Source organism: Mya arenaria, chromosome 13, assembly GCF_026914265.1.
Source record: "Mya arenaria isolate MELC-2E11 chromosome 13, ASM2691426v1".
NCBI classification, from domain to species: Eukaryota; Metazoa; Mollusca; class Bivalvia; order Myida; family Myidae; genus Mya; species Mya arenaria.
This window is the reverse complement of record NC_069134.1, coordinates 4,387,359-4,459,447: the sequence shown is the minus strand read 5'-3', so window position 1 is coordinate 4,459,447 and position 72,089 is coordinate 4,387,359. Positions and strand designations below refer to the sequence as shown.

At 33.4% G+C, this 72,089-nt stretch overlaps 1 protein-coding gene and 2 long non-coding RNA genes across 6 annotated transcripts; 1 reads left to right on the top strand and 2 right to left on the bottom strand.

Moving 5' to 3' along the window:
- Positions 1 to 24,568: 24,568 nt before the first annotated feature.
- On the bottom strand, positions 24,569 to 41,876 carry LOC128213802 (T-cell-specific guanine nucleotide triphosphate-binding protein 2-like). The gene is made up of 5 exons (XM_052919860.1): positions 41,762 to 41,876; positions 40,981 to 41,095; positions 39,757 to 39,851; positions 30,286 to 30,357; positions 24,569 to 25,455 (listed from the first exon to the last, which is right to left on the bottom strand). The coding sequence occupies exons 1-5, from the start codon at positions 41,874 to 41,876 to the stop codon at positions 24,569 to 24,571; spliced, it is 1,284 nt and encodes a 427-aa protein (XP_052775820.1).
- A 4,711-nt stretch (positions 41,877 to 46,587) lies between these two features.
- Positions 46,588 to 56,735, bottom strand: LOC128214127 (uncharacterized). 4 transcript variants are annotated; one of them, XR_008257869.1, is made up of 6 exons: positions 56,483 to 56,735; positions 56,132 to 56,198; positions 53,347 to 53,501; positions 52,185 to 52,268; positions 50,411 to 50,524; positions 46,588 to 46,751 (listed from the first exon to the last, which is right to left on the bottom strand). It is a non-coding gene; the product is annotated as an uncharacterized LOC128214127 (long non-coding RNA). The 4 variants fall into 4 exon arrangements; XR_008257866.1 differs by having other exon boundaries at positions 50,411 to 50,527; positions 56,483 to 56,734; XR_008257868.1 differs by lacking the exon at positions 46,588 to 46,751 and adding an exon at positions 49,386 to 49,423 and having other exon boundaries at positions 50,407 to 50,527.
- Positions 56,736 to 59,274: 2,539 nt separating this feature from the next.
- Positions 59,275 to 60,501, top strand: LOC128214132 (uncharacterized). Its single transcript, XR_008257874.1, has 3 exons — positions 59,275 to 59,488; positions 59,989 to 60,100; positions 60,489 to 60,501. It is a non-coding gene; the product is annotated as an uncharacterized LOC128214132 (long non-coding RNA).
- The last annotated feature ends 11,588 nt before the right edge of the window (positions 60,502 to 72,089 follow it).

Below are 72,089 nucleotides of genomic sequence, written 5' to 3'. Positions count from 1 at the left end.
CCATAGGGACCAGCATTTAATTTTTACTTAGCTATTAAAAATAATAAATATTACAGACACCAAAGCATTATCCAATATTAGGCCAAAAAATGGTGTAAATAAACACAATTCTTTATCTTTTCGAGAAAATTAAAAGTATGCTAATACCAACATTAACTTTTTATCGGCATAATTTCAAATAATCAAATGTAAGAGACGAAATTTCCGTTCTTTTTAGTTTTTATATAGAGATTGTAATATTTATTCGCTGTTCTTCGAAAACCACGCATGCCTCTAATGGTGTACTGGAAAGGATACAAACAAGAAGTGATCGAAAATAATTCATTTTTTTAAAACATTCGAACAGTTTTTAATTATTCTGATTATTATGATGTTAGAAGATAGCAACAAGGAAGTGTATACTGGTAATTATTTTAGTCGCTGTTCAATGACGGTACTCTGAATTATATTCCTTCTGCAGAAAGAGTCGGGATCCTTTTTCATAAAAGTACTTAGGGTTTAGCTATTAGTTTATATTTTTTGTTTTATTATAAAGTTTCCTCAATGAAATACATACTTCAATAAGACTTACCATTTATGTTTTTTTCTTTATTTAGGATTGTTGGGTTAAGAGTGAGGTTTTGCAAACAAACTAGTTCAATCCACCAGTGAATTTACATTTTACTGACCGTTTCAAGTACAATACTTTATAAAGAGCTAGAGTATATATGTACTGTGTTGTTTGTGGAGTTTTATGCTGTTGTTTCATGTTTCAGGTTTGTGGTTGGTTGTTTTTGTGTTTTTGTTCTATGTCTTTGGCGTTGACCTTGTGCCATTAAACTGGGTTTATGTTTAAACTTTCGACTACTGTACTTGTTTCTGTAGTTTTTCATATAAATATTTGTAAATGTATGCATAGACCAAGGGTATGTTTAAAATTAAATTTTGTCTAACGCTTAAAAACATACCTTATCACCTTAGATTTAATCACTTCTATTCATGCATTGGCTGAGCCCAGAAAGTTGAAGTGAAATTGCTCGTTCTATATTGAATGTTATATTCCGACTTCAGAATATAGACTGTTCCCCATAAATATGCATTTATCGCAATTACAAAATGCAACAAAACCGACTGTTACTTTCAGTAATTTAAATTTAGCGCGCACACCGTCATTACGAAATTTGCATATCTCGTGTCTTTCTGAATACTTAAAAAACTATATTGCTTTGTATACAAATAGCTTTCCCGTTAACGCATTTATTTTCTACTTACTAAATAATGCATTAATGAAAAAATATTAATTCCTGATAACAAGATTGTAACCATGTATTTAATAGCTGACAACGCACGAATATTAACTAACTGGTGGATCATAAAAGATTTACAGTGATCAACTTTTGTCTCATAAGGTAGAAATACCTTGTTTTCTGCACCTTTCTTTCAGATTAAACACGGTATCTTTCATAGTAACGATTTTTTCGATATCTATTTATCCTCTTCTGTACATGAAAACAATTTTATTAAGTGTGGTACTTCTAATTTGGGAGTAAGAGGGCATCATTTTGGAAGAAGATTTTAGCAAATATATGTTGTTGTTGTTTTTTTTTCAATATTGTGTTCCTTGTTTTTTCCTGAGTGAGTACAGCGATGTTTTGGTTAAGAAACTCTATGATCTCACAGTTGTAAACATATTAAAAACTTATGCAGGCTTTGCGGTATTTTTATCGTTTCAAACAGTTATTGCATCATACCTATTAAAAGTTTGCATTAGGTACCCTTATGATAGAAGTACTTGGGGTTTACATATTTATGTATTATATTTTATTGTTATATAAGTTTATTCAAGTCAATGCATACTTAATAAATTTACCATTTACATTTTTTTCGGCTGAGTTAACAGCTTTGATAAAGTATTATCATCACTTCGTGTTTGATTTTAACTTAATTGTTCTCGTAACACCATTCATTACTCATCAACACGCATCACAATTATGAAAGCGAAACTTATCTGTTTTGAACTTATATTTTAATACTGTATGAACACGCAGGAAAACATTCCATCGTAAAAAACTAGAGATTGACATAACTGTATAGCTTAATATATAAACCACTTCACTCACTTTTTGTACGATTTTCAGCTGAAAAGGCGGAGAGAAAATATACAACCATTTCATTTCCTGACTGGAATTGAAATTGCTTCAGGAGTAATATAATATTTACACCTGGTGCAATTAGGTGGTTTGAACTAGTGCAAAATAGTGATTATAACTTTGAGAGTATATGTTTATTGGCTTGTAAATGTTTAAAACTGACTTCCAACCACAAACATGACGATATCTTTATAGCGTATTATAATAGTAAAACATAGACAATATTTTAGAAGGGCGTTTTATTGCTTTGTATTTGTATGTAAAGTATTACTACTACTTTTTCCATCACCTACTGCAAGATCTCGATATGCATTCAGACAATGAAGCGTGAAACACAGTTATTTGTTCAAAAATGAGTGACAACACAGACGATCAATGTCAAATAACTCATCATCCAGACCTCAAGTTCCGCTACCCGTGTAATTTAATAGAGAAAAGGGACGAAGCGAGAGCTATGTATAATTCCAATCACAGGTGTATGTGTAATAACCGTTTAGTACCATAGTTTTAATTTTACTGTTTAATAGTGGTTTGCGTATATCGAACTATCGTTGTAACTTATCCACACGCTTCACATTCACAGCTGTCATTGGAGCCATAACATTTTGTCATGCGTTGAAAATGCTCCAACTCGTTAAAATGAAAACAATCGGGAAATAATGTTCCACAAAGGATTGCATTACTTGCTAGAGCTAAATGTTGACAATGTAAATATCTTAGATTTTCATGAAAAGTGTTCTAGGAATTTTGGTTTTAGCCATTTTTACGCATATTTTAGCTTTTCTATTGACAAAAGGTTGCTTCGTTTCAAATAATTGGACTTTATTAGCTACGCTTTGTGCACTAGCTGGATTTGTCTCCGGTTTAACCTTTTTACCATCGTCCACCGTTACAATTCAACTTTGCAATACGGTCAATTATTGTGTTCTTTATTTTAATGGATCGATGCCATCCGACAGGTAACAATCGAGTGGATAGTAGTTTGTACGTGTCTTTTAAGAGGGTGATATAAAGTTAATTTTACAAGGTGCTTGAGTCAACTCACTACACCATTGCAGCATACTTGTCATGTTCTTCGGGCTACTCATAAACCTCAAACTTATCCACCAAAATAAACACTGGCCTAACGTAAATAACTATGGTTCATATTTTTCGTAGATGAATGTGTTAACAGACTTCGATAAGTTCATGGTTACAGAAGTGGTATTGTTTATAAATCCTTCAAACGAAGCTTGATTGTTCTCAATAGCATAAGACTTTCGTCGCGTTGCATAGGAGAATATTTGACTTTTGTTGTTAGATATATCAGCATTTTGCTCCCCTTCCGAAAGGTTAGAACTTTTTTCTAGGCTTTTAATGGAGTGCTCGTTAATTTAGGTGGTTGACTTTGTGGATTATCATTTTCTGGTAAAGTGTGTGCTACGGAAGAACTCTTTATTCTATAGGCCGAAGGCCTACAGACTTTATTACCGCAAATCGAAATCAGGTATCATCAGATTTACTTTTGTACAAGACATTATAAAAAATACGTCGGGGTTTTAAATTGAGACTTGTAATGCTGTTTAAACTAGTTTGAAATACCACTTTATTTAAATAAGTTCATAGGATTGCAACGTTGCAAACTCGGTAACAGGTTGGGTCCATTTAAAAGATTTTTAGGATAAGAGTTTGTTGTTTATGAGTAAAATCCCATTTGTCGCGCCTACAGCCTTAAAATGCCTTCAGCGCTTCATTCTTCAAAGTAATAGTTTTCGCCTTCTTCCCGTTAAAGACGCCCATCTCATAAATATAAACACTCTCGTGACTGTTAAGGTTGAAATGTATTAACTCGGATGTCTAAAAATTAATTTATTAACAGTTTCCTTACATTTTGCGCAAAGGTCGACAATACGTAAATAATTAAAAGTATAACTCCAGATCCAAGAACACATGGTGAATGATACTTAAAATGAGTGCCTTAAAATACTAGGAAATTCAAACATTGAATTACGACGATCTTTTGTAATTAAGTATTTATTTACTAACTAAGCACCAAGTGCGCCTTAAAGTTCATCAAGAAAAGTCGTAGTTTGTCATTCTTGAACAGGATTTATAATGATAATAATTAAGATCATTTTCATTTCATGAAATAATTTTATTTTTTCTCCATTCTTTTCCCACTAAAATACAATTCATGAGCACCAGCACCTTTTCCGTGGTACCACATCGTTCACAACATCGACCCTATGAACCAAGTAAAACAAATTTGTAACGAGGCAACCTTTTGTCATACCAAATGTTATTGCTCCAATGATTGTCTTTCGTGTTATTCCACGGTAAGATGGTAACTATTCTGATATGAATTTAAATGCATGAACCAAAAAAAACAAACACTCTCTTATATAGTATAGATCATATATAACTTAATTTATGAGCTCGTTGTGCATAATTTCAATACCTCGGGAAATGTGTCCAGTAACTATAACATATAAAATTGAAAATAATAGGTATACAAATTCACAAACCTGCATCAATACTTGAAGCTTCTGTTCCTCTCGGCTCTGTAAAGGGGAAAACACACAATACAATTTCGCCGGGATAAACGTGCATGTGGATCAATATAAAAGTCTTTAATTTAATAAAAATAACATTTGTTAAGTGCTGATTTGAGACAAATACACAGTTTATATGCATATTTTATCTGCGTTTTCGAATACGTTTGTCGTGTATGTTACCATTGTTTCTTAATGCCCTTCTTCGCCAATCTAATCTGGCCTACTTTATAGGTCTTCTGCGTTTAATACAAAGGGACCTATGGAGGCTATTCGTTGCCAAAAGTCCAGACGTTTTAATTCCCACAATGTGCTTCTAAATCGTACTAAATATCTTTTACATTTGTCAATGTAGACGTTTTATTTGTTGTTGTTTTTTGTCAGTTTTTCCGTATTAATTTGACATTCGTCATTATAGTATTCAAAATGGGTTTTTTTGCCATATCTAAACTGTATAAACTCACTAAAACATCGATCGTATAACTTGCCTTTAACATTTTGATTATGTAATTTAAAAAGCCGAATCATGCATATGTAAAACTGCAATCGTACAATCGACTCTCGCATTCGTAAAATGAAAACTTGCAGTCATACAAGTCCAGATTTACAAAAGACAATTGACGAGATCAGAAATACAGGGATAGACGATTTCGCCTATACCTTATATGGTCAATGTCACGGAAAAAAATTAAGGTAAATGGGCGGAGCTAACGAATCGTTATTTTCCGTCAAATCAAGCAATGGAGATAACATCAATTGCAGTTGGGTGTATCTGAGCTGGGATGAACTTGGGTTATCTGAATATTGCTTAAACCAAAGAGTTAAAAACATTGTGTATTTCATGAAAATTATGTATACTAGATTAAATCAGTTTTTGCAGCAATGGCAAAGTTTTGTAGACAATACTTCAAAATGTAAAGTTTACCGTTCCTATAAAGCTGCACTCTCACACGGATTGAACGTTTTGACATCTTTTTTTTAATTTGATGTCTTAGAACAAGCCAATCTATGCGAATATGCATGGAAAATCATATAAGACTGCTTAAAAAAATAAGATCGCAGATTTTTATATCTAAGTTCAAAATTGTTGTTTTATGCATTTTTCTTTAACCGTTAGTAACACTTTTAGCCATTATTAATTTTGGACGGAAATATGAAAATCTGCGATCTGATCTTTTGTCAGCAGTCTTTTATCATTGGTATGCAGATATTTGCGCAAAATTGTCTCATTCCAAGACAAAAAAAAATATAAAAAAAATGTCAAAACGGTGATTCTGTGAGAGTGCAACTTTAAAATTATTTCTTAGAACAAGCCAATCTATGCGAATATGCATGGAAAATCATATAAGACTGCTTAAAAAGATAAGATCGCAGATTTTTATATCTAAATTCAGAATTGATGTTTTATGCATTTTTCTTTAACCGTTAGTAACACTTTAAGCCATTATTAATTTTGGACGGAAATATGAAAATCTGCGATCGGATCTTTTGTCAGCAGTCTTTTATCATTGGTATGCAGATATTTGCGCAAAATTGTCTCATTCCAAGACAAAAAATTTTTTTTTAAAAAGTTGTCAAAACGGTGATTCTGTGAGAGTGCAACTTTAAAATAAATTCTGTTTTGAAAAATATCAAGATATATTTCCGTATAGTCTTTGTGAATTAATTTGTAAGTTTAGAACTACAAATCATCTTTTACCCATATAGAAGGGGCGACATATAAATATTGTACAAAACCTTAGATTTTGTTATCTTTGTGACAAACATTTCATTGGTGATGGATACCACTATCTGTTAGAATGAAATAATTTTCACGATATAAGAACTAACTTCGTACCACAGTATTATTATAACCATCCAAATGTGTTAAAACTTGAACTACTTGTGAACTGTAAAGAGAACAACCAATAAGTTAAACTTGCCTTATTTTGTAAGATAATTATGTCTAACTTCCATTAATTTCATTAATTTTGTTGACTCAATCTCCTTTATCATAAATTGGCTCTTAGGCCGACTTTATTAGTCTTATTATAACAAAAATATTTATTGTTAATTCTCACATTAGTAAATTAATTTACAAAGCCTGATATTATTGTATTTTGTTGTGAATAATATTTTCAATTTGATCTCAACTTAAGGGCTGCACACTCTTTTCACTGTGTTTTATATAATGTAGTTACTGATATTTGTTTCACTGTTTTGTTTAAACTGTTACAAACTTGTTTTTATGTCATCGCCTCATGCATATTATATAACAAAGATTTAAATAAAAACGTGAAAACTAGGCCATCGGGCAATGAGCAAAGTCTTTCTCCTAAATATTCCCCACAACAAACATTTTTTTGTATTCATTTTATTTAATAGTGGACCATGGACGGATCTTCAAGAGGAAGAACAGCACTCCAACCTACCCGTCTAGTTATAAATTACTGGATCCGCCACTGTCAGGGGCGTACCTAGCCATACGCAAGTACGCCCGTGCGTTTAAATCAGTATTAGCTCCCAGAAACAACAAGAGCTTAAAATTCGAAATCTATAATAAAACTTGAAAGCTAAGGTAGTGAACATATATATATAAGGTTGTTTTATATGTAATTTCAAAGACTGCTGGGGCCAAAATGCTCGAATATGGATCTGTGAAAAACTGATTTTTTTTATATTCTTGAAAGAGGGACACCTCTTCGGCTCCCTCACTTGTTTATATAATAATATTAAGAATAAACTAATGAAATATATTTAAATGACGAAACCTTACTCAAGTATACAGGCGTTTAGTTTAAAATGCTTCCTTAAGGTACGCCCCTTCTAAAATGCCGACCACGCCTGGACGGCATTTTAGAATGACTAGCCCCTGACTGAACCATAGGCATAGACAATCAAGTGGGGGATTTTAAGAACACGAATAGATAGAGATATAGTGAGCCTTTTTTCCATATTTGAGATAATTACGCGCCATTTCTCCGCTCCAAAAGGGCAAGGGCCGCTTCACCTAAATGTGAAAAAAGTCCGGAGATAGCGGAAATTACCGAGGGACGAAAGGAGGAGTTAAGGCCGTGGTTAAGGCGGAGTTTTCTATAAATAACATTAAATTAATCTCGTAAACATGTTCAACTGCGAATGATAAGTCACCATCATACAATGTACTTTATAGATCTACGAACTGAAATCTGTCATCTACAAACCGCAACGTAAAAATCGGCATGTGACTTTCACAGAATTACAAGTGTTTACCATAAACGACTCTATAAACACGACTGAACCTTCCGTTGAATAGATGCAACGAGAATAAAACTGCAATCGGCACAATGAAAAATAAAAATGTACAGTGTGAAATGTAAACAAACAACCGATGAGTTAGCGGTTGTAAAATGTAAATTGGTAAATCATCAATCTTACAAACATAAAATACACACATACACGTCTGGACTATTGGCAACGAATAGCCTCCATAGGGACCAGCATTTAATTTTTACTTAACAATTAAAAATAATAAATATTACAGACACCAAAGCATTATCCAATAGTAGGCCAAAAAATGGTTTAAAAAAACACAATTCTTTATCTTTTCGAGAAAATTAAAAGTATGCTAATACCAACATTAACTTTTTATCAGCATAATTTCAAATAATCAAATGTAAGAGACGAAATTTCCGTTCTTTTTAGTTTTTATATAGAGATTGTAATATTTATGTTCGCTGTTCTTCGAAAACCACACATGCCTCTAATGTTGTACTGGAAAGGATACAAACAAGAAGTGATCGAAAATAATTCATTTTTTTAAAACATTCGAACAGTTTTAATTATTCTGATTATTATGATGTTAGAAGATAGCAACAAGGAAGTGTATACTGGTAATTATTTTAGTCGCTGTTCAATGACGGTTATTTATAATTTCAATTTTTAACAATAAGCAATATGATTTACCGAAATCTCATAACAGTTCGTCAAAATGTTTGTAACTCAGATCAACTTCCATTATAGAGGATGTTTAGTCAAAACAAAGGTCAAATTATTGAAAAAACATTGTTAACAATATCTCTCAGGTCAAATTTATTTTTACCTCTTATTTAGTCTTTTATTATAACCAAACTAAACATTGTCCTATAAGCCTCCGACCCGACACTTCTTTTATCCTTTTTCATTTTGCCCATAAAATAAGATATTGTTATGCAGATGATAATACTGCTATAAGCACTAAATCAAACTTCATACCTTCCTCGGATTCGCTCTCATCTCGCATGTCCAGCGACGAAATTGCTTCAGTCGATTCTTCATTTGATTCATCTGTACAAATAAACATAATGGCATTGTAATTTAAAATTTGACTATTAGAAATTTGACCCTTTTTTAAGTTCAAATCGCTTTGTTTTCTCGCCATAATATTCCTACCAGAAATGTGCTTACTTTTTGCTTAAGATGGTAATTCAAAGTAAGTTTAAATCTTTTAAACTATTTTTCCCCAATTAAGTCCGTAACTCTAGTGGTTTGTACGTTTTTCTCATAGTACTGCGGTTAATTATAAATTGGCTATTGAATATAAAGTGGCTGCTAAATTGGAAGTTATCGGAGCGCTTTCCTCTGTTCTCATTGAATATACTTTTGAATGATGAACGTATTTTGAAAACAATCTTTATGTTTAAGACAGCAATCATGCAGTGCTGCTGTTAATGGTGAATTGGCAAAATGCACATTAAGTTTGTTTAGAAAATAAGAATTATTAAGTATTGTATTGAATAAAGTATTTTATTTGAAATATGATAATGGCGACTATATGAACAGTTAATTTGAAACAGTTGCTGAATGATTTCGAGGTTTTCATGAACATTTGAATTTTAAAGCTCAACGATTTAGGTGGACAGAAATCACGGAAACTGAAAGCAGATACTAGTATTCATTTTTTTCGCTGCATGGGCGTAACCCTCCTCTAATTCCAAGGGTTGCATCGATATATCAAATGCTTCAAGAAACCTGTGATGAGAATGGAAACCCAAAGTTTGGAAGTGGAACGAGTGGACAAAACAACATTAACGGCATGCTCCAAATTGTTTAATCAAAAATCGTGTTTGCCAACAGAAAGTAAAAAAGGTCGTCAACTATTTGGCGCATGCCAATTTGTGTACTTGTATATTAGAGGATCACAGACAAAACTTTACGATAGAACGACCATTAATGTGCACCATTTCAAACTATGATCAGCTTGATTATCTCTAAATGTGTACCATTTCATTGATTCAAAAACAAAATTTAAAAGATGTTTAGCGTCAAATAATAAGTTTATCTAACCTTGAATTACCCTATCCTTTATTTCAGATGTTTTTTAGAAAAACAACAACACCCGAGAGACAAGAAAAATCCTTTAATTGATTTATTTTGCTATTCATTTGATATCTTTATTTGCTTTTAGAAATGATCCATTTTTGATCACATCATCAACAAATATAATCAAACTGTAATGAAATAGCCATATGGTATGACAATTTTAACATACTGTTTTGACCGCGTAAACATTGTACATAGACGTTTTTAAGCAAAATAACCAAGGTCTAGAAATATTTATGACCTGTTTGTTTTTTAGTAATTAATTTTAACCTTTTGAGAACATTTTTCCATAAAAATCAAAATGTTTTACCGTCTCATTTAAAACAAAAAAAGTTTGAAAGTCCAAACCACCTATTTCAGCCGGGCCTGAAAGTGATAAAATCTTATAAAAAGCTAAGATTTATGTGTAGGAATATATATTTTATTTTGTAATTACTTTGTAATAAAAAACACAATATAAACTTATAAAAAATATATTTGTGCTTCTAGATGGATTCGAACCTCCGCCTTGAAACCCTCAAAAGATTTGTAATCCTGTGCTTAACAAAATAGGCTGAAGCATCAAATTTGAAGAGTTTAAAGTAGAGGTTTTCATTACGGGTGTGCTACCTTAAAAGGCAGGTCGAAACATGCCACTTCAACTGTGCAATCCTATAAGAGGGAACAATTTGATACTATGAACTATTAGTGTGGCATTGGAATCAGCAATCATAAAAGACCCGGAACCTTAATATCATTTGGCAGAAACGAGCCAGTAGTCAAATCTGTAAATAAGCTTGTCAACACCGACGTGTTGGTAGTACATTTGCCGCTGTCTGTGCAAAGGCAACGTCCATCATGCCTGATGGGAAGGAAATGATCATTGACACATAATGTGATTCACACTGATATTTTCTTTCTTGTTATAGCTTGTTTTTGATGTGCTTGCTTTATTCTTTTCGTAAAAGAAGTAAAATATTACGTCTTTTAACGTATGAGTGATCTTTTCTTAATTAATATGTCTGTATTTTGGCTTTTTTATGGCTTTTGTGATACCCTTGTCTGTGTTTGCGGTGCCCCAAAACTAATCTTGGCTCATAGGTTTGCTAGCGACAAAACCCAAATGCCTTTTCAATGGTCATATTTTGGGTTTTAAAGATAATTGAGTTAAGCCCGGCACCTTTTTTTGTAATTGTTATATGATTCTGTTTTCTGTCTGCGACGTCTCAACAATGTACAATAGGATGAATTTTGGATGCTTGATAACCCCATATTATTTTGGTATTTTTTGAAAGAGTTTCATGACCTGTGAAAGACATTGCATAGCTAACGATGAAACCCATGTTGCAAACATTAAGTTTTTGCCTTGGAATAATGAAAAATAACACGTCATTTCCCGCAAAAGTTTAGTCTTAATAAATTACAAAAATAATTACTGCCGTAACTTTGTCAATTATGTGTATACATATGAACTCTTTTATTGTACAAATTTGTAGTCAACGAGCAATACCCTTTCAAATAATAAGGCATCAACAGTTAAAACACACCAATGGTAGGGAAAAAACATAGCTTATTGTACATCGGATACATTAAGTTAATTGAAAGGGTTGCATTTAGAATGCCTGTTCAATGCATAGAAAACCTCGGAGACAAAAAAAAATTATGGTAAAAAATAACAAAACTAAAATACATAATATCCAAAGATTATGAGTCTAGTCAGAAAAGGGGTACTGTATGTGTCAAATGTCTTGATGAATGCGTAGCATATGATGCGAATGCACAGAAAAATGCACGCATATTGAATTTCACTTATACGAATGTTTAAACTTATATCTCCCCTCATTGAAATATGATTAAATTATATATGTTCACACTTAAACCTATTCAGCAGCGTCTTTTATGTATTGCATCAATATTCGTCTTGTTTAACGATCGAACATTTTTCATATCCTTGCTTTTCATATGCTCTGAATAGTCTCAATACCATGGGAAGATCCATACATGGTAAAAAGTTCAACATTTATACATATCACTAATCAATGAAATGGGTAACTTTCCTTAACAGAAAAATAAAATTGGTTGATCGTAACCACTATGTATTAAAGTGACCAAATCCGGTGTATGAGCAAAAGTAAGGCGGTGAAAAAGTAAACAAAAAAATAAGAACAAGTAGATCCGGTATGTTCAGCAAGTTTTAGAAACAACAAACCATTCTGTTTGAAGACCAAAAAGTAGGAAAGTATCTAAATAAAAATACGTCTGATATAGTATAACTATGAAAAGGAAAGAGAAAAAAATCACATGTTACACTGAGTAATGTAAACAAATTATACAATATTAATAAACTGATCGTTGAATACACTGAAAAAAAGCAAGAAGGGCCACTAAAATCACTAAAAATCTATGTCAGCCTTCAAGGGACTCGCTCACAGAGATCAGATACTCATTTTTACAGAACTTTCAACAATTCATTTTGTAAATTTATCTAAGCCTAAGATCATTCAATTTTCACCCTTTATGGCAAATTTATGGCATTTTCTGTCACATTTGTAAATCATGCTTAACAATAGAGCTCTGATATGAATTGTTGGAAATGTTTTATAATCGAAGAAAACTTTTTGGTATGGCGGATAATCGACCAGCACCGTTTCATTCAAATTGTAGACAAAAAGCCGGCATCTTGAATGTAAAAAGGATATTTTTTTACTATTGCTCCGTTTATAGAATATATTTGAAGCAGAAATATAGTTCTGTACCTGCTCTTCACTTTAATTTCCAAATCTGCTAGTACTTCGAGGAAAAAATCATTTAAGGACAAAAGTTACATTTGCTTGAAGATATGAATCGACAGTGCAGTGCATTTTGGTGTTTCTTACTGTATTTGTCCAAGAATGTAGTTATGTTGGTAAACTCACCACATATATAACGCCAGTTAATATTTCATGTTCCATGACAAAGTTCTTCAGGAAATTGTCGTATTTCATTTCCGGATTTTGGACATCACTTATGATTCTCCGTGTTTGTTCTCATTAAATGTTGTTTCCTATGTATATGTATCAAACAAGAGCGAGTCCCTTGAAGCACCTTATTTTTAAACTCACCGACATATAAAAAGACATTTACGGATAGAGGAGTTCACGATTGTCCGTGCACTGACCTTACGTTTTCTAACCTCAATGAGATCCATTTTTTATCAATGTACTTAAAACAATAGTAAAGTAGAAAAGGATTGAATGATTATAATTACATTTTTATAGAACAAACCTTTTAAAACTGGTAACGTCGTGCCGCAATATAAACAATACTGCCATCTTCCTTTCGAACGTCTACGACAGCCTGGACAAAACATTTCGCCCTGGAGAGAAAATTAGTTAACATTTACCAAAGGCATAACAAACAGTATCTAACTTTTGGGGCACTGGCAGTTGCAAAATAAGCCATTTCACGTCCGATTATAGTTGCAATATATTACTTAAAATGTATTGTCTATTTTAGGGGAGTAATCAGCAAGCAATTCATTTTCAAATGATACGAGCATCAGGTATTTTGCGTTTATATGGACACTCGTACATCGGATTCTTTAATAAAAACAATCTCAGCACGTTGACTCATTCAGTAAGTTTGCCTTTAATATTGTCAAAGTTGAGAGCTTGTCTTTAAACCAATATTGGGTTCACCTTAAAATATCATATAAAGCTACTCTAATGTTCAGAATCTTTGGCTGAAATTGAAAATATCGCAGTTCATAAATAATACATATATTAAGTCCCTTGAGATGCCCCTCACGCAAAGTTTAGATCGCCGATGACGAATACTGTCGTTCCTATGCGGGCTTGCTGTGAAATAGTTCTCCAAGATTTTTTCAAAGTTTGTTATTTACTCTTGTTTCAGTGCAACCATTTCATGAGCATTCATTAACCTTTTTTTTGTTCGTATGTTCAAAATACTAATTTATTTATCGAATAATTTTTGAGTTATTTTTTCGGAAAGTTCGTAAAACAAAGTAATGAATACATTGTATAACATCGAATGTATGATGGAGCATGTGTTTTCGACTATGATGTATTGTACAAAAACACTAGGCGATAAGAAATAGCTTGAAAAGTAGGATTAACAGTTCCCTTATAAGCTGTGGGTTATGTTTATTTCCAATAAAATATTTTGATATCAAACATATGGTATTAATTCTAATTATTATTGACATGGCTTACTGATTCAAGAGTGAGCTACCCAGTTTAAATCAAATGGAAGTAACTACAATAATTGATTGTAAAAGAAGATCTTCAAGAAGAATCAGGAGTGTACATGTATACTAAATCAGCAACGTTTTATGTAAAGATTTTTTAATCTGAACTGCAAGATGGCGGCGAAACTTTAAAATATAGGATTTTTGAAATCTGTTATTGCCTTGTAAGAAGTATAAATTATTTATTACAAAAATATGAGGCGCATTCGGCTCTACAATCTCCGTGTTTCTCTAGGCTTTTAATTTCAAGTTTTAAGCTTATGGACTATAAACTTAATTGAAGGAAAACCTTCGACCAGTCTGATGTTTACAATTGTGGGAAGCGAGATATTGAAACTTTAGAAGTCATTTTTAGCTCAAAATGCACAGTTTTTTGCATTGGTTTATTCTTCAACATTATTCAAATGTATTATTTCAATTTCCTAACGCTTTCATTGCTGTATAAAACCTTTCATGGTCAATTTATTTTGCTTTAACTACCACATTGTGTGCTGATAACATTTTCACCACGTTTGGGCATCTGAGCTGCATGAAATTTGCATTTGTAAATGAAAGCAAACTTATGCGAAATATGTATTCATTTTTTATAATATACATTATCGCCTTGGCTGCAAAATTACGTAGATCTCAAAGGTGTCTTGCTCGTTTCCACGAGAATAAACCTTACAAATTACGGATCACTGCTATGAAATAATCGGATAGGGTTAGGGTCGCCAATTTCAGGCCCTTGCGCAAAGGTTAGGCTTATCACCTATGACTTCACTTATTGCCACTATAGGCTGCCTCACATGGGTACCAATTGTCCCCTAGTGCCTGTTCACAACGAGCACGTTAAATAAGCACAACACTGCTATAAATAAGTCAATTGACTTTAGAACAAAGAGTCTATGTCCCTATCCCGCGTAACCAGCCTAACAGACATAGTTTCGAACCCAAGCCCTACATGTAAGGAACAGTGCTGTCAAATAGGAAAGGTATGCCTGTGGTCGCCGATTTTATGCGTGTATCAAACGTAGCCAGCCTTTTAAACAAGGCTATTAATCTATGCCATGTGTAAGGCTTAAATCTATATCTCAACTTGCCATCGTCGGTCCGCATTGTCCTCTATTCCATACCACGAAAACGAGTCATCCATGTCAACCTAGTTCATACCCGTGTCCCTCGTTAGCAGCTTAAATGAAAAGGTATTTTTGAAATACAGTCACTTAGGGTCGGACCTAGGCTACAACGTGGCACATATTCTTATAGTTCCCTTGCTCGTTCCCACGATGAAAGTGAGTGTTTACTAAAATATTGCAGTGAACGACAACTTTTCATGAATACTAATGTTAACGAAATTAATGTAAACCACATAAATTTGTAAACTTAAATTTCGTACACACAACTTGATCGTTCTGTTACATAAACAATGCGTACCCAGATATGTTCGACGATTCATACCGTTGGCATTTCGTATACCAATTTAGAAATTTACGTTTGACGTTTCCTAGTCACGGGGATCTTTTCCTCGTATATTTTTCTACTGATCTTTTAATACATGATGTTTGAACTCCAATTCAGTCTGTTGGATGTGTATTTCTTAACGGAAACTTAGATTTTGATTGCCAAAAATCCTTAATCGCCGAATAATTCACCTCGTGAACTCTAAATATTTGTATTATGATGTTTTGGTATAAGAATGATCAGACAAAACTCAACAATTAAAACAATTATCCTCTTTATATAAGACGGTGAATTGACCGATTTGCACGCGAAATAACACTGATAAAGTTGATAAGAATGTACCTAAATTAGGCTACAATGATAAACAACCCACTTTTAACATTTTCCGTAGACTGAAGTATGCAAGTAAGTGCATATTTCAATACAGAATGTAATGTACAAAGTCACAAAGTGCATACCGAATTTTATCAATCGTGCCACCGAATTTTCAGCAGCGTTTCTAACGCATAAAAAGGGCATTTTCTGTGAATCATTAAATAGGGTTTTTAACAATTAAGCGCTAATATGAACTTGATTTGATGTTTTATCATCGAATAGACTATCTTGTTCGAATTCAACCAGTATTTTTTATTTCCAAAGTCTCACCCTAAAAACCGTAAAAGCCTTCTATTTACGTAGAACCTTACTTCAGATACACAGACAAAGAGAAGAAAATAACAGAGTCAGACGAATTCATCATAATTCGTGTACTGGTCTAATGTTTCTAACATCGATGAATTCCTGTATAATTCAATGTACTTAAAACAAGGTAAAGCATAAGCATAAAAGGCATTTCATGATTATACTTATTTAGCACAAACCATCAATGTGTGTAACTTCATACTTAATATACACAATATCACCAGCTTTCTTTTGAAAGATTTCATGTTTAAAAAACCATAACGAAATGTAAATGGTTCAATAAAACTGGAATACACAAGTTATGATAAAGCTGCACTCTCACAGATTAACCGTTTAGATATTATTATTTTTTTGTCATGGAATGAGCCATTTTTGCGTTTCTATTTACAGTTACATTTTGCGAGTTAAATAATGCAATAAATTTAGGTATATTCGGTGCAGTATAATAATATGTTTTCATATAAAAAGTTATCAAAACGGTCAATCTGTGAAAGTGCAGCTTTAACAAACAAATAAAAATTGAATTGTATCTTCAAAAAATAAATATCGCTAAAATGTAGGTAAACTGTTATATTTTTTTTGGCAAAGCCCAAAATAGTGTAAAGAGGATAATTGACTGTGTATGTTTCACTGTAAGAACGTAGTATATTTCACCGAGTGAACACCGAAAGCTTTCCTTCATAAGTAGCATGTCCAAGAGTGAAATACTCACTTTTGATGTTCAAGAGTTGAAATATATTGCTATCTTACACTGAAATAAACAATTATTTTCATGACATGTTTAAAAAAGGATTTTTTTACAACATATTGCAGTTTTTTTAGGAAACGTGCAAAGCAATCAAATAGTTTGTGAACGTAACGTCATTTTGGAAATAACGTCGTTGAATTTGTGCCCCCACCCTGTGAACGACGACGTTTGATTTGGAATTGTGAGCGGGCTTAAATTTCAAAACAGTGAAAATATCAAAATGTTATTTCGCCCTTTTAAAATGTGAAATATCATTTTTATTTTACTGATGAATCTCTATAGAACACCGGAAACATGTAATAAATGACCGTATTGAGCGAAACACATTATGTGAACACCATAGTGACGTTCACAGTATGTATCTGTATAGAAAGTACGTCGCGATTAAATTTAAATTTAATACAACCGAGTCCTGGTCATAGGCCCTAAGGGGATACTGGGTTGGGTATGATTAAGTGTAGTATGTGTTTCAGCGAAAAATTTACGATTCCCACGTGTTTGTCGCGTGTAAGACAATTAAAGAAGCACGCCTCAATACCGTTGAAATATCTAAACTAGCACTGCTAATTGTCGGCTTCCGCCGCGACAATAGCAATAACACTGGGGCCTGGCTGCGTGTAAAATTGGAAAAAAAATATGATGAAATGTACAAGACGGGCGCGAAATCTAATTTGAAATCGAAATTTGACAGACCTTATCATCTTTAAATTGGATGAACTGGCTGTAGAGAATTGTTGGTGCTTTAGTTGTTTGATTTGTTAAAATTTTATAGCTAAAATAGATAGCTTAAGTTAAATGCATAATCCAAACATGTAAATGACGGGAATTGGTTATGATGAATGTAATACCTTAAACATGCGTTAATTTTACACATGGTAATGTATGCAATACCTTTAACATGCGTCAATGTTGAACATGATGATAGATGCAATACCTTAAACATGCGATAATGTTGTACTAACAGCAACACACACAGCATCATATAAATCCTTTCACCGTAGATATATATAAAAGCAGAAACATTATATAATAACATATATGCCTCTAAGCACAGACATATTCAAACAATATGATACATATTTTTTTAATTAGCTGCAAAATGCTTTTAAAACTTAAATAAAATTAACTTACCGATACAAGGGACGTTCTTCGTTATCTATTAGGAAGTATGACTTCGGTGCGTCATGTCTCGGTTATATCAGGATTTGTCCGTACTAGTCGTAACCATTACTTGTTATCAAACAAAAACCATAACCGTAGTGTTAATATCGGATGACGCAAACTAACATTAGTATCATTTGAAACGTTGTGTGAAGTTAGCTTTGCTGAGCATTCAAAACAATGAGTAAATAAATGTCGTCCTAGCATGAAATTGGATATTCAATAGATTATGCCCCATTCAACATCGACGATTTCAAAAACACCAATCAGAAATAATACCTTATCTTTAATCTCGGACTTTTCTAAAATGTGGGTAGAAAAATTAAAATAGTGGTCAATTTATTAAAAATCTCTGAATTTGATTGCACTATACAAACGTCATGATTTGTTTTTGAGCTTCATACAATCGTGTGTGCTTATCAAGAGTATGTACAATAATTTTAACATATATATTAAGTTTATGATGTACTTAATTTTGTTTTACATCTTTAGTGAAAATGAATGGAAGAAGCCTTATTATCAGTTATTTTCAAAGTCAGAGAGCTTTAAACTTGTTTTGGGGATTTAAGTGATTTTATTGTTCTTTAATATTTTAATGCTACCCCGAAAGGCGGCACATAGAAATCAGACCGCTCGTTTGCCCCCGCCGCGGTTTCCGATTAATAACTGTAGAGCGTTATGGTCTAGGGATTTTCAATAAGGTATACAGGTTGGTCATGACCAACAGTTAAACCCTATAGATCATTAGTTCAGTGGGCTAAAGGTCATGACCCAGGGACCTCATAATTAGTAGGAAAGTTTTTCATTACCAGTAGATGATCCCTATTTACCTTTGAGCTGAAAACCCGTTTCAGATCAATAGCTAAAGGTCCAAGGGTGCCAACGACCTGATACTAAGTAGGAAGGTTGGTAATGGCCAGTAGACATTTAAGGTCGACGGGTTAAAGTTAAAACAATCGTGGTGACCTTAAGCTTAAACGTTGTCTCAAATTTGGTGTGCAGGTTGGAAATGACCAGACGACGAATCCTATTCATTTTGAAGTCAGTTGGTCAAAGTTTAAGGTCCTGGTGACAATTGGTTAAACATTCCGTTTCAGATCATGAGCAAAGAGTCCTGATGTCCAGGTTCCTTATACTTAGTAGAAAGGTTTGTCATGACAAGTAGATGAACACTATTGATTTTGGGTCATTTGGTCAAAGCTCATTGTCGTGGTGGCCTTGAGCTGTAAATCCGTGTCCAACCTATTACCAAAGAACCCAGTGGTCCAGTAACCTCTATATTTAGTAGAAATAATTGATTTTAACATCAGTATTTCGAAGGGTAAGTTCGTGGTGACATTGAGCTGAAACTTTTTTACGATATATTACTGAATAACGATGGATCCGATGCACCTCAAACTTCGAAAGACTGGCCATGACCAGTATATCGATTTTAAATTCAGTGTGACAATGATCAAGGTCGTGGTGACCTTGAACTGAAAACAAATGTTTCAGATCATTAACTGAAAAACGTTTGTTCCCAAAGACCTCAAAATTGGTACGTAGGTTGGTCAAGACAAGTAGGAAAACCCTCTTGCTTTTGAGGTTTGTGGGTCAAGGTCGGAGTGACATTGAGCGAGCTGAAAATCCACTTCTCATCAATAAGTGAAGAATCCTCAGTATAAGGGACCTTACACTTTGAAGACAGATTTTTCATGATCAGTAAATGAACCAAATTGATTTTGAAGTCTATTTTTAAAGGTTAAGGTCAAAAACTGATGAACACTTTGGCCTAATAATTTCAAACATAATAAACAGTTAGAGCACTCCTACAGGATGGCCTCTATTGATAATGGATACTTATTTATCATTATGGTTAACATGATTAAGACATTTACCTATATCATTCACTTATATAGTCATCAAGTGCTTCACTCTCTTTAGCACAAAAATAAAAGTCAAACCATTTGTTCTATTCATTTAAAAACTTGAATCCAGGCGAAAATATCGATGACAATATGTACAATATTCAATACACACATGTTTAACAATCACATTTAAAAAGGATACAGGAAATGACATCCAATCAGTCTAAGAGTGACTTATCATATCCGTCGAAATACTTTACTCTTTTAAAACGTTAGCGGTCAATATTTTCAAACTTTATGGGAAAGTGGGGGAGGTCGTCATGAACATGTCTCCGATACTGAATGAGTTCTGTCCAAAAAGGCTTAAATACTAACAGCTCTCTGACCAACGATACCTTCCTTGTTATCTATGCTGATTGTTGCCAGTTTAAACATATATTAATTGGAGAACATTGATAAACAGTAAGGATTTACTTAAAGATAAATTTAGGGTTTGATTTAAAATAATTATTAACACGGGAGGTAAAAACGGAGTTATTCAGTCGTATGCGATGAGATTCTACTAAAACTAGGTTGTATACATTATCGACGTTGGAATTCCCAACCCATTGAAGGTAATTATACAGAGCTATGCGCAATTTTCTATCTCATGATTCAATGGCTCTAGCCAGTGGTCGGCTCATTGGCTGTGTAAGTGGTAGTCTGGAAGGTAATATCAGACAGTTCACACTGCTTCGAAAAAAGTGACAATAAGTTTTAGTGATAATTCTTAGTGATAATAGTTCCCAAATTATTGATCTCTGGTATCTCTTCTGTAGTGTTGGAAGGTTGAAGATTAGTCTGGAATAAAATGTCAGTTAATTCATATCGTTGGGACAGAAGTGACAATCGTTTATAAAGTGATAAAGTTCTCACCTTGTGCGTTTCTGGCCTCTCATGTATGTTGGCGTTTGAAGAAATTGCGTTTGGTTTCCAATCGCTGCAGTGTATTGTATCTCGGGTAATGAACAAAAGGTCTCGTGATCACAAATGCAAACGCCAGTGGTATTTATTAACTGTCAATCATGGTAAGTTTCTTATCAATAGCTTTGTTATACGGGAAAGTTCGTTAAAGAGATATAGCGCAAAAACGAATGCTTTTTTGAACTTTTGATTGGTGTATTTGTCCCAATTCATGTTTATATAGTTTCCGAGAACACTTTGAGATAAGAATTGTCCAGGAATGCAAATGGACATAGATGCGTTTGTTTTTCAAAACGTTGCGGTGTTCTGTATTGATGGCTTTAGGGTTAAAAGGGAACCTTTTAGGGGTTAAAGACTTGAGCTTCAGCGTGTACTGAACTTGTTTCTAAAGTTGTTCATATAGTATTGAAGTGAACTGAATTGACCTTTGCGTTAATGTGTAGTTATTCGCAAAAATACAGTTTTATTTCAAAAATATTAACGCTCATTTTAACAAATGTCTCAGATTTTGAATTTTTGACAAGATCAATAATATATTGGTGATCATATTACGTTAAATCTTCCTTTCTTTTACAGTAAATATGTACAAAAACTAAGTTCAAAGTCCAGAACCAAACAATATATCTTATCTACCTTTGAATTAATATGTTAGCCCAAACATTTATAGAGGTTGCTCTCATGGTGTTTAACCCAAATATTAAAAGTACCCAATTAAATGTGAAACAGTAAGTAAATTCAGAGAAGCCCGGTGACTGATTTTAGGCATAAGAAGTAATACTTAACCTTGTTCGGATTTTTTTAAACTAGGACATGCCGTACATCCTCGGCACACCAGCGTATTCATAACATATTATATAATTTTCAGTAATGTAGTGTCGAAAGATAACTACGACGTTATCAACCTCTCTCAGCAAAAGACGGATTTTGGAAATAGGACGCTTATTTAGAACAAATCGGAACGCCTCAGTCTGTCTGCAGAAGCATGCTGAAGATTACAACGAATTGAACATCGTTCGACACACATACGCTTGATTAAAGCGCAGGATCCTATTTCTATTTTTAACAAACTTGTTAAACAGTATGGGTAAACAACACCGTTTACAAGCAGCAGTCCGGACTTGAAAGTTTACTCATACACTGTATTCGATAATTATTTATTAACATATAGGACATTTTCGTAATTGTTTCTGTAGTTTTTCGCATAAATAATGAATTGTGTATTTATATAACATTCAACGATATAATTCTGATTTAGCAAGTGCTTCTATGATAACATGTATAACACGTCTTTATCAAAAACGTGTAAATGTAACCATCATATATAATACACTCAAGATAAAAGAGGTGCGCAAGATAAAGAAGAACTTTTATTTTCGAAAGGTTATACATGTATAATGACCACGAGATGACCTAAAACCAATATATATATATAAGTTAATAAATATAACAAGCGTATATGTCATACATGCATTATGTTGTAAACACTTTTTATAAAAAAAGATATATGCTAAGATTGATTTATATACAAAGTAAGAAATTCCTTTATTATTTAAAAAAATACATTTTCTATGTATATAGTACCTTAATCTATAAAACTATATTGAACATATTCAGCATTTCTTTTAATATTGCTTATCAATATCTAACACTATAGTTATTTCCGAAACGTTCATGCTTTCAATTGCTCGATAATATGCAAATACAGCAAAATTTTCAACTAATCGTACTAACATTTTGGCTCAATGGTATCTCAAATGCTTGATTGTATGTATATTTATGTGATTTTGAAATGCATGTTATATTTAAAACAAGAATATAAATTCGAAAAAATTCAAGACAAATATTAAATTATATTATATATTTAGTCAATAGTAACAGTCTACGATGAAAATGCTTCAAAATGCGAATTATCACAAACGCTAGCCAGACATTGTTCTGTCAAAATGATGAAGTACCCGGTTCGCCTTCGTCGATGAGCGAAAAGGGCCGAAGGACGGGAACCATCGGAAAAGGAAACCGGTGTTAACGTTTACTTAACGGGTCATTGCACCTATGAGCCAGGTATTTTGTTTGAAGCTTACCAAGAAATTATAATTTTCAACGTGAATTGGTCTTTGTCTATATTTTCGCCGGGTGAACATTCTTCACTTGTTTCATATTACAAAATACGGTAGTTTTGAATTTTGTCAAATCTCATATCATGTTTAAGGCAATGTATCATATTGAAAATATACATGTTTAACTATGTGTTAAATATAATTTTGGTTAATTGAACTGATTTATTATAACTTTAATGAGCCTTTGTCATCAAGCCATTATGGTAATTTATGGCAGCCATCTATTATTATAAGGCTGCATTAGATTAGTGTCAGTTTCATAAAATTCGGTTATTACTTCATTTTGAGATGTTGTAAATGTCTAAAATGAAGAAATTTCCAAATTTTATGAAACTGAAATTCATCAAATTCAGCCTAATAATAACAGATGGCTGCCATAAATTACTAAAATCATTAAAAATGTAATGTAAATAAGGGTGAATATTTTCATGGATTAACTTCTTTCATAATGTTTCTCAAATTTACATATGACCTTATCTACTTCAGGGTCAAGGTCAAATAATGAAATTTAGCCGATTTATTTTCTGTTCTAATGTTCTTTTTTTATTTTAACAATTAAGTTATGTTATGTTTGGCAAAATAAATATTGTTTAAACCGAAGTTAATAAACTGCATACATCTCATAACGGTATAAAACAAATCAGAATTGAAAACATTCAGACGAAATAGAAATAGATGAAACATATATATTAATCTTCTTTAGAAATACACAAACGGCAATGATACAACATCTTAACACAAACAGTAAACATAAATAATTAAAATTCAATCATGCATTCTAAATCGACATTTTAAAACCGTTCCATGACATCACAAGACAATATTTGTTTTTTTACCTCAAGACGAAAGGTTTGGTCGGACATCTTACTTTTCCAACCATGACATTGAGCTCATGAAGACCATCTGATAAAAATTGATGGTTTTCTGACGGACGAAATCATTCAGTTTATTTTTTTATTTTTTTATATTTATTCAGTGTAAGAAAGTTATGTTATCATTTATCGCGAATAAAAGGAGTAACCTATTCAGTCTGCAATCGACACAGCAGAGCCAAGCTCGGCAATCGTGATAATTATCAATACAAAACACTTCCAACAATAGAAACATTCACAAACATAACAAATTTCATTTACAGATCTAATATTAGAATTTAAAAAAAAAACACACACACAAAATTGGTTTCGAGCAGCGTATAAAGCAGAAGTTTTTATCTACATTCGACGGTTTCAAGGAAAATGACGTTTGGTTCTCCTGTCTAGACTCTAAAATTCGGATCCCTCTAAAGCCTTGGCCATGTACATCTGAAGGTCATGTGTTTCTTTCGCACACATGTCAAGGAATTCTTTCAGAATAAAAGCGCCTTCTTTCTGGTGAGCTTTGACCTTTAACATGTTTCCAATAAGTTTAAATTTTTGGTTCAATTATTCCAAACCTTGTATAAAAGTTGGCAAACCCATCCTCACAATCTACATATATGTAAGATGTCATTGACAAGTTGACCAGCAATTCTTCGAAATCAATTTCAAAACGTTTTGCGATGATTTCTAACGAATTTAAATTGAGTCCTAGCTGCGAACGATACAATCTGCACTCCTCTAGCAACACGTATATTTCTGCCGGATACTTGTTTGTGACTGCAGTTGCAAAGACTGCAGCCTCTGCCGCAGTTTGAGAAACCAAGCTGATTCTACTTTTCAAAAAAGCGAGCTTCGTTTGAACAACTTCCTTTGTGGCCATGATCATTGCCTCCCTTTCAAGTCTAGAAACGTTTTGCATCAGTTTCGAATACATTGTACCAAAATCAAAAGCTGCTGTGTCATAGTTGTTAACAATATATATGTTTGCATTGGATATCCCGTCTTTCACAAGATTGAGCCTTGCCCACTCTTTGATTTCCTGCTGCAATGCATGCATATCTTCGGCGGTCTGCAGTTTTCGTCGTCCTTTTTGTGAGGAGCGAAGATCATCGTCGATCTTTGTTCGTACAAAGAACAAGTGAAAATTTGGCTTCAACTTAAGAAATTCCTTTGCGAGCCAAATGTCATTTTCCTTAAACCGCGAAGCAGACAGGAGTAACAAAAAGTCAAACTGACTTAATGCTGCTTTCTGCAAGTAGTTATCCCGCGTGAAGGTTAATTCACCTACAATGCGAAGATTTGGATTGTCAGGGTGTGGGTAACCGCTCAGATTCATAGTAGTTTCGAACAAGGATACTTCAGCTGCACCAGGATCATCAGCTTTCAGCCCTCTGATAGAGTTGATAAAGGCCGACTTCCCTGTGCCAGGTTCTCCTGTTACAGCAATATTTATTTGGACCTTTTTCCATCCATAGATGGGCTCTTCTAACTTTTCTCAAAGAGCTGTGTATCCCGTTTCCTTCAGTATTCGTTTGTATTCCTCTGTTTCGGTATCCGATATCTGATAGGATTCCATCAATTCCACTTAGACATACTATACTAAATAACAGTTTGTACAAAACTTGTATGTTAAAGTTTATGATGGTAAGCCAAAAACGAAATATTGATTTGATAATATCTCATTAGTGTGTGTGTGTGTGTGTGTGTGTGTGTGCGTGTGTGCGTGTGTGTGTGTGCGTGTGTGCGTGTGCGGTAATGATAACATCCATGTTTAAATGGAGTCATAAGTTAGCAAGCGCTAGCTTATCTGGAATGATATTTGAGTGATATGAATACTTGTGTTTACTTCAAACTTCTATTGATTTATAAGGAAAACAAAACCCGGAATGGAGTATTCGTACAGTAGAAACACCATATTTGAGTTAGATATTGCAATGTATTAATTATATCGTTTTGGGTAAAGAATTTCAAGGAACTGTGTTACTCTCTTCGATTTGATAGTGAACCGTTTCGTAAAGACAAGGCTTAGTTGCACGCATTTGATCCCAACAGCAACGTAGATCAATCGAAAGATATACGAAATTATATGTTATATATTCAGTTGAATTTTATTAAACAGTATTGCAAGAATACATAACAAAATGAATGGAAAGGAAACATAAAGGTATTTTAGAAAATATTAATAGTTGGTTGTTGCGCGCCATTATGAGATACTCAACCTCGAGCCCCTTCTGGACATCTTCGGGAGAGCATAGCATTACGGCGAGTAGCAACCCAGCATTTACTTCTAAGCATATAATATAATATCGATTTGAAGAAAACGATAACACCTATGTTCAAGTTTTCACTTACCACATCAAGGTTATCAAGAATATCACTTCCCAACTTATAATCTTCGTATTCGTACTCTTACAGTACCTTTTCACTTCAGCCTAAAGCCATGAAAATAGTTAAATTTCTCGAGTTGAGAAAGTCATGGTCAGCTCTTAAGGTATGATAATATAACGGAAAAGACAGCCAGTTGAATATGAAATGAAGACCCAGTTGATATGAAACGAAGACCCAGTTGATATGTAACGAAGACCCAGTTGATATGTAACGAAGACCCAGTTGATATGTAACGAAGACCCAGTTGATATGTAACGAAGACCCAGTTGATATGTAACGAAGACCCAGTTGAGAGGGACAGTAATATATTATGGTGTGAATATTGTTCAGATGTATTTTATGCTTTCCGTGGAAATATGAAGTTTTATCAGTGAAATAACAGCAGTAAAATCAGCCTTTCGATAATTGCTATTTGCCCTGTAGTAAAAATAACAACTAAACGAATAACTTTTATAGCCAATTGTTGTTACTTTTCTGCTTAAAAATGAAAACTTTACATTTGAAACATCAAAATGTCCGTCAAATGAACAATTTTAGATGGAAAAAAGTATTATGTGTTTTCTAACAGACTTGTTTGAAAATAAACAAAACTTACCGATTATTATTGAAATCTTATTCCTTTTTTAACATTTTCTTGAAACTGAATTATGCTCCAACATTTGTTTTGTTTGGACATCATAACAAACAACAAATGCTTGAACATAAATTAAATGTTTTATTATATTTAAGGTATAGTTTTGAACTGTCTAACTTAAAAATGAATTCTATGGTAATTTTACACAACAAACAATCGATTAATCAAATCACTTTCTTTAAAACATTTATTCGCCTTCTGAGATACGAGAATACAAACGATGATGCTTCATATAGCATATGGTTGTTGTTGTGACAGTGAAATGATCCCAACAAACACACTCCCACGGACTTTAAATGATATTGCTGGGTTGTTGTTGTTTTTTGTAATTATAAGTTGTTAGAATCATAAAAACAAGACTTACTGTAAAATATTGAGTAAAACATGTTACAGATGCATCGGGATGCAATGACAAACAATTGCTAGAGAACGTTTTGATCCATTACTGGTTAGATGCATCTCAAGAAAGGGTGGGGGAACCAACAAGGGGCTGATTTTTTACATTAAACGTAATCATGTCATTTATCTCCTACCTTTGCAATCTTAAGCACAAGGTAACATACTTGAGTATGGAGCGAACATTTTGACCACTTGATAAAAAGAAGTCATCATTAACAAAATATTGCTGTACACAGCTCGGAATGGAAGTATTAACTGTGGCAAAAGACCAACGTCAAGTAAGTGCAAATAATTATTGGCATTAAAAAAGGCAGACATTCAATGTTCACTCAGAGAAAATCCACGATAGTTAAAAAGTCCTACTACACATAGACAAGAACAGTATCGACGAATTTCACGATAATGTAGACAGTTTGTAAGATACTTTCTTTGCCATAATACAGTGTAATACAGTAGAACTTGGGTGTTTCAATGAGGTCATTCAAACGTAGTTCAGTAACTTAAGGTAAATGAGCTTAACAGACGTATTTAATCAACGTAATCACTGAGTATGTCAGTCTTACTTCACTTATAGTAATTGTTAACACGCTAAATAGTATCGAACACTGACTGATTCACTAGCAACTTCTTTCTTGCGTCCATGCATGCGTTTATCACCTACATAAGTCCATTTTGCTTTAAACTTTACTTAAAGGATGATTTAAAAACCTTGTATCTCTCAAGATTTCAAACGAACTTTGATCCTTAGGAAAGAAATATCTATAGATAGTAACTTGTAATGTCCATTGGAAATAAATGCACGCCATGAATTTAATAATGATGAAGGGTTAGGTTTGTACATGTATAAAAGGTTTGTAACAGTTTTAAAATTGCAATAGAGTTTCCTTTATGTTCAAAGTTTTCGTTGTAATGCTTTTAAAAGATTCGACATCAAATTCTCCTTTAAGTTTGCCAAGCAGTTCTGTAGTTCGCGTATAACATGTGAGGTTTTATAATTTGTAACGAGGCAACATTTTGGCTAACCAAATGTCATCGCTTAAATGCTTGCCTGACGTGTTTAAGAGATTATACAAAACTTGTATTTTGTGCTCGTTGTGCAAAATTCCATTATCTCGGGTAATAGGTGCAGAAACTATCACATATAAGGTTAATATTATTATAGTTTCAGAAATTCACAAACCTGAATCAGTAGTTGAAGCTTCTGCTCTGCTCGGCCCTGTAAAGGGAAAGACAACTTAATTTTGCCGGGATAAACTGTGCATGTGCATTAATATAGAGGTATTTAATTTGATATTAAAATTACACTTATTTAGTACAGATTTGAGACCACAGTATATGCTATTTGCGTTTTCAATTACCTTTGTCGTGTATGTTACCTACGTTTACCATTCTTTGCCAATCAAATCTGCGCTACTATAGCTATATATCTTCTTCGTTTTATACAAAAGAACTAGTATTTTATCATTATTAAAATATGCAAATAATAAATACTACAGACACCAAAGCATTAACCGATAAGTAGCATAACAATACAAGCCTAAATAAATTGTTTCAAAACAAACACAATCCTTTATTTTCTGGAGGCCATTAAAAGTATGATAACACCAACCTTTCTAAACTTAATTACTCATACACAAATGGAAGAAAATGAAATCCCGTTATAATATAATTCATTGTATATTTACACCTGTATTTACCCGTGTCTAGACGATGTAATATGCATGATCCCAAATTTGTGTTCAATAACCATGACGTAATATGTGCGCCAAATCATTTATTTCGAGTACAGACACTATTCGGCTCGCAAGGTTGTCTCGTGTAAAGATACAATGATTATAGTATAGGATTTATGCACTACCCTGTCAAAAATCGGCTACAAATATAGTTCTGCTGTTGAAAGGTTGCGGACCTAAAACCCCAAACTCGTTAATATGATACTGTTCATTATATAATAAGGCTACATTGTAAGTGCGTTGACGTTAACGCGAATCACAAACTTGTTCATATTAGACTGTACATTATTGAAGAAACAGTACTGAAAACAAACAACGGCTTACATACATATCAATTACCTTCATGTACATAAAACAATTCGTAAGTACGTTGACGTTAACGCGAATCACAAACTTGTTCATATTAGACTGTATATTATTGAAGAAACAGTACTAAAAACAAACAACGGGTTACATACATAGCAATTGCCTTCATGTACATAAAACAATTCATATGAATTATAAACAATGGCCCACATCCATAACCCTAACGCTAACCTTAACCCTAACCATATCAAGCGTCATAAGCTATGATAACACGTCGCGCTTGACTGCGTCTAAAAATTGACTTCGAACAGGATTGCATCATTTATATAGAATAAGAACGGGTCAATGGGTGCATTTTGTCCTGGATAGGCATTACTGACTACTTATGTCTTTCAAAAACCTTTGAAAGGATCAAACAGTTTTTCATCATTCTTATTTTCCTTGATGTTGGAAAATAGCAACCATCAAATAAATGTATACGGGTAAAGGTTTTAGTCGCTGTTCCATGACGGTCATAATCATTTTAATTATTAACAATGTACCAAAACCTATTAAAAGTTAGTCAAAATGTGTGTTTACATTTCTACTTCCATTAAAAAGGGTGTTTTATAAATAAAAGTAGGCCAAATGATTTAAAACCTTGTAAGCAGTCTCACTCGAGTCAGTCTCGAATTATTTTCCTGGTTATAAAAGTTTTTATTATTATCAACCTTAACATTGTCCTATTAGTCTTCCTTTTCGTTTTGAGTTGATGTTATTCAGATGATTCACTTATATAAGCACAAAATAAACTTTGATAAATACCATCCTCGGATTCGCTCTCATCTTGAATGTTCAGCGACGACATAGCTGTAGTCGCTTCGTCATCTGATTTGTCTGTAACAAGGTAAAATAATGGTATTGTTATTCGTAAATGTAAATCATTTATGTGTTAAGGGTTCAATTTTGGCCATTTACAGAAAATATAGCGGGCGTACCTCTGCCGCAGGCAATGGAAACCCTCAAATAACTGTTTTCATTTATTTGCATTTCGCTCCTACTTCCCCTTTCCATTAAAAGGCATTGATACATACCAAATTAGGTATGGATGTAAATTACCGCCACGCTTTTGTCTGTGGGTTGTTAGCGCCACAGTGCGGCACTTTCATTTTTGGATAAGCTTTCATGCCGGATAGTCATGTTATAATCGCGGACAATTGTATCAGTTTTTACCTAGATTTTGAATGAAATTCAGCCCAACCGACTGCAACACAAATATTTGAAATTATTACACATGACCTCCAAGAATTTCTGGCAGCATATATCTATAGATAGTTTTGTGTTTTTTAATAATGTTTTAATAATCAATCGCGTAAAGCATTTGAATAAGTGTGCTTTTGGCAGATTTTGCTTGGGCTCTTGTGACTAGAGTGCGATTGAATGCCAAAAACAATGAACATGATTAGTTAAACGTTTCATCGCGTCGTTGTGAGAAACTATAGATTCAGTTTCATCCAATTGAGCTAATTAGTTTACTTATATTCATTCTACACTCCTCCCTCATTTACCCTTTACCTTTTAACAAATACAGACACGGTACAGATAAATCTCATCCAATCAAGGAGACCGTTCCGAAAAGAAACGCGGATGAGCAACGAATTATAGTTAAAGATTTGGGCTAGCGGGGCTAATCTCCCGGAACAATCTACCTCAAACCGTCTATGAACCTGGTTTTGCCATTCTAGAGGACATAGAGCAACTAGGCGACGAGTAGCTTGAGTAATGGGTCAACGATTAATCTTCGAGATATGCAGGCAATATGGAAAAGATTATCCTCCTAATGCTGCGTTACAGCGGTATCTTCGGGACCTTAGATGAAAATATATGTTAAGACAGGTATAGATAGGAAGACGAAGTTTTCATTTTTTTTTTTTTAGGTCTTGATGGGTGCGTAAAAGTACTCTATGCTCAGAGCAATTGGGATTTAAAGTGAATTTTTCAGACCCAATCACTTTGGTGGATATGGTTACTTTTTGGCAAAAAGGTGTCTTCATGTAAATGAAATATTAATGATAGTGATAATTATGTCTACACTGACAAGTTGGTTCATTGTGAGGAATCACATGACATAAACGGGGTTTTCACATGGTTCACCACGGGACAAAACCGATGTAAATACAAAAAGGTGACGTTTATTCCTAAATAACTAAGTTCCTTGTATTTTAACGAAGCATTTCTAGGCTAACATTTCAACTGTTTACAACAGCATATTTAAAATTCACGTTTACAACATCTTTTCTTGAAAATCATTTGGAATACTAGTTTTGGGTTGTATACATTAATGTCACAATTGAGAAATTAATACAAACTATAAAATAGAATAAAATAGGCAAGTTTGTAAAGGATACAAATTAAACATAGTAAACTTTAGTAAGAATTTTTTGAAAATTCGATATTTAATAACAAATAAAATTCAAACTAATTTAGTTCTTTCAATAAATATTATAAACTCAACTATAAAATTAGCGACAACACACTTGGGCCTAATAACTTCATACATAACAAACAGTTAGATCACTACCACAGGATGACCTCTATTGATAATGTATACTAAGATTTCAATATGGTTAACATGATCAAGATATTTACTACTATCATTAACTTATAGATTCATCCACTGCGTGTTATTTTGTTTCTTCACTCTCTTTAGCACAAAAAGGTCATACCATCGGTTTTCATTTAAAAAATTGAATCCTGGCGAAAATATTGTTGCCATTATGTATGATATTCACATGCATTCATGTTCAACAATCACATCTAAAAAGGAGACAGGAAATGACATCCACTTAGTCTTATAGTGAATTATCAACTCCGTCTCTATACTTTACTCTATGAAAAATGAACGCGATCAATATTTTCAACCTTACGGGAAAGCAGGGAAGGTCGTCATGAACATGTATTCGATACTAAATCTGTTCTGTCTATATAGTCCTTTATATTAACGGCTTTCTGACCAACGATGCCTTTCTGGGGAATTTGTCTCATACCTGTGATTGCCAAATGGCATTATTCGACAATGCGTTCCCATCTATTCTACCTTATGCTTTACAAAACAGGGCGAGGATGTGCTTATTATGCAAAAAGGTTTCAGATTGATTTTATAAACATCTTCTGAATGTTAAGAGAAACACTCCTAAGTATGGCGACTTTGGTCGATTTCCTTTAAATATTATGATTTAGAAACGCATTCTAGGATTTTGGTATAAGCTGACACTCAACTTTACTGCGCAATTTTTAATGTTCATGCGTTTATGGATGGTTCAGTTGCTTTTAAATAAGATTTGATAAATGCGGTTGGAATTTGGAATAGAAATGTATACTCATCAAAATTTAGCAATAACCGAATTTTATGAAACTGAAATTAAGATTTTATTTCAAAGTTAATACAAACTTTGTTCAAACTCTAGGAAACTTTAGACTTTGAACTAATCATTTACCAATTGGAAAAGACAGATTGATTGGTGACGAAATCAAAGGGAATGTTGATGATGTTCGTTGAATGAAGTTGGAGAGGAATTTTAATAAGTTTTACGCTAAAAACAATTTTAATGGGATGAAATGATACCTACCATTTGTAAAAAATCATAGTATTAATGATTTTCAAAAAGAAGTGTTTGGAAATGATGCTTTTAAGCTGAAAAATAATAGCAATTGTGTCAACATTATATATTTAAAAACCCTCCCTACAACTTGCCCATTGCCACTAATTAAGGATTAAAATTCGACATGTTGCATTTTATCGGGGTATGGTATGCAATGGGGCTGTTCAAAATGGGTGGAGTCCGAAGGACTCCACCAACATTTTGAACTGCGCCATTGCTTACCATACCCCGATAAAATGCAACATGTCGAATTTTAATACTTATATTTACATTCATTTAAATCTACATTTCTGCTAAAATAAATTGATTATTCAAGAGCATTTTCTCTTTTCTTTCTCTCGTTGTTCTCAACGGTGGGTAAATAAGAACAGCTATCGTAACCTAATTGTATACGACAATAAATGCACAGATAAAATAGTTCCTTATTTATATGTTTATTTTCTATCTTTTCAAGGTCAAGAATATTATGAATACGTATTTTTGCATACAATGTGTGTTTTCGGTACGTTATCGTGGTGTATTAAAACGCAAAAACCCGGGCGTTTTCGGTAGAAAACGGTCATTATTCAGTAAATTCACGTGCCGTTAATGCCCGGTTTTTTGTTTTACATATGCGCTTTCAGGGCCCGCATCATAACAATGAAGACTGAGCGACCTGGTTTCTGACCGAAAGTTGGTCAACGATGCAAACTTTTGCACAAAAACATATTTTAGAATATATAATGTAGCTGCATACAAATACCTAAACAGGAAATAAACCACAAAAGTCATATAACTTACATATTTTCTGCTGAGTTGTCTTTTCCTGGCAAGCTGATGTGTTTACCAAATAGTTTTTTCTGCAGTTGTTTTGACTATTAAAAGCACTAAATTATGTCTAAAACGACTAACTCCTCCGAACTTTTAGTTATTTCTGTCGATTTTATTCAGAACATACGACTTATATGGACATGATTCCACTATGTAGTATGCAATGAACAAAGAAATTTCAAATATTTTTTCTCTGATGCTGAAGATGCTGTACATTTTATCAAGAACATGTTTACAAAATTTTCAGGCTTAAATTAGTTATCAAAACAAATAATGGTTAAAGTAGGACTGCATAGGTAATTAATTGATTACCCAATAGGTATTGTGTGTAAATAATCCCAGTAATCCAGTCACTTTTCGAAAAACAACACTTTCAAAACGAATGAACACTGCAAAAAAATGGCGTCGAAACAAAATGCAGCTGCCGAGTTATGTTGCGGCCCGAATCGAGCTTAATGTAAAACTTTTTCAATGACATCACTCATGACGTCATACAAGCACCCATTATAGAGGTTATTTTGAACTAACTGTTTTTGCATTTTCGTGACATTTAACAGCATTTTTAAACACAAACTTTTCTTCAACTGTTCCATCCATCATGAAATTATCTACATTAAAATCAATCAAATAATCGTTGCTTATTTTGTTTTAACTGCTTTACTGCAGAATACAGTTTTGCATGTTGCCAATAATTGTACTACGATTTCATTAAAAAAAATAGTTCCGTAGTAAATATGCCCCGCCCCTTGGTATTATTGCGCCCAATGACAGGACAGAAGTATCGAACAAACGCACGTGATATCGATGGGAAATGCCATTGCACTTTATACAGAAATAAAGTGCAATTGATAAACAACAACCATCGTTAAGGAATGAAGTGTGAATGTAAATATACCGGGTTTATGTTTAAACTTTTTGCTACTGAGCATGCTTCTGTAGCTTTTTGCATATATATTGAAATCAACCATGTTTCAGAACTTACTGTGTGTTTTCTACAAATATAGTTATGATAGATTATCACTAGAGCTGTCACAGGAATAACAAAGACCAAACCACAGTCTTGACACAGGAGTGGTAAACTATAGGATATACTATCGTCAACATTGCTCAATCAATCATTGTAATCAAAGTCCAACTTGACCTGTAGCAATGTACCAAACATGATTGTACTCGCTTAGATCTGTCATAAAATATCACCCGGACACCGTTCCAAAAGTGAAAAAGTGAAGGTTCAAGAAAATTATAAATCAAAATAAACGACGTCTTATGGGTTTATCCTTACGTATTTGCCAACCGTTTTAGCTTCAGGGCAAATCACAATCACTTAATTTTGCCTTGAATGACGCCATTTTAAATTTATCTATGTATTTAACCTGGGGCGTGTCTCCATATACATATCTTATAACGTCTTAATCAATATAGGTCAATTGGTGGTTAATGGCACCCTACCGCTGAATAGGACTTTGACCTTGATCTTTCACCTAGTAGTCTTTTAAGATATATAGGTTTACTACTTGTCAAGAGCATATTTTACCTAGTGACTTTACATTAGTTTCCTAATTATTGTTCACTAATCAACTTAAGCTATGCGAAAAATGTTTACACGCAAGGTTGTCTCGATTTGCAATCCGGATCCCCAATGTTTACAGCATGAAATGCGAACATCACTCATTGAAAGGCATAGTGACAAAATTCAGAAGACCCAGGCGAATGAGCAATGGCAATCAGTGGCGTACTAACAGGCAGAAACGCAACCACGTCAACCATCTCGTTAGAACAGCCAAGCGAAAGAAACATGACAAACTGGCTTCGAAACGTCGGGAAAGTACCTTCTGTTTGTAAAACTATAATCAACAATAAAAAAAACACTATAAGTACCTTTTTCCTATTGCCTCTGATGTTCCATCTCTACAGGAGTTTGAATGTTCCCTTCAATATGTTATTGCAATAAGAAGGTTCTGAAAACTGGCCATGTAATCGAACAGGACTCTGTAAAGATCTATGTTCTAAAGGAAGAATCTAATAAAATTGCATAGCCCCTCCGATACGCTTTTAACTACTCTATGCGCTCCTTTTAAGTACCAAACCAGAAGAAATTGTGTCATGTCAATGTTATTCACGCAATATATCGGTAATTGTAGTCCATTCTGCCAATAAATCTGTCAAGAATGAGCTGATCTATAACATTAATAATCAATTGCAATCACAAAACAACTGATTAAAGTATAAGATGCAATCTTAATCCCAAATTAGATTTACCACAATTAATATTGTTTAAAAATTCGGAAAAAGGATGAATACTTGTCGAAAGCAATGGTCCGAGTTTCATTTGAAAGAAATGAGCATAAAAACCGGTATTTCTACCTCTTGAGACTATTGTACAACACAGTAAATCTTTTAGCATTCACCAATCATTTAATATGTTTATGCTTTCTGCGGTTAAATACAGTGACGGTTACAATCTTGTAACCAGTAATTAAAACTTTCCATAAATGCATTATATAAGTAATTAATGTAGTTAAAGGTTTATCACTTAAAATATATGTTTGTTATATATGTGTATGTACTGATTTTGAATAATAGTGTCACTTTAAAATGTTGGTTTGATATCTTATTCCAAACGACTAGTTAATTGGATCTTTAAAAAGATCCAGTTTTACGTGTTTTACCGAGTTTTCGTAATTTTATTTAAAAAAATCTTACATTTAATAATTAACGAAAATGGCAAATTTTAGAGACCAATATGCGACATTAACAAGTATAATGATAATTTGGTCGGCGCGAGCCGGCAGCCATCTTAGTTTTGCTTTATATTTTTGGTTAAGAGAAAGAAAGTAACCTTCATATTTTAGCGATTTTATAGTGTGAAATAATGAAACTGACCACAGCATTGAAATAATATATTAGGGAAAAACTGCTGATGAAAGTAATCTTGTGATGATGGTTTCCGAGCCCATTATGGACTTCTTCTGGAGAATATCGCAAAAGGGCTAACAGCAACCAACCATCTACGGCTAAATAAATATTATATTAAGGATTAAAAGCAAAAATATAACACGGATGTTCTAACTAACCTCATCAAAATCCTCAAGTATATCGCTTCCCAACTCATAAACCTCGTAATCGTTTGCTACTTAAACATGAAATATAACATCTAATTTTGATGCATTGTATTAAACTACTTTGAAAACCGAACTGTCACAGATTTTCAGTTTTGACACTTTTAGAAACATTTATCCCAAAATCAACTGTTTTTGGCATCAATGCAATAAAATTAAGTCATATTAGTAATTCACGAAATAACAGATCTCATTTGTTTGAAAAACTGCCCGAAATTTCATATTCCCTAAGACTTTAGTAACGCTTTTAGCTATAAAACATCAATTTTCAAACGTAAATATGAAATATGCGCTGTGATATTTTGTCTTATACCACTGGTTGCAGACTTTTACGCAAAAAATGGTGCATTCAAATACAAAAATAATTGTCAAAACGATCAATTTGTGAGAGTGCAGCTTTAAGCATAAAAATAAAGCCATAGAATCTTAACATTTCTCGAGCTAAGAACGTCATTGACCAGCTCTAGAGTGTTAATAAACGGCAGTTTAATAGTTAACAAGTATCCAGTTTAGATGGACTATAACATATCACGATAAATCAGATTCAAAATGGCAAAATATTATAATTTAAGGTTGTAATTCGTATGACAATGTTACATTAAAACAGCACAGTTACAATGTAAACATGATTAAAATGTTAAAATTTAATTAATGTTTTCTGGTAAAATATGGAGTTTTGCCAGTAAATAATAGCAGTGAAAATATCGAACACGATTTGCCTTCTTTTGAAATAGAAAACACCATGGCGACGAAATTGTTACCAAAATAATCATAATTAGCTTCATAAGCAAAACCATTGCCTGACTGTACTTAACTTGAGTTGGGGTCCACTTTTATTAAAGGTTCAATAATTTAAACATATACAAATACAAAATTATGTTCAGTGGTTTAAATCTAAATCTTCGTTTTTCATCTACACACAAAGAACCGATTGTCAAGCCGCGAAAGCGACTGTCGATAAAGATCTAATGTTCATCCTCGTAACCTAGGACCGCTTGACTGAAATAAGATCCAATCGGTCCTGGATTTTCAAAACAAACAGTGAACGTCTCTGCTATCGACTTAATTCCAGTGCACGTAACGTATGCTTGGATTTTGAACACTCGATATTAACGAAAGATTGTTGTACGCGTATCTCTTTGAATAAAAAATATTTTGGAGAAGGGTGGTGAGTCTAAATTGTGGTATAAGCCGATCTGAAAGTGTGTCAAATCATTGCCATTAAATGCAAACGTCTTACGGAAATATTTCATTAGTGAATCTCCTTTACAGATGAAAAATGTCGCCGAGCACAAAACAGTCTTATATAGCGGTGATTAGGTACTTCAACGCAATTCAGTAATTATCGGGAAATAAGCTCGCCAGTTCAGTCTTGCACTGACAAATATATATTGCCGTCTTACTTGTTATTTTTCAAATAATAACTGTTTATATGTCCACGTTATAGAGCACATACTGATGAACTTTCCTGTGTCGACACAGGCGCTTAATTCCTATATATGCTAATTTCGCTATTCAGTTAAGTTGTTATGAAAGAAACACTTAGACAGTGAATTACAATGATCATTGAAAAGCAATATACGCCATGAATGAAATTGCGATGAAGAATGATGTTCAATCTACATCAACATGAGTTTTGCGAAATCCATCTAAGGAAAACGGCCTTTTTCACTATTCTGAAGCCATCTCAGAAGATAAATCCATATCTCACAAATCACTAAAATAAATCGAATTTTGTACGAATACATACAGTTCTACGGCATGAAATTTACATGTGTCCTATGCAACCTTTACTTAAAACAAAATTACCGTCATACTGCATGAAAGTATCGGTTCATATCAATATCTGAATATGTGCCATAAGATGAAACCATAGTTTTGCAGTCTTCAGCACATTTTTCAAATTGCAAAGGCGTTTCTTGTCAAAGATTTCCTCAAACAATGATAGCGACGGAAATGGAAATGCTTTAATGATGAAGAACAGCTCTAGACGACAAAATCAAACAAACAATCTGTAAGAACTCCTTTGAAGACACAACTGGTAAAGAGTGATATATATTCGATAAACTTTAGCTGCAATTTCAGGAAAACATAATGAGAAACAAAACCACCACTGCAAAGACAAAGAAATTGAGTGTCTAACATACCATCAGAAGTCACACACCAAATACGTTTGCAGACAAATGGCATTTGTTATTCCTACAAACTATGTAGCCAATGGCCTTATCACAATATTTTGCCAAAACTAATGCGGAAATTTATTTCAGATTAGTATTGTATGAGAACGTAACGTCATTTCGGAAAAAAACGTCGTATAATTTGTGTCCCGACACTGTGCGCGCTTATAATTTTTTTTTTTGAAAAAGCGAAATATTGTTTTCATTCCTTAAAGTCTCCTTAAAAGTATACAATACATCAAAGTAATACCTTGCCTCAGACACCTCATATATGTTTTAAACTATAAGCATCTATTGATAGAAACGCATATAAGATATTTTTCCACTTTTAATTTCAGAACGTTTTGTATTACCATAACAGGTATTTCATAGTTGGTATGCTTGTTATGATAGTCAACAGGTTTTTAAAATGAAATGTGAACTTTTTATACACGTTAACTCTAAGACGTCTTAAAGTGTTCTTGAATCCCTGACGTATACGATCTTATATTACTCGTACGTAAAATTATATGTATACGCTCTACACACCTTCAAGGGCCACATAATTCATTGGCACGTAACCCTCTGCTTGGAAATTCTGGTGTGTTGGGTCGTAATGCCGTGCGTAACACCATCCTTCATATCTGGAATACGGTACCGTGAAATGACAAAAACGACGGGTGCCAAATTCATCAGTGCTGGTTTCTTAGACAAATTGTATTTATAAAATAAAAAAACTTTGTCTGGTTTTCAAATTCTAAGTACAAGTTCATAATATATTATTTGTCCTGTCACTCGCATATAAATTGGTCTAATAACAAGGTACCATGTAAATTTAAGTTTATTTAAACAATAGACCACGTAATGTTTATCTACAGTCAGTAAGTCACTTGACCGCAAAAACGGACTATTCTAAAATAACAGATGAAAAGCGCAAATAATGCTGCAGAATCTGATTCAAAGTCCGCCAACAGCAGCATCAGCATTGGCTATCCCTGAAATTATTACACTATGCATGATAATGACATTGGCAACGAAACTTGGTCAGAAATTTTACATGTTCATTTACCCCACCCGTCAATGCTGAAAACTGTGCAGCAATAAATTATATTTAAATCCTTTTTTTGTGCTGAATAACAAAGCCTGACTTACAACAGAAATGAATTTTCTCTTTGCCGGTAAAGTTCTAATCATCCAACACTTTATCCTTTAATAGCAACATAAATCCATTTAACATGTGGCGATTGTTTGTCAACACTCGTGATGTTGAACCATTCACCTATGTTGAATGTGACTTGCAGAATAATTGTATCACGACAAGATACTGTTTGGTAACTGATCAACGTTTACTCACTTTCAAAAACGTTTTGAATTTTATTGACGTATTTAACTTTTTAAGGCATAATTAAATACGGGTACCTTGCATGCCGAAGTCACCATGGGAAAAATCATTGGTCCCCCTTTATAACAGGTATTTGGTAGTTAAATGGTATTTTTTCGTGTATAATTAACAAAGTAACAGGATATATAGAATATTAAGTTAGTGCCGTGGATTTAGAACCCGATAAATTCCTCCGCCTTACAATATAAACTTCCTCCATCCACGGCACTAACCTAGTACTCTCTATATATCTGACTTTACGACTAACGGTATCATTTCCAGACTGGTTTCTACAAAGGTTATTGCGTGATTTCTATCAACGAATACATTACCATAATTTAGCTCAAGCAAAAGTATAATCTAAACCATTTAGGAAATAATTATAACCTTACTTTATATTGTTCTGGTCTTTGAGTATTAGAACGTCGCCTTTGCGGAAAGAGAGATCTTCATGATCTCGGGCATCGAAGTCATAAAGCGCGTAAGCTCGTTTCTCACTGCAACTGTCTGGAAAAGAATCAAATGATCATTGAGATATATTCTATATATGTTCTAATAGATACGCAGAGAAGAGCGAGGCTCATTTTGTGGGTGTTTTGACTTGACCTAACCTAACCTTCCTACCTTAACCTTAAATGAGGTAGTGCATGTCCTTTCTGATTGGCTAAAACAATATCATTAAATATACTGAATACATTATCCAACTTAGGACATGTTCAAAACAGTTTAAATTTTCAAACTTTAACAGAAATGCATGTTAAATGGGTTTTTTTTTTAAATCGCTACCAACACTCGAATAAATATTTTCAACCCGAAAACTTGCAATTTGGCCTAAAACACCTCTGGGATGTTGTTAATAAGCTTTAAAACTGTTTTCTGAAACTGTAAATTTTTAAATGGAAAGTATTGGTGATTTGTGAAATGGGAAATACAATTTACATGTTATTGCAGCTTGCATGGACTTTGCACAAGTCAATTTTGGTCTTAAGTTTTCCTATATTTGTCACAAAAGAGAAACAAACAAAACAAAATGTTATCATTTGTTTGTTTCTGTTAGCCAATTAGTTTCTTTGAACTGAAATTGTCGCGAAGAAAGCGAATTTCTTAATTGTTTCATGTATACAAATTATGTATAGTTAACTTTCCCGCCCAGAACCATTTAAACATCAAAACCTTTGTACTTTGTATCTCCGTCTGTAATGGAAAGAGATGTCTCTGTCTGTAATGGACCCAGATGTATCCGTCTGTAATGGACGGAGATATCTCCTTCTGAACGGAGATCTGACATAGTTATTTAGCACGTGTGCTTTCTCGGGATTCTGGGCGGAGATGGTAAGATTATATATATATATAGCAAGGTTGAGTTGTTGAAAAAAAACTTTACTTAAAAACTTGACTTTACAGAACTTTCGGTACTCTATTTTAAATTAAGTCGATAAAACCATTTATTTACGAATTAAATTAAAAATTGTGAACATTGACCTAAAAACATGAAATTAAAATTACTTAAAGGTTATTCTTTCTTCTTTATTCAATACAAGCTTTCCAATGTTGGTGAAACTTACAATCCAACTAAATAAAAATGAATCTTCACCACAGATTACCAACGTTTATATCATTACTCAAAAACTAAAAACGTCATACATACTTATAGCTTTTTTATCTAAAGCATTTCATAGTTTGACTAACTATTTATAACAAATATCTAATCAATATCAAAAACGATCAAAAGCAGATAGATAGTAGATAGTAGGTAAATAGAAACACATACCCTAAAGCAGACTTTTCAGTTTTTGTTATTATTAAGCATTTCTGCAGTAAAGAACATAAAACTAGTACTTTTCTTAAATATATACAACATATTACACTAAAAATACTTACGCAAAGTTATTTTCTAATTATCCTTAACCCAATGGTTTCTTTTATCCCCATGAATCCGAACAAGTTTATATAATGCTCAAATTTTAATGATTTACGCCCAATTAATGTGTTTTTTATTTGCAATTCTTAAAAGAATGGGTATGAAACTATACTCGTTTTATATTTTGCATTGGTACGGGATCTTTAACCTGTTTTTAACAAAATCTAAAATTTTCCAAACAATAATTTTCCAGTAATTCTTACACATTTTATTTGAGAATACCGTGCACCACAAGATCAAAGTATCCACTTTAACCATACGTCATTTGCTTCAAACTAATGCTTTAACAGCTTAAAATGGCGTAAATGGAACACCCTAAAATCCCTCCATTTCGTTACCAGTTTGGGGACTTTGAAAAAAGGGTTGAATTGAATTGCCCCCCTTGTGGTTTTTGCTACTGCAAATTAGTCCGCAGAATTTTGTAGTTTCCCTGACATTAGTGCCCATTTAATCATAATGTTATCTCATTTCAATGATCGGTCATTACCAGGCAAAAGTGCTGGACACAGTGCCCACCGACCATCTTTGTTTATCTGAGAATATACATAAACGACAATTATGAATGTGATAATGGTAACTTTAAGACAAGTACGAATGTGATATTTATTTACATAACTATACGACAATAATAATTTACAATATATATATACATATGTAAAGAATAAATGTATTTACAATAAATTATATTTAGATTTACATTGAAAAACTTAATTTGGTGTGAAGCGGCAAACAACACCGAAGGTGCACAATCATTAATTGATCAACATTTCGCAAAGATTCCTGACTCAAGGTTAACAGGTTAAGGATTTTTGATTGACACAATTACAGAAATGCCCCTTTCTACTAACTCAATGGCCATAACTCTGACTAAGTGTAGTTGGAAACGCAACATCAGATGCAAAACCTCATTACCTAAATAACATTCTGTCAAAGTATTGACTCTAGGTGAAATAGATTTGTAGTTCTGAACGCAACAAGTGCACACTGATTACAGCCATATTCATAGATGAACGGACGGACGGACGCATGCACGGACGGACAAGTGCAAAAATATATGCCCCAATTTTTGTTGGGGCATAAAAAATGGAGATTGTTGAGCTCTTTGGAAAAAACACACTCCAAATTCGTGTTTTTGCGAAAAAAAATGAAATTATAATTGTTTTCATATTTCACTCAATACCACTTTCTTGTGTTTGTCTTTACGGTAATTTGCTTAAAATGAATTATTTAGACTATAAAATGTCATTTTACATTTCATCAGGAGATACAGTGTTTAGTCCATGGTGACATTATGGGCTTCCGTTATTTTACCAAATATTTTATTATCCACGTTTTGTATGTTTAATCGTTGGAAGAATGTTGAAATGTCACAAAACAGTGTTAAAAGAATAAGTATTTTTGTAGTTTTAGATAACCCAGAGATGACCTTAGTGGCTAGATACCACTAAATAAAATTCATTGATATTCTTTTGTGAGTTGGCCGATTTGCGCGCCAATTAACACTGATAAACATCATCACAATGTACACAAATGGGACTATATTGATGGAATACAGAAAGAAATTATAGAACCGGAAAAATTCGCAAGTATTCGTGCACTGGCCAAATGTTTCTAACATTGATGAATTTCGTACTTAAACATAAGTAAAGTAGAAAAGGGTACAAATGTATAATCGTATTGAACAAACCTTGTAAAGATGTAAACTTCGTGCCGCAATGTAAACAATACCGCCAGCTCTCTTTAGAAAGTTCACCACATTTGGGACAAAACATTTCACCCTGAAGAGAAAATTGCTTTTTATTTTTACACAAATGCATGATAAACAGACAAGACAATTATACAAAGTCAGTTGTTGGTCCCAAAGTAAATGATAAGAGTACGTGGTACTCCGGTAATCCAATTTTCCGTTATTATTCGGTCAATGGTGTAGAAAACAGCTTTTATAGGATGCACAACTTCAAATATATGTACAGGTATGTGCGTAAGGTATGCATAGTGACTCCATGTTATGTTTGTGTCATTTGAAACGTATTTATGTTTAGGAAAAATAATGAAAAGAAATTGAACCGAAATTCAAAATACATCGAAAACGGCATTCAATGATGCTAAAATTATGTAGGTACACCAGATATATAAGAAAACTAATATCATTGCAAAGGGCACGACAAAATTATTAGGTCAATCGTACATCAGACTAAAGTTTGGAGACATCTCAGTTGTTTATTATAATTATTTCCCCCATATGATAAAAATATATGACTTGGCTTTAATTGTCACCAGGTCGAAAAGTTTGACTAAGAATTCGAAAATCGTGATGATTCTTGTCTAATCTTGAATATTTCATAACGTCACTTGCGTTAATTTATTTTGATATTGGTGAAACGGATGAACACTGCAAAAATGGCTTCGAATTGAAACAAAATGCAGCTGCCGAGTTATGTTGCGGCCCGAATCGAGCTTAATGTAAAACTTTTTCAATGACATCACTCATGACGTCATACAAGCACCCGTTATAGCGGTTATTTTGAACAAACTGATTTTGCATTTTCGTGAAATTTAACAGCCTCTTAAAAAATAAACGTTTCTTCAACTGTTCCATCCATCATGAAATTATCTACATTAAAATCAATCAAATTATCGTTGCTTATTTTGTTTTAACTGCTTTACTGTAGATTACAGTTTTGCAATGTTGCCAATATTGGCAAAAATTTTACTACGATTTCATTGAAAAAAAAATAGTTCCGTAGTAAATATGCCCCGCCCCTTGGTATTATTGCGCCCAATGACAGGACAGAAGTATCGAACCAACGCACGCGATATCGATGGGAAAAGTAGGGTAAAAAGGGGACTCTCGCGGCCATCTTTGGCGGTTTCCCGCGTTAGCGGCCATCTTTGGCGATTTCCCGCGTTAACGGCCATGGGGACTCTCGCGGCCATATTTGACGGTTTCCCGCGTTAGCGGCCATATTTAGCGATTTCGCGCGTTAGCGGTCATATTTGGCGATTTCCTGCTCTTAGCGGTTATGTTTAACCATTGTTTGAAATCCAAAACAAAGGGCCATTGTTATTTAGTAAATCGTTAGTAGATAAAACCTGAACTTAGATTATCAGTATTAATCTTTTTGCGATTGAAGTTGGCAGCCATTGTTTTACCGGCTAATATGAGTTATAATTTGACACCATATGACTCAAACAGGAGAATGTTTGATTCCTTTTGGGATGAGAATGGTAATATGTTACCCTGGACAAGAGATAGTGAAGCTCGTTGTATATACGAATGGTTGCGAGATAGTCATAGACATATGACAGATTTATTAATAAGTACCAATTTTCAAACCATAGTTGATCAGTACAATAGCCATCAAGAGATTGAAGAATATCCGGATAGATGTAAATTCAATCCCTTCGTATATACAGGACTTAAAGACGAGCCCATAGTACGAGAATAATCAACGTCCAAGACATTTTTTTTTGGATTGTCAATAGTGGTTTATAACAAACCGAACAAATTGGATATTGTAAGTCTGTGCTTAAACAGTTGTCTAAAGTGTTTAAAAAATACAAAAAAATGGCTCAAGCTCAGATACGTTTTTCTAACCAGTTGCAGACATATTTGAGAGGTTTTGGTTTTGAAAATGTCTCTTGGTCACCAATAAGAAGGGAAATTACATGCACACTTGGTGATAAATTTGTCATAGTTGTGAAAGAGAGACAGCAACGCATTAAAATAATATTTAAAAAGGGTCACCAAAGTCTTCAATTACCATTTGATATTTTTGAAACTCTCTGTGATATGAAGGAAAGTGTTCAGTTATTGGCTTCATTCTTACATGGACAGTCGAAATGACAACTTCAAAACTATTAGAGTTTGAATATAGTTCTCCAAGCATGCTATTCTATCAAGACAGACTTAAAACGTTCGACATGTGGCCACCTCAAATAGAACCAAACAAGTTCCAATTATCTTCAGCAGGATTTTATTATACTGGCAGAAATGACACAGTAGAGTGTTTTCTTGCGGTTTGCGATTACATCAGTGGCAGAAAGGAGACGAGTCGTTGTTAGAACATAAAACATATTCTCCAAGTTGTTTATTTTTGAACATAATTGGACATCATAAAAACGACATTTCATGGCAGCATAAGGACACCCGATCTTCGTCCTCCAATGACTCATCCCGAGCACCATGGACGTGGACCGAACCTCTGACGGGTTTTCAATATGGCGATATCCCCGGATGATCTGAAAATTCAAATTTGAATTTTTCCGTTACCATATGTAACTATAAAAGACATACAACACAGCACAAACATTCAGTGTTTCATCGACATTTGATGTGATCATATCGCAGCAGAAAAACTTAACATGGATTGCAGTGAACTATCTCAAGATATTTATGAAAATGAACATTGTGACTCCAAAACGAATGTTATGGACACTACAGAGATTTATACTCCAGTTTCTACAAGTGTCGCGCTAATGAATTCGTACTTTGACTTTGTATATGCGAAGGCACTGTGTGAGGTTATGGGTATGGTGACTAGATAACTTTGCTATGGTTGCCAGATGGATCTCCCATCTCAAAAAGATCACGATTGTATCATGGATACAGACCCTGATGATGATGAGTATAAAATAGAACGTTACTTTAGTGACATGCTAAACGCAGTTAATGAAAAAAATATACTACAAAGTTGGGAAGAAATTGTGCGCATTTCAAACATTTCCTCTGAAATGATTGATTTACACAAACATTTGCTAGAGAACAATGACTATCTGCAGATAATGAAAACCGAGCGGTGGTGTGAAAAAATGAAAAGAATGGTGTTGACAATCAATCGCATTGAAGATCGACTGTTTCGTCCATCACGTTGAGCAAAAGAATATTCACAACACAACAAAATGGACATATTATGCAATGCTGTATGTGTTTTACTGCATTTTTTTCTTCAAAAGAAGAATTCATGAGAAATTAAAAACTCTGACATTGTGTGGCGTAAAATGATTTGTTATATTTATTACTTCACGAATTTCCTTTTTGCATGTTTCACATAAATATTTAATTCACTTTATGTACATGTATGTCATTGTATGTATATGCTTGTATGATCATATGCTGACTTATTTTATACATGTTTAGTTTCAAATAAATGTATTTATATCTATACATGTTTTAATTTCCTTGCTTTAGTTTAATTAACAACCCATGTGCCCCATAATATAAACTACTTACAACGATGATCATGTTTAATCATGGATAAAACGCAGAAGGAACATATCCTATCACAATATTATTTCGATTCTAAAAACGCAGGCAGCTTTTTGGGTGCAAAAAAGTTACACAGGATATTAAACCAAAACTATCCAAGAGAATTTACTACTTATTTCATACAGAAATGGCTCAACAATCAAGATTCGTATGCCATTCAACGTCAGGCGAGACACACATATAAAAGACCACGTGTTGAAGTGGCGGGTATGAACGATCAGGGTGATATGGATTTAATGGCAGTTGATAACATTGCTAAATACAATGATGGAGTTAAATACCTACTCATTGTAATAGATATATTTTCACGTTTTCTATCCGTTCGACCCTTAGTTAATAAAAAATCTAACACGGTATTGTCAGCAATCAAGGATATTCTTAGTGTTCATAAGTTTAAAAAGTTAAGAACGGACCGAGGTTCTGAATTTATCAATCGTGAATTAAAAGCATTTATGCAAAAGAAGAGAGTTTATTTGTTTAATACACAAAGCACCGCTAAAGCAAACTATGCAGAGCGAGTCATTCGTACCCTTCGCGGTATGATATTTAGAATGTTAAGATATCAGCGAAATTATAGATATATAGATCACCTTCAAGATATTGTAAATAGTAACAATAATTCCCCTCATCGGAGTTTGGATGGATTAGCACCAAGTGATGTTAAAGCTTCCTCGCTTTAATTTAAATATAAAATTGGTGATTTGGTTAGATTAAGTTACACGAAACATCCCTTTAGAAGAGCTTATCAACAACAATATACTACAGAAGTAAAATAAAGAGCAAGATTTTCAAACAAGGTTTTCCATTGTATAAGATCATAGACTTGAATAAAGAACCAATATCAGGTTATGTGAATCAAAATGAAATAATTCCTGTTGATAAAGATGCAGACAGTCTTTGGTATGTTGATAAAGTTTTAAAAAAGAGAAAAGTCAAAGGGAAATTAGGGTATTTTGTTCGATGGGAAGGATTTCCAAAATCATTTGATAGCTGGATTGATGCAGATCAAGTTCAAGAACAATAATAATGGAACGTTATGTGTTTGTGAGAGACAATGAGAGCAATGATATTTTTATTGATAATAAATCGTATAGCTTTAAAGTGCAGTTGAAGTTACCACTTCATTTTGATGGATATTGAAAAGTAGCTTTAAAAGAAATCTGTTTACAAACAGACTATAAAGTTAAAAAGAAGGATTTAACTGACACAATATTTATTTATTCGAATATATCTAAAGAAAGCATTGTAAATGGCAGTGAACCTGCATTACTGAGAAGAGTAGAAAAAAATTACGATAAAAAATGGAGTTATGTGTTTGATACCCCATTTTATTTACCATTAAATAAAACAGAGTTTCAGGAAATGGAATTTGATATAAAGACAGTAGACAACAATTTTGCAACATTTGTTGATTCACCGGTCTACCTCACACTTCACTTCAAACGTTACTCATTTTACCCTAATTATGAATCGCTCTAAGTTGTATGTACCAAACCCAGAAAAATGGATTAATTACTTTAAACAAAATAAATCACAGGTTGGGAAAGGCTTTGCCATACCTCATAAGGCTTCCGCAGAGAGCAATGACTTGACATTGAACGTGACTCCCTCCACACAGCAAATTGTAAATCAAGCGAAAAGCGAACTGAAACGAGAAGGTATAAAAATACCTGAAGTATCAACTTTTTCGCATACATCATCCAATCAGTCAAACGTTAAGGGTTCAATCAAAAAGGTAAAACAACACAGAAAGACAGCGAAAATAGATCAAAATACCACCAAAAAAAACGTTAAAAAAGGATTAAAAAACTTGAAAAAGGCACCAAAATCGGTGAAAAAGACATCAAAAACTACAGAAAAAAACTTTAAAAAAGGTGCTACAAAAGTGAACAGAAAAACTTCAAGACCAACCCAGGACATATTCACTTATTAAAAATGTCATACTTTTTACAAGATGGATTTTCTGAGGGTGTTCCAAATGAACTATTATTATTTGATTTACCACCTACACAAGTTGCTGTCAGTGATTTGCATTACCAAGAAATTCGACCTTTATCACAAGTGTCAGATGATACTCCTATCGAATTCCAAATAAGTGGACAAAATTCAATGGACTATCTCGATCTTCGAGGAACACAATTATGTGTGAAATTAAAAGTTACAAATCCAGATGGTAGTGATATTACAAGTGTTAAAGTGGGACCTGTAAATTTATTCTTACAAGCATTATTTTCAGCCACTGAAGTCTCATTACAAAACAAAGCTGTAATTTCTTCAAATTACAATCCATATAATGCAATGATTCAGACTTTGTTACACAGCGGTCATGATGCTAGCCATTCACAATTATTATCTCAATTATATATTAAAGATGATAATGACAGTACTGGAGCAGTTATTACGGATGCCAGCGCTGGTAATAATGGTCTCTTTTTAAGATCAGGATACATTACAGGCTCCAAAATTCTGAAGCTTCAAGGACCAATATATCACAGTTTATTTACTATTAAACGCTATTTACTAAATCAAGTTGATGTCAAATTGAAATTATACCGAAGCTCTCCAGCATTTTGTTTATCAGCAGGGGATGCATCTCCCAACTATAAAATAAAGATTATAGACATTTACTTACTAGCAAAGAAGGTAAGAGTCAATCCAGCTCTTATTGTAGCCCATGCAGAGTTGTTGAAAAACAGCACAGCTAAATATCCATTTGACAGAGTAGAGTGTCGATCGCAAAGTCTTGCTGCTGGAAGTACTATGTTTACATGGGATAATTTGTTTCAAGGACAAAAACCAAACAAAGTAGTTGTGGCATTTGTAAAATCAGAGGCTTTATCTGGTGATTATAAATCCAATCCATTTCATTTCTTAAACTGTAACATTCAAAGCATATGTTTATATGTGGATGGTGCTCCAGTGTGGGGTAGCCCATTAAAATTAAATTTTGATGCATCTGAAGGGCAATCTTTTATGAGAGCCTACACAAACATGTTTCTAACAAATGGACAGTGGGGCAAAAACTCAGGACTGGATATAAATAGAGAGGACTTTGCCAAATCATCAACACTTTTTTCGTTTCAGTTAGAACCAATCTTTTTGGATGACAACACATTTCTTTCTCTTGTTAAAACAGGCAATGTGCGTTTAGAGGTTCAGTTTAAGACATCATTGACAGATACAACAAGTTGTATTGTACATAGTAGCTCTCCTGCTTTTTTTCAAATCAATTCACAAAGAGACATAATTACAGAATGAATACATCCCAAATTCAGTGTTGTTTAGATTGTTTCCCTTTGCTAAGAAAGTCTGTACTTGGTGTTTATGCAGCAAATGAACTTCCTACAGAAATGAATATTCCATGTGGATTTATAGCAAATACAGATGATCATACAAAGACAGGGAGGCATTGGTGTGCCTTTTACTTTCCAAACTCTACCACAATAGAATATTTTGATAGTTATGGAATGCCTGTCAACTACTTTAATGACTATTTCCCTCAATACACATCAAATTTTTCATCACTTATAACAAATTCAAAGCAATTACAAAGTTTGTATAGTGATGTGTGTGGAATGTACTGTTTATTTTTCTTGATTCATGGATTGAATGGTGTATTGTTTTACGATATTGTAAATATGTTTTCCAATGATGTTCATAGTAATGATTTATGTGTATACAATTATGTCAGTAGCATGTTTAATGACTGTGTACAAAATCAATGTGTTTTTAACCAATCATGTAGAGCATTAATAAAAAAATGTATAACTACATTAAAAGTGTTTTTGTTTTTCAATCTTAAAATCATTTATATTGCTGAAGTCTTTGTATTAACATCATGACAAACACTGTTGTGAAATTTGAAAGTCCAGCTACTTGCATTATAGCTGGAGCGAGTGGAAGCGGAAAATCTACCTTTCTTTTTGAACTTTTTAAGAGTGCAAATTCCATGTTTAATGATGCTCCAAGAAAAATTATATACTGTTATTCAACTTATCAACCATTATATGACAGCATGAAATGAAAACACATGTGCAAAACATAGAATTCTTTGAAGGTTTACCATCTAAAGAAGATATGGATCTTTGGGCATACGACTCTGGATTTAAGATTTTAGTCATTGATGATTTAGTGCAAAAGGCTTCAGAAAGTATTGACATTGTGAACTTATTTACGATTTATAGTCACCACAAAAAAAATTCAGTGTTTTTTTGTGGTACAAAATCTGTTTTCTGGAGGAAAGTATTTCCGAACTATTAGTCTGAATAGTCATTACTTTGTATTGTTTAATAACCAGAGAGACCAACTTCAGATTCAAACACTTGCTCGTCAAATGTTTCCAGGTGATTTAAAATATTTTATGGATGCCTATAAAAAAAACCCACAAAACAAATACTCTTACTTACTTGTTGATGTAAGCCAACATTCAAACAAGTTGTATAAATTGCGCACCAACATATTTCCCTCTCAGACGTTGATTGTCTTTCGACCTGAAAAAGAAAAATATGAGTGAAAAAATGGAAAAGGAAAAGTATTTTTTTAAAATTTCTCTTAAACACAAGTGAAAATCAACAAAAAATGCTGATAAAAGCATTAAAAAAATCACAAATGAGTGTGATTGTGGAAGTGGTTTACAATATTCTCATTGGAAATCTAAAAATTTCAGACAATATCAAAAAGTCATTGAAAAGATATAGGAATGTCATTCGTAAGTTTGTGGTAAAAGGGCTCTCACAAAAAAAGAGAAGAGCTCTCCTCCTAAAATTTTTTTAGCAATTTATTTTATTAATACAACCTTGTGAGTCATGGCTCAAGAACTAGTATTGATTTCAAAATCAAAATATGAACATATGAAGATGGAATTTACAAAAAGTGATAACAATAACCAGTTTCATCATAAAAAATTGGAACAATCATCAATACATAATAAATTCAACGATGATACAAGAGATATTAAGGATACTTCAAATCAAAAAGGAGGACAACTTTTAAATCCAAAGAAAAAAAAGTTTGTAAAACAATCAAATATTGTTTTTGAAAAAGCATGGCCTACTACAAAAGATTTATTAGAAAACAAAAGGTCGTAAAAGAACAACTACAAAGACAGAACAATCACCAAAGAAAAAAATGAAAATTGAGCTTAAAAAGACAAAAGCTATTGTTAGGAAAAAACCAACCCAAGAAAAGTGGATCGTTTACAATGTATAACTGGGAAAAGGTAGAATATTTAAAGCATTTCTGACTTGAAGTGGGATCAGTTTAACATAAACCTTCAAACATGGATGATCAAAGTTTTAGTGATTACCTTACTTCAAAATATGCGCATGAATATGAGGAATATCAGAGACAAAAAAAGGATAAAATTGGATTCAAAAATATTTGAGTGTGATACTTGTGGAAAATACTTTAAGAACAAGACTTCTTTGATATCTCATGCACTCACACACAAAAGTTTTTACAATTGTGAAGTTTGTGGAGACAAATTTAAAAGAAAAGATTATCTTAAAAAACACTTGTCTAGAAAACATCAACAAACTGGTGGAAAAATAACTCCATATAATCAAATACCTCCAAGCAGCGACACCCAAAGCTCCTCTTCAACAAGCAATGTAGATCATACAACAGGACTTCTCACCACTTCACAACTTCAGAACGAGCACAGCTACAGTCAGCTATCTACACCATCTTCTACTGCAAGAACACCGCTCTCTCCAAGTCCGCACCTTCAAAATGAACACAACTACAGTCAATTATCTACACCATCTTCGACTGCAAGAACACCATCATCAACACCAACTTCCACTGCAAGAACACCATCATCAACACCAACTTCCACTGCAAGAACACCATCATCTACACCAACTTCCACTGCAAGAACACCATCATCTACAACAATGGACCACAGTTATGAACATGCTATTAATGAAAACATTCAAGATTTCACCATACAACCAAATCAACATGAACAATATGATCTGTTGGCCTTTTTTGCCAATGCCAATAAAAACATTCAAAATATTTTAGAAAAAAGACTTCAATTGTATCCTATTAAATGGTATTTATCAGTGCAGGTTGAGCTAGTGAAACACACACAAGATGGAGACAATACATCAACTCCACATTTTAGATCTAAGAGTTATAGAAGTTTAAATTTGATAACATTTGATGAAAACAACTTAAATGAAGCATTTCAAAAAATGTTTGAAAGTTTTGAAAAGTACATAAGAGAAAGCTCTGGGTGGGTTCTCAAACAAGTATTAAGTATAACTGTGCACACTGTGAAATATTCTCCAGTGTCCGGATCTAGTTTTGTAGAGCTACCAAAGCCTCTTATTAACTATCAAAGTTTACTAAACATAAGAAATCTTGACCAAAAGTGCTTTCTATGGTGTTGTTTAGCATCCCTTCATCCCTTGGATTCCCCTCTGGTGAGTGATTATGAACAATTTGAAAATGAATTAAACACAAAAGGTCTGCTGTTTCAAATTTCATTGAATCAAATAAATCAATTTGAGAAGCAAAACCCATTTTTGTCTGTAAATGTGTTTACTTTTGAAGACAATGATGTTCTTCCACTACGCATTACAAATTGTCAAAACAGACTCCATCATATTGACTTATTGCTTTTGCAATCAGAAAACAGTTCACATTATGTGCTTATAAAAAACATAAACAGGTTTCTTAGTCATGGTAAGAAGGGACATCGTGCATATTACTATTGTCGATATTGCCTCCATGGATTTAGTAAACAAAGTTTATTAGATGATCATCTTTCATACTGTCAAGTCCATGATGCTCAAAAAATTGAACTTCCATCAGGAGCAGACTGCTTTCTTGAATTTAAAGATTATGAAAAAACACTGCGTGTCCCTTATGTATTTGTGGCTGATTTTGAAACATTAAATAAACCAATAGAGACTAACAACCAAACAGCTTCAACATCAAAAAATCAATTGTTAGAACCCTGTTCCTTTGGATATAAAGTTATTTCAACTGATTCAAAATTAACCAAAGATACTGTTATCTACAGAGGTCCAGATGCACCCAAAAAATTGTTAGAATGTCTTTTACGAGAAAGTCATGAAATACAGCAACATATGCAAAATATCAAACCCCTAGTTTTAAAGAAAAGTGAAGAAAAACAGTTCGAACAAGCAAACACATGTTGTTTATGTCAAAAAGTATTTGGTAACAAGGAAAAGAAAGCAAGACATCATGATCACACAAGTGGGAAATACATAGGAGCTGCACATATGAATTGTAATTTACAATGTACCGGTAAACAATCCAGTTTCATCCCAGTCATCTTCCACAATCTTAAAAATTTTGATGGTCACTTGCTTTGTCAAAGCATTGGTACATTTAAAAATTATAAAATCAATTGCATCCCGCAGTCAGTTGAAAAGTATATCAGTTTTAGTATTGGAAATCTTAGGTTTATTGACTCTTTGGGTTTTCTCCCTTCATCTCTTGGGACCCTTGTAGATAACTTAGCTCAAAATGGCCCACAGTCTTTCCATCACTTTCATTCAGAAATCAAAGATCATGGAAACCTCCTGCTAAGAAAGGGGGTTTATCGATACGAGTTCATGACTGACTGGGATAAATTTGAAGATGCTGATCTTCCAGCAATAGAGAATTTTTACTCTTCATTGACTGAGGAAAATATATCAAAAGAAGACTATGAACATGCAAAGCAAGTATATCAAACATTTAAACTAAAAAGTCTTGGAGAATACCATGATCTCTATTTAAAAACAGACATATTGTTATTAGCTGATGAAAATTTTCGTGATATGTCACTGAAGTGTTATGGTTTAGACCCTTGTCACTTTTACACCAGTCCGGGATTGAGCTGGCAGGCAATGTTGAAAATGACTGAAGTCACTCTAGAGCTCATTACAGACATTGATCAAATTTTATTTATCGAAAAAGGTATTCGAGGTGGTATTAGTCAAATATCAAATATATACAAAAAAGCAAACAATGAGTATTTGAATGATTATGATCCTACAAAAGAAACCTCATTTCTAGCTTATTATGATGTCAATAATCTTTATTGTTACAGTATGTCACAACAACTACCAACAGGCTTCTTTAAGTTTTTAGAGAAGGAGGAAATTGATACTTTTGAACCTGAAAAAATACCAGAGGATGGATCTAAGGGGTATATTCTAGAAGTAGATCTAGAATATCCAAAACATTTACATGACAGTCATAACGACTACCCATTAGCTCCGGAACGTAAATTCACACCCAATGAAAAATTATCTCCTTATGCTCAACATGTGTTGAAACATTTACACAATAGTGAGGAACTTCCACCCAGAGCAAAGGTGGAAAAATTACTCACCACTTTAGAAAACAAACAGAATTATGTACTTCACTATCGCAACCTGCAACTGTATCTCCAACTCGGTCTAAAATTGAAAAAAAAATACATAAAGTATTAGAGTTCCAACAAGAGGCTTTCATGAAACCCTACGTTGAGTTCAACACCAAAATGCGACAACAAGCCAAGACTGCTTTCGAGAAGAACTTCTTCAAACTCATGAACAACTCGGTCTTCGGCAAGGTTGTTGTTTTTTGTTGTTGTTTTTTTTGTTTGATTTTTTGGGGTTCGTGTTAATTATTGCATTGTTATCATTTTTGTATGATCTGCCCGTATGTAATTTATACAATAAATTTATTGTCACTTCCATACCACTAATACTTATCTACAAAAACAACTGTTCAATAATTGTCAGGCGTAGTTTCACTTTTTGGTATTTCATTCATCTTCAATCAGACGCTTACAAGTGCTCATGTACAATTAGGAACCTAAAGTAAAACTGACCAAAACTAACTACCGGCAAGTAAAAAGTGTATTTTTCGGTCCCATTTTCATATCCCTCATCCAAAACACAGGTATCTAAGATAACGACGGATACCATCATAAAAACATATATTGAGCAGTTCAGAGTAAAGATTAACATGATGAAAAAAAATACTTACCAAAAATTTTGTTTACTTTCAGGAAAAACCATTGAAAATCTTCGGAAGCATCGGTCCGTAGAACTTGTTCATACAGAAAAACGACTACAGAAGGTGTCATCCAAACCCACTTATAAGATGCACCGGATTTTTTTCTGAAGACCTTGTTGGTGTTGAATTAAGTCGCAAAAAAATTAAATTAAATAAACCAATTTTTGTTGGAATGAGTATCCTTGATTTGTCAAAATATACCATGTACGATTTTTATTATAATCATTTGAAAAATGTGTATGGTAACAACGTTGAGCTAGAATTAACGGACACAGATTCATTTTTAGTATCATGTACAACACCGGACATTTTCCAAGATATGTTGGCCTATTTACATTTGTTTGACACTTCAGATTTCCCTAAAGATCATTTTTTATATAGTGACTTCAACAAAAAAGTAATGGGAAAAATGAAAAGTGAAACAAATGAGAAATGTATTAGTGAATATTGCGGTTTGCGATCGAAAATGTATGCATTTAAGTGTGATGATATAGACGAGAAAAGAGCAAAAGGGATATAAAAAGCGGTTGTTAAAAAATCATTGACTCTTAATGATTATAAACATGTATTATTTAATAATTCTCAAATGCACTCAACAATGCATTCATTAAGAAGTCATAACCATAAAATTTATCTGGAAACAATCAGCAAAGTAGGATTATCTAGTTTTGATGACAAAAGATTTTTATTAGAAGATGGAATTAAATCATATGCTTATGGACATTATAAGATACAAGACATATAATTTCTATGTTTTATACCAAATTACATCTAATTTCATGTAATTTCATGTGATGTTATCTACTGCTCTACTGTTGAAATGTAATCTAAAATAAATAAAAAAAAAAAAATGTATGATCTTTGTTAAACAAATTGTTTGAATTCAATTATATTCAACTTTATTTGTATTTGCATTGTATCGTACTTATAAGAAAATAAATATTAAAATCTTGTCTGATATTTTATTTATTGATACAACATACCGGAATGGTATAAAATAGCTCGTCAGACATGTCCTCAACTTATAAATATCAATTTGGTCTTGTTAAATTTTAAAATATTGTATTAATGGAATGAAATAGTTATACACAAAAATAAATAATAAAAAACATTCACGTTTTCATTACAATAAGATCGAACACATCTTAACATTTCTGTAGGGTTGATTTAATGAAATGTACACGATACATCATACCTTTAAGGTATGAGGTTATTTGATAAAGAAATTGTGTGAATCCTTTACCGATTTCATAAAAAATAGTGAAACTCAAAAGAAGCTAAGAGAGGACAAAACTGTTATATCTTCAAAACCTACTTTTGGTGGTCAAAATAAAAGATTATTTAGTAAGTTGTTTGAAAAACTTTCATGTCATTGTAAGGTTCAACGGAGGTGTCCATAATGATAAACAGAGTCCAGTGAATCGAGCGCTGGGATTTGACAATGGTTTAATAAGTGATTTATTGTGATAGCTCACCACAGTGGAAGAGCTTTAGTCACCCTGAATGATAAACTAGATATATGATCACGACAATCTCGTCTTCTGAGCCATCAGCAGCTCATTTAACTGTATTCACTTTTAAGTTATTACAATGGGTACGTTGGAGAGTAATTGGGTGGCTATTAGATATGGTGTTGTTGTACGAATTGACACTAAACGGTCAGGCTTTAGTCATTCAATTTCTTGAAATCACTTTCGATCACGCGATGGCTGGGTTCTGATGAACTTTTGTTTGTCAATGACCTGTGATCTTACATATAAAAGAATCCGTTTGATCACATATAAAGATGGTGGAGGTTATGATAAGTCCATCGTCTGATGAGGGAAAACAATACCATTAAATAGATCCTAGGTCGATGACCCTATGTTAGAAACGTTGGATGAGTTGTCCTTTGACATACAATACACTTATGTGATTAGTGTGGCAATGCTATTGTTTATATCCCTTCTATTGAAATGAATACTGTTAATCAATGGAGACCCAGTTAAACAATGACCCTTTGTTCAAACAATGGTTAAACATGGCCGCTAACGCGGGAAACCGTCAAATATGGCCGCGAGAGTCCCCATGGCCGTTTACGCGGGAAATCGCCAAACATGGCCGCTAACGCGGGAAATCGCCAAAGATGGCCGCGAGAGTCCCCTTTTTACCCTACTGGGAAATGCCATTGCACTTTATACAGAAATAAAGTGCAATTGATAAACAACATCCATCAATAAGGAATGAAGTGTGAATGTAAATATTTAAGTTTAAAAAAAACCAAATGGAGGGATAAAACGCTGCACATTTCCCTTAAGTAGTTTAAAATCATCATAATGTATCATGGTTGCCATTTGGAGAAGAACTCTATAAGCTTTGCTTTCGTTCCAATCCATTTCAATATTATAGACAACTTGTGTGTGTGTGTATATTCTGTGTAGTTTGTTTGTATATGTTGAATAAAATATGTTTAAATCAGAGTGTAACAGGTAGCTGGTTCTTATCCCGCAAACACACCATGTACAGTACCTATTAAGTATTAATAAAAATGATGTAAATATAATGTTATTCTAAATAACCTACTAAAATTTCAGGATTTCCGAATGTCATTGGTTTGATAGACGGTACTCAAGTACGTGTACGAGCCCCTCATGAGTTTGAAGCCGATTATGTAAACAGGAAAGGGTATCATTCGATCAATGTGCAGGTACATGGAAGGAAGTTGTGATGAGTTTGTTATAGTTTAAACTTATTCATTTTAACATGATTTTAAAACTAATTAATAAGCATTATATTATTCATTCTCGCTGGCAGGATTTTATGAGAGAGTGTGGTCTTATGTTGTTTGGGAGTCCGGAGTACCTGGAGAATACAATTGTCTTACTTGGTATCCACTAATCTATCTCACACTGATGCACTGGCATGATGCAGTCATGCACCCAAGCTGGGAAATCGAGCCAGGGTTGACCAGATGAGAAGCAAGTCGCATACCGGACAACCAAAGTGTGTTTTATTGTACTAAGGTCTTTCATGTATTATTCATAAATTTCTTCCATACGGGTAAGGCACCTGTCCATAGCATTACATATTTGACCTCAAATTATATTTTTTCTCTATAAGATTTGAAGACGGTTTACCTAAAGATCAATTTGTGAGGGTGCAGCTTTGAAGACAAGTTTTACTACTGTTGTATGTGCACTATTTCAGATGGTTTGTGATGCAAAGCTTCGTTTTATGAATGTTGTTGCCAAGTGGCCAGGAAGTGTCCACGACTCCAGAATATTCAAAGAGTCACGCCTTGCTTCAGAATTAGAGCAAGGTACCTGGAGTGATTTTTGTTTTGTTTAACGTTCTAACCTTTTCAAGAGGTATTATGATGTTATATGATAAACTTAGGCCGTTCATTAAAATGTCTGGTCAATATATTTTAATTTTGTCTAAGAAAATTTTCTTTTATCCAATCTTGATTAACTGTCTCCGTGGCCTAGTGGTTATGCATCCGCCTATGGAGAGGGAGGTCATTGGTTCGATCCCTGGCTGCCTCATAACGCAAGGTCTAAAGACACACACACAACATATACACACACACACACGAAATGTGGATTTATAGATTATGAAATAATAGTATTAATTTGCAAAATTTTAAAACCAATCTTGGAAACAGAACACTGACCATTTGTTATAATTTGCTTGATGTTGTATTGTAGGCCAACATAATGGGAGACAGTGGGTATGGCTGTAAGCCATACCTTCTCACACCATACCTGAATCCAAGAACAGGACCTCAAGAAAGGTACTTCACATACACTACTTTTATGTAGATTATATATGCTTATTTTTAGCTCGACTATTCGAAGAATAAGGAGAGCTATACTACTCACCCAATCTTCGGCGTCGGCGTCACCCCTTGTTTAAGGTTTTTGGTGCAAGCACACATAGGTAAATATCTCAGCAACTACTTGAGGTATTGCATTGAGACTTTATACAATGATACTCAACCATCCAACCTACTTAATTAAACAAGTTAGATAACTCTAGTTTGCATTTACTAGATATGCAAATAATAGGCCTTTATTATTTGACTTAGAAATTCTGGTTAAGGTTTTGCGTGCAAGCATACTTAGATTAATTTCTCAGCAACTACTTGAGGTATTGCATTGAGACTTGATACAATGTTACTCAACCATCCAACCTACCTTATTAACCAAGTTAGATAACAATAGTTTGCATTTAATGCAAATAATAGGCCTTTATTATTTGAATTTCTGGTTAAGGTTTTGCGTGCAAGCACACATAGGTTAATATCTCAGCAACTACTTGAGGTATTGCATTGAGACTTTATACAATGGTACTCAATGATCCAATCTACTAAATTAATCAACTTAGATAACTCTAGTTTGCATTTAATGCAAAATAATTGCCCTTTATTATTAAAATTAGAAATTCTGGTTAAGGTTTTGCATGTAACCTATTTTAAGTCAATACCTCAGCGAATACATCATGTATTGCATTGAAACTTTACACACAGGCTCCCAACCATTTAACCTTCTTATTTAATCAAGTAAGATAACTCTATCTTTCATAATATATCATTTTACCCCTTTGTTATGCGACTTAGAAATTCTGGTTAAGGTCTTGCATGTTAGCACACATAGGATAATATCTCAGCAACAACTTGATGTATTGCCTTTAGACTTTATACAATGGTATTCAACCACCCAATCTAATTGAATAACCAAGTTAGATAACTGTATTTTGCAAATAATGGCCCTTTATTATTACACTTAAAAATTCTGGTTCAAGTTTTGCATGTAACCACATTTATGTTAATATCTCAGCACATAGCTGTGCTCTTTTCTTCCTCAGACCAATTGGTCGAGCGTTTTTTGGCAGCCATAATCGGTCTATGCAGACGGTCCAATGTTATGACATATACTACTGGTCATTCTCCTTTTGAAGAGTATTCATGCCTTTTAAACGAATCAACGGAAAGATAATCTCGATCAACTAATCACAGCTTCGTGAAATCGGATTAAAACAAGTGGATCAGCTAAATCGTTTAACGAATTTAATCCCGTTTTTAATCCTATCAGTTAATATTTTTCGAGAAATCGTCCCCAGATGATTAAGAGGAAAATTATATTTGGTGTCAAAATATGAGAGAGTCTCTTTAAACGGAAAAGTTTGCGAAACCCCATCTACACTTCTACAGAACTTACCTCGTACCCTACCAATGTCACTAGCATCTGAATACACTACATTTAGTACATGTTTTGACTGCTCAAACTTTTTCTGTTTATTGACGCTTTTTTATTCCTAAACAAAACCTGTTCTTTGCTCTCATCGTTCAAACAAATGTACTAATCATAAGGCGATCATTCAAAACGTTTGCACTCATATATCAAGTGTTAATTTAAGATATATTCCAAATAACAAGTGCCATCAAAATCAACTGTCGCACTATATTGGCAACCTTTCTTACAGGAACACAAACCATTTTATAAGCCGAAACAATCAGCCTGTTCAAGTGAGACCCTAGTTGTACAATTATTATCACTATTGCATAACTTGAAGATATAGATGTGCACGAATCATTTGCAAGATTAATTGCTTATAGTATTTGATTTGTTACAAAACACATGTTTCCTAATGGCACTTAAATATCTTTAATATGAATAAATTATAGTTTAGTGTAACCTAAATGGGTTGTGTACGTTCAAGCTTTCAGAAAACAAAAATAGAAAATGGTATAATCTCAAAACTGTATAACATATCTAGTTGATTTAATATACTCAATTATACCAACCGTTAAGTGATACTCGTATTGAAATAATTTATAATCAAAATTACAAACATAACTTTTGGGTGGTTAATCTTTAACTACTACTTATTAAAAATGTATTTATCGAAAATATCAATTACTGATTACAATATTGTAACCATGACTTGTAGATCCTAAAATATTTACGGATATCAACGATAGTCTCATAAGGTAGAAATACCGTTTTTTTCTGCACCATTCTTACAAATTAAACACGGTGTCCGTCATAAAAAGCTTTTGTTTTTAATATTTATTCATCCCTTTCGGTAAACAAAAACAATTGTATTAATTAATACTGCTGACTTGAGAGTATGAGTGCACCTTTAATATTACCCAACTGCGACGTATCACATCAAAATATACTTAAGAGAGACGCATTTAAACAAATGTTCCTCTTCGATTTCAAACAAAATCATGCTCCTAAGAATTCCAGTTCAATACAACTTCTTGCAACATCAATACGAGCATTGAATTAAGATACAAGTGGTCGGTATTTTCTTCTTGTTGGTATTTGTATCTTCAACCATTACTTTAACGTTTGTAGACGGATAAGACGATAAGAGACTTCATTAATCTAAAATTAAATGCGCCATGAGTTACAGTTCGTTTGAAATTGCACTATAATCTAAAAACAACAGCAACGAATTGTTTTATGATTCCGAATTCTTATAAATTCTTATGTAAAAAACTACAAAAATAAGCTCAGTAGCAAGAAGTTTAAACATAAACCTTATAAGAATACATATTACCAATTGACTGCACTGCTGTTAGTGTTACCAGAAACAACTCACTGTAGTATTTTGGAACCAGGTAGCAGATGATATGCAACAATTGCAATTTATTATAATTCATAGGGTAGGATAACAAAAGCTTCAATATTTTAATGTTACATGGCGCATTCGGACACCAAACTTACGGATTATAGTTATGCATTATATATCCTGCAGATGTAAAGTAGAAAGTTATTCCCGGTGTTGAAATGTCTGACACCGGGAAAGTTTGAAAGTACGAACTCGTTAACTCTTTATTCGGTTGCTCGGTTCCTACAAAAACAGCGATTTGTCATTTCTTTATATTTCAAGCCTGCATTCTTCTTATCAGGAAACAAGATAAAAGTAAGAATAAAAATATTAATTACTTTTCCCAATTGGTCCGAAAAATTGCATTTTGTTGTAAAAATGAGACATGTTTGCAATAATGCCTCAGTGTTATGTAGCGTAATAAAGATTAACAACAAAAAGGTTATTACTGGTTAAGTATAGTTTAAGATGAAATATTTTCACGTATGCCGCTTTTCACGTGTAAAAACTTAAAGTGATGACCTAATTTACTTTTATAAATGTGTGTTTAAGAAATGCATTATAATTTAGCATTATAAAGATTAAGAGTTTCCTCAGCTGCAGTTATCATTAAATACTCAGAAACATACATATACACATAACAGTTGAATCAAACACATAGTAAAACATTTTAAGCGGTTTGAAGCAAAAAAAATATGAATGCATCATCGTTTTAAACTTGTTTAACTTTAATGACCGTATCGGAAATTGCATATGATTTAGGTACAGATAAAAAGTATAAGCAATATGCTGTTTTCATTGTGGGATTTGTGGCTACGTAGGTATTCATTTAAAAAAAACACATTAAAGCTCATATAGTTTAGTTTTACGTTTGTTAGTTTATCTTCTTCAGGAAAAACCCATTTAAAAAAACATATCAAAAGGCCAAGGTTATCGGACCGTTCATTAATATTTTATTTAAATGTAAGGCAAACGAATTATTAATTGTTTTTACTACATTGATCCATTGTCATTTATTTTATCAGCCTCATATGTCATCTGTTTTTTTTTCAAACGCTTCGCAACAGACGGTTGAATTTAATTGCTTTGTGTCTTACCCTTCCCCTTCATGTTCAATATCAAAAACAGGACAAATAAGTACAGGCGACATAGTTTAAATGTCATTTCGGTATTATTATTATAATATTAAATCTGATATATTGTCTTGTTTTTCGCCATAAAAGCGTGTACAATTAAGCTGGATACCGTTGTCTTGCCGTATTGTTTTCGATTTTATTCGTTTCTCTCAGCTGAAATGTACGGCCTGAATACTTATTGGAAACGCAACACTGTAAAACAGACGTAAAGTCTATTTTTTGCAGAAAGCCCTTGTACAATAGACGAATAAAGGAATTTAAAGAAATATGCATGATGGATGTACAAGTACAATTATCTAAAATCCTTCTATTTCAGGGGAATTAATTTGCGTTTAAAACATACTCAGCTTTGTTAACAAGGTATGTTTCACATGAAATGAAACTGTTTGGGCGATCTAAACTTAACCACAAAAAAAGCAAGGACAACCCCAGATGGACCGATATAAAACGTTATTTCAAACGATGTATAATTGTACTTCTCTATAGTATAGACAAAAACAATCGTAGTCCCTTTTATGTTTACAATAATTAAAAATCATTACCCAATCATTTAAACTTTTGTTTATATTTCTTTCCATATTGATAATGAGTTCCTGTATGTTAGGGCCAAGGTGTTGGCATCCATGAAAAAAATCAAATACACATTGTATGTTTGCTTCAAAAACCAGGACCCAGTTCATGCTTTATGCCAGTGTATCATCTACATGTACATGTATATAAAAGTGCCTGTATACAGATAATGTGTTGTAAAATATAAATACCATACAAAAAAAGGAGCTACGTTTTGACTTTTTATCAAAAACATTTATGTGCATATCATGCATATTGTTTGTAACTTAATTGGTGCATATTTGCCATTTTATTTGCATATATGTGAATTATACTATTAGAAGCATTATATTGTAAGAGTCATTATAAAAATACGGATATTATAACTGCAAATTTCAGGTTAATGCAATCGTGCAGCCACATTAGTGGGCTACTGTTCGCCATTAAGGATTACAGGCAAACAGCAATTCTTCTTGGAGACAACTTGCCACTAAACCGGGTTTATGTTTAAACTTTTTGCTACTGAGCATGTTTCTGTAGCTTTTTGCATAAATATTGGCATGCACTTCAAAATTTGCGGCATGGAATGTTCCAAGAAAAATTACCCTTGATCCGAAGCCCATCAGCCAACTGGATTTGAGCAAGCCAAGGTTACCTTCTCATGAACCAGTCACCAATAGAAGATGTGTGGAGTTTGATCCCCGACACTCTAGTGATACTGACAGGGCAGATTATATGAAGTTCCGGTGGAAGTTTTGGAAACCGGTCTGCATCTTATACCGTATGCCACATATCTCGGGGCCAGCAGTGATGGCACTGTCATAAACAAGTCAATGCCTAGTGATTGCCCGAAAGGGGATTTGGAAACAAAATGCCCTTACAGAGTTGACAAAAAAGATATTTTATGTCAGAAGTGGAAGACTTATTGAGCATTCCATCTTTTTACATGAAGGGTTCAAATTATGGCCCAGCACTCTGCAAGACGCATAATTATTATGCACAGGTGCAGCGGGAGATGGCAGTGACAGGCCTTCCATGATGTGACTTTGTTGTGTAGACTGGTGCTAAAAAGAACAATTTATGTGCCCAGAGAATTTACTTTGATGCCACCTTTGTTTCTGACATGTTGAGAAAATTATAAGGCTTTTACAATAACTTTATAAAGACATCAGCATAAATTTGAATTGTTTTTATTTGTTATCATTGAGAAATTTCATAACATCAAAAATTAACGGTGCATAAAGCACGTATTCCAACCTTATGAGACGATAGACTAGATCACAGTAAATCTTTAAGCACTCACCAATCATTTAATATTGTAGGTGTTCAGCTTTAAATACACGGCAACAATCTTGTTATCAGTTATTAATATTTTCCATAAATGCATTATTTAGGAAGCAGTTCAAGGTATATTACTCAAAATGTGTGTGTGATATACATGTGTATGTATTGATTTCGAATAAGAGTGTCACTTTAAGTATTTTATTAGTTTATTTAGTCTTTATCAACAATTGAAACATCTAAATTTGTTAACCAGCATGCTACATGGAAACATTTTGAGGGTATTGGTGCAAACGATAAAGGTAACACACCATCAAACAAATGGAAAGTTTTTACACGTCTTATCTTTCTTTCAACATGAATTCTTAAGTGTGCAATTGCATTTGTTTCGAACACTTCTTGAACGCTAAATTGAGATTTGTTTTTGAAAGGAGGTATATTTAATGTACATTTTCTCTCACTTAATAAGTCACCAATAGTAAAAGCTTTATCTGCCATGACATTGCCACCTGCTTCTAATAAATCAAGTATACCACTGTCTATAACAATTTGCCGGTCAGAAATTCTCCCCCCCAAGCTTCAGAAACAGTTGAGATCACACCTGAAGGTGTTTTGCAAATAAGAATTTCATAGTGTTATGATGCTTATAATTTAAAAAAGTTAAGTTCTCATTAATAAGACTAGAAGATCGTTGGATGAATATTTCTGTACAGTCTAAAAAAGTTGAAATCGATGTGGAAATCTATCTGCAATGTCCTGAACCAAGAGTCCAACACTTTTTTGGGGCCTTAGGTAGGAGGAAGCTGAAAGGGAAATATATAAACTATTTCATAACATTTGTATAAAATGAATGGCTAAACTTGGCAATTGTTAATGCTAGTGTTATGCTTAGTACCCCCATGTTAGCAAAACATCAAGAATGCATGCCAATATTCACCAAAACATTTGTAATTTAAATTTAACAATGTTAAATAATTATTTTCAACATTCGTATAGTAGATTCATAAACAGTCACACCAAAAAAGGGTGATCATTAATGGTTTGAGTGATAATTAGATGTTGTCATGCTCTCCCTTTAATGACTCATCCATTACCTATATAACCACATGAAGACATCAGAGGTTGACAGACCAGTATAAAATCTTGTGGCCTTGTCATCATCCTTAATTTTGTTGTCAAAACAATACTTCATTTCATTTGGTAAACCTTTCAGTAATCATTTCTTACACATTCTGTAAATGGAACATTCGATTGTAACCGGAAACCTTTTATCAAATGACGTCACAATAACGCGGAAAAAAGATCAACCACTTGAAATCATTTTTAAACGTTAAATTGAAGCACTTATGACAACAATACGTTTAACATATCATAAATTAACACTTTCTAAAATGTTGACTTATTTAACGGGACTTGCTGAGAAAATACAAACAATAACAAGCTGAACAATTTTCATGTATATTGTTATGCGATGAATTTCGATCGGAACATATCCGAAAATGTTGCGTTCATCGAATGATAATCGCAATTGCCGAAAGGCAGTGTATTAAAGGAATGGCAGTTGAGGTGTAAATATTATTCTTTGAATCTGGAAAGACGTCATGAACATTCATAAAGTTTAGTTTAGTGTTCTTGTTCATATTCGTATTGAATATCATGTTATTATGCATTCTACTTTATAACAGAATTGAAACGATCAGGAGTTGTCTGTGATTTATACTATTATGGGTACTACAGGTTTGCAATGAATGTAGTGCGAGTATACGCATTGCTTTCAGGTATTCGGCGCAATATTTTGAGAAGGTGAAACAGGTATGTCGATCTTTGCTACTTTTATTATCAAAATGTGATAAACATATACTATGTTAGTAAACTCGCCAAGTTCCCAAACTCGCTCTCTTAATTACATGTTTCATAAGCTCGTTGACAAATATATAAGAAATATTGAACTTCACTGAGTGTCATATGACATTAAAAGGACCGGCCAGTCAGCCCCCGAATGTTTATTTGGACCGCGTCGAAGATTTACATGGAAATTTGTTATACAGAGTCTGTAAATTTTATTGTCATTTTATAATTACAAAAAGGCCTCTTTGTTGATATGATTGAGGTAGAAAATGTTGAGCAATATGCGTCGATATGATGAACAGTTTGGGGCGTTTCACTTACTTAAAACATGTTTTCCACGAAGTCCCAATTATAAATTTCATGAATATTATATATATGCTCTGTGTTGTTTGTGGAGTTTTGTGCAGTTGCTCAATGTTTGTGATTTTTGGTTTTTGTGTTCTATATATCTTTGGCGTTTACCCTGTGCCATTAAACGGGGTTATGTTTAAACTTTTGGCTACTGAGCTTGTTTCTGTAGGTTTTCATTTAAATATTTAAATAATTTCCAGCCATTGTTAGTGCTTAAAATCTTATATCACTCAATTGGTTAAACATTGGTTAACTTAATTTGCTAACTCAATCAGTAAAACAGTAATAAAGTCACTTCGCCGGGTCTAGTAAACAATACCAAAGCAAAAAAGCACACTCGCAATGCATGTGAAGGCAACCCGTAAATGCCTTTTGACATCCAAAGATCAGAGTCTGATTTCAGATTTACTTCTCACAGTCAAAACATTCGGTTCCAAATGTGTACATGAACGGAGCAATTAAACTGTACATGTTTTATTATATCCATTTTTAATGCATATCATATTTATATGGCGATATAATTATGTATGTTTGTCATATATGATAATATGATATTTAAGAATTGTGAAGGTCATTCAAACAAAAGTAAATTTACTGTAAACAGTTCTGAACATGTATTTAGTATTGAAATCAGCAAAGATACACAAATATCTGCCAACTTTTATACGGACAAGATAAGACCGAACACACAGGTATGGAAGTTGTAGAGATATTGACCGATAAGTAATCACAAGTACATGTTTGGGGGCCAAGATGGCATTGACCGACAAGTCATCACAGGTATTTGGGTCAAGGGTATATTAAACGACATGTCTTTTTTTAAGTTATCAGTTATGGGTCAAGGGGGTATAGACGAACAAGTCATCGGGAATATGCAGGTCAATATAATATTGTAAGTATGTGAGTCAAAGGGATTTTCAACGAACAGTCATATAATATGGGTACAGATATTGTGATAAAAGGGTTGTTGACCAATAGGTCACCATAGGTAAGGCAGTCAAAGGAACAATTACCGACAAGTCATCCGAGGTATTGGGTTAAAACTAGGGATGGCAACGAGTAGTAAAATTAATACTCGAGTACTCGGACGATCGTTCGATCGACTCGATTACTCGAAAAAATTGAATATGTGGTCGCGAAGACAAGATTGTGTATACATGTATCGTTAATTGTATATTGTGCGTTGGTCGTATTATTGGTCATTTTCACCTTTAAAGTAAACTTTCATAACGTATTTTAACAAAAAATGATATAAAAAGAAAACAAATGTTGTTTCAGGCTTTTAATTTGTTTTATTCGTTTCACTTTATACAAGTATGCACTGCAGAAATGAACAAAAATCAGAAAATTTATAGCATACATAAAAAAGTAAACGAAATTCAATACGAAGTTCAGTTTTTTAGTTGTTTACTCTACTTTTTTTATTCAAATGATAGTTTTTCGTACTGTGTATTTGTTGTTTACCTCATTAATATTCATAATTCTTGATTTAAAATATCAACCAATCAATTGTGATAATCAATGCAAAAATAATTAAAATACGCCCATTAAGAAATAAATTCTCGTAACGGTCGATACTCTTTCGCTCGTTAGCGTCCATTGTTTGGTGAAAGGTCTTTAATTGGTATTTGGTTGTCCGGTTAGCGCAGTGGTTAGCGCACTAGCTTCTCACCAAGGCGACCCGGGTACGATTCCCGGCCTGAGCGCATGTGAGTTTGGTTAGTGGTCACCAGGTCGGACAAATGGGTTTTCTCCGGGTCCTCCGGTTTCCCATTCGGAACTCCTCGGCCATTTTTTTCAAAAACAATTTCGGATATATGCCGGTACATCAGTTGAAGTAGTTCGTATTATTTTTTAAATTATATCGTTAATTAAATTTAGTTTTTTAGAGTTGTATTAATTGATCTAAGTTTAAATTGATTACCAGTGAAGTGTATTATTGCAAACATAGTTAAGATTTCCAAGAGTTAAGACATAAAGTTTAACTGCTAAATAAAATTACTACGCGATCTACTTGCAGCTGACTTAAACGTTCCTCTTTTTGAGTATGTAAACCGTCCAAATACATCCGAGGTTGTTTTTGAAAAAATGGCCGAGGAGTTCCGAATGCCGGTTTCCCCCACAACACAAGGCCACACTCTCGCGCAACATCGTGCCAACGATAGTGAATCAGTACAAGCTTTCATAGTTTTCTTCACAATCGTTGTAAAATATATAATGTTTAAACTAATTGGTATACAATAGAATTGTGTAGGTGAAAGTACCGCTATCAAAACTTCGCTAATTGACATCAGTGCTAATTTGATATAGGGGTTAAAACGGTTATTGACTGAAGGTTTAAGGGTCAAAACGATATTCACCGACAAGTCATATGTTAGACAAAGTATTTCGACTGTCTAGTCTTCATAAGTATGAATACAAGGGAATATTGACAGACAAGTCATCATATGTATTGGGGTCTAAGGGATGTAGACCGACACACTATCATTTATGGGGGCAAAGGACATACTGACCGACAAGTCACCATGGTTATCGGGGTCCAGAAGACACTGACCGACAAATTAAACATTGCAAGTAAAAGTTTTTAAGACTGCGTAGAGGTTTCAATACATACCAAATACGTATGTGACATTTTTCCTCACCGTGTAAAATAACAATAAAATGTGGTATTTTTAACATTTTAATTCCAAGGTCTAGCCAATTTACCTTAAAACGTAATGATTTTAATTTTGAAATTATTAATTACCGTTCATTAGATGGATACGTTCCTAGTTCACCATCATATGGTGTTTTTATTAACGTCGCGTGTTGGAATAGGTCTCAATGATGTATCATGGAGGGTCACGTGATTTAATAAAAAAACTTTATAAACAAATAATCGTATAAACTGATACAAGAAAAAGGGAAACATAAAGATACCGTTTTAACACACCGTTGGGGACATTTAATGGGTTTTTGATAACTTGTTCTAAAACTCGTAGGCTACAGGGTTTTTAAATCTCTTTTTATTCGAACCTTAGGACTCGATTCACCAAAGCTCAGGAAACGCGTTTCGGAGGATGTATTTTTTATTAAAATAATCTGACTTTTAATAAATTGACAAACCAGAAAAGTCAATGACAATTCTTCACATATAACACTATATAAATTATATGATGTAGGAACTGTACGTAACCCAAAAATTAAAAAGGCTCACACGATCACCCGTCAGCCAATCAAGTCGCAGGAATTTCAGTTAAGATACTTCCGGTTTGAGTTTACCAACAAGAAAAGCATGTGGTGAAAGGGGTCGGTGGAATAACAGGAACACAGAATAACCGGAAAACTCTTTATGCTTATAAGTATATACAATAAAGTATGTGAAAAGAGTTGGTGCGGCTTAAGTTCATACATTATTGTGTTGGATGGATGTATAACATATACCAACCAGTAATATTCTTACACAGTGGTAGGTGCTGATATATTGTCAGAATAGTGGCTGGGCAGAGTTTTTGGGGGTAACCTATGGGTAGGGATTGACCT

Excerpts from the sequence above, each read along its gene's own strand:
- LOC128213802 (XM_052919860.1), bottom strand. The coding sequence starts at position 41,876 with ATGTCAGATCTCCGTTCAGAAGGAGATATCTCCGTCCATTACAGACGG. Across the intron at positions 39,852-40,980 it reads AAAGACCAGAACAATATAAA|ATATGAAGGATGGTGTTACG; the intron begins GTAAGGTTATAA and ends ACCGTATTCCAG. Across the intron at positions 25,456-30,285 it reads TGAGAGCGAATCCGAGGATG|GAGAACCTGGCACAGGGAAG; the intron begins GTATTTATCAAA and ends TTGCTGTAACAG.